General features: G+C 38.1%; 1 long non-coding RNA gene across 1 annotated transcript; it reads right to left on the bottom strand.

The window, feature by feature from the left end:
- Window positions 1-20,925: 20,925 nt before the first annotated feature.
- Window positions 20,926-70,726, bottom strand: LOC140248253 (uncharacterized). Its single transcript, XR_011902815.1, has 3 exons — window positions 70,662-70,726; window positions 68,369-68,443; window positions 20,926-20,989 (listed from the first exon to the last, which is right to left on the bottom strand). It is a non-coding gene; the product is annotated as an uncharacterized lncRNA (long non-coding RNA).
- Between the last annotated feature and the right edge of the window lie 1,363 nt (window positions 70,727-72,089).

The following is a 72,089-nucleotide window of genomic DNA, read 5'->3' as shown; positions in this document are numbered from 1 at the left end:
CATCATCACAGGGATAAAATTTGTGCTGACTATCTGACACAGGTCATAATCAGTAAATACACAAGGTGATGTACAGATGAGAGCTTTGGTCCAGTTTGCCAGGTGATCCATCAACAGTAATTAAGAAACAATCATCAAAGTTTGGTCCAAGAAAGCATTTAAGTATGAAGTTATGTACACTATATCTCAAGTTTAAAAGACTGACTGAGAACCTCATAAGACGCTTTCATCTTATTTCCATTTGCTTCTAGTTTATGCCAGATTTTTTTCACTCTATCTCAGTAATTCTTTTTCCAGATACAGTGGAAGCCCAAGCATGCAGTCACACTTGCAAAATCTATATTTTAAATCTGAAACTCTTTTTTTCTATCTATTTACTTCTGCTTGTTATTTTTCTTGGTAGTAGTAACTTGAGTCACTGCACAGTGCCACACTGATGGCACATGTCACAAAAATTAAGCCAGAAAAAAATACTACAGGACATAATTACTCCAAAGAACAAATGAAGGCTCATGAACCTATGGTCCAAGAAAAAAAGTCCTGCTTACTACTCACTGTGCTCTGCATTCAGTACTATTCAATGAAAGCCTCATACACAAAAACAAGTTTACTCCTTGCACTAGAAATTCTCACTAGCAAAAAGGCAAAACAGTCCAAACTGGAGACAAAATAACTGTTGGAATGAATATTTAATGACTTCTTCAAGAGGTTAGAATAGGCAGAGTAGAGAACAAAGTCTGCCCTTCAAAGACCGTTCCTGTGTAAGGTCAGTGCAATTTGTTTAACATCGTTCCACATTGTTTCTTACTTCAACAGAGAAACATAACAAAACCATTTTGCACGATTCAGTCGATGCCCAGGAACTGCTTATTGAATATAATAATATCAGATAAATTAATGATCTTTGAGGAGCCAATAAAAGCACATTTATATAAATCCATCATTCTCCTGCTCAGTGTGCTAAAATTCCAGGTGCTAAGAATCTGTTGTTGTCCATATAGACACAAATCCAAAAGTATTCTAGATGTTATAAAGAGCAGCCATTATTTATTTATAAGTCCGTTACTCTTTTGGTAACTTCCATGTCTATCACTGGATTTTCCTTAATTTCCTGCCAGATCAGCTGTATGTGCAGAATACTGCAAAGACAAAAGAAAACTTCCACAGTCAAGTGCTGTTCACTTGTGCTTTTTTGTTCCTCAGAAGCCCTGTTTCAGGCAGCACCTCATTGCTGCAACAAATTAATCTCCAAAGCCCTGCTCTGGTAATGAAGTGCTATGGATTTGCAAGAACTCAAAAGGCACTACATCTATTACCTGTAAGAAAAATGAGGTGAGTGCTCAGCACGGGAAAATTAGTACAGCGGTGCTGTCAGAGGCCAGTCTTCCTCTAATGCTGTTTCTAGCGATTTTTAGAAAATCCCAAAACAATATTGGTTTACATTTAGCCTAGTCCAAATAGTTGTCTATACAGTTGTGTTTGAAATCTAAGGAGGAGATCAATTTCACATCTGAGCTGCATGGATCTTGTCTTTGGTGAAATGCATAGGCTTGGTGAAAAAATCAGCTCACAGGCTGGCATCAGTCCGATCCCTTTAGTGCACACAGATGCTTAGATTTAAGGATAAATTAGTCATGAGCCTGTTTTCATCCTTCCTGTTTCCAAACCTTTTGTAACTTTTATCACATATGGAAGGAATGATTGCTATGCCTATGCTATTACACAGCTGAGCAAATTAATTACATTCTACTGTATCTCAAAACATTTTTGCATTGGCCACTGATGACAGTTCTGTAACAATGACAGCATCTCCAAGTGATTGGATGGACAGGTGTCCTTGGCTCTAAGCTATTCAAGAGGATGCAGAAAGCATTATAAATGCATAAAAACAACATTTCCTGAGCACCACTGAAACATGCTGCAGAAGCATTCAGCATTTGCCTCCTCTGACACTGAGTCTCTGAGCCTGTTACAGCAATCAGTCTCTCACTGCTAAGCTGAGATATCCACTAATGCTCCACAGCTCTTCAGAGAGGGAGGGACAGCAACTGCTCCACAACATACTGCTGTTGGTCCAAGCTCCTAGTCATGGAGATGGATTAAGCACCAGAAACCACTTAGCACTAAATACACAGCTCAGTTCTTGCAGAGTGGATACTTTGAGACAAAGACAAAGCTTGTCTCCTTGCAGAATAGCCATCGCCATGCAAAAATTCAGCTCTGAGTTCACTGAACTCCCTGTAATTTTCTTTGTGTTGTAATTACTGCAGCTGAAAACAGATGCAAGGTCAAGTGCATTGTATTGTCCACACATACACAGATCTTAAGAACAGCAAAATGTATTCCCAACCTTTTATTGGAATATATTTGTAAAAACATTTTCACTGTCCTTTACCACAGTGGACAGGTTGAGCTCTTGATGGGCTTTCACCTGTCTGATTTTCTCCCTGCATATTCTAATCACTGGAACTTAAAGGACCCTTCCAACTTAAACCATTCTACAGTTTTGTGATGGTATAGTAGGTCCTTGCGATGATGGTAGTGAATCTGAAATGCCTTAGTCTATATGTCTGATTTTAAGATGGCTGAAATTAGGTAAGATGAATAATATGATAAGACTGAGGAGCAGAACAAGACAGCAAAGAATTTGGGCCCATGCAGGGGTACTAACTTAATTTGTATGAAGTCAATTCTGCTACAGAGTTCAGAGAAGATATAATTCTGTCAGTACTTTGTGGAGGATGAAGTTCTCTGATCACAGGTGACAAATAATAATTGGAACAGGGGAGTAAATTATGTTGTACATTTCATGAAGTAATTAGTTTGAGTTCATGTATTAAACTGACTCCTCTACTTGGAACAGATAAGCTAGCACATAAAATTTAGAAGTTGGAGTCTATTATGTCTGAGCACAGCACAAAGGGTAATTTGTAGATATGCATGACAGAAAAAGGTTTCAGAAATAGATTGATCCCAACCTCAAAGGATGAGAATTCTTTCTCAAGATCACTTTTGCATATTGCATCTTTGCAAAACCACACTGTCATTCTCAGTATCTCTTATTTTGGTTAGGATTTATTTCCGGATGTTAATCAGAAATCGATAATCTTTCAATACTAAAACTAAAAAATAAAAAAAATAAAAAAAATAAAAAAAGGTGGACTTTATCTAAGCTTTCTGGAGGCTGCCATTGAAAGAAACAATCACAGTAATCAAACAGGTGGGACAATGACAACAGAGCTGAACATTTTTTACACCGATCTTCAGAAAATTTCTTTACAAGATGAATTTTGAAAAAATAGGTATAGATTGTGTTCTAGAGATCAAGAGTTTGGGTATGGTCAAGGATTTACTACTCATAGGATACTCCATGAAAACTAATAATTAGCCTACATTAAAAAATTAGCCTACATAGTAAGGTCTCCCCTGAATCCAAGGTAACAAAACACCCTTATTTAGGGACCTGGCAATCCTTTTAACGATCAGTCATCTTTCATTATTAGCTACCACAGTAAAAGGCAGGAGAAGTGTTTCAAAGAGTGCTGTTTCAGAATTGCTGCCAGAAACTGAAGATGCAGGCGTTGCATTATCAGCATGGAAAACAGAGATCTGGCAAAGACCTCATGTAAACTAACAGTTGAAAAGTGAGAGACTGAAGTTCAAATGACTTTTTTCATGTCATTCTACCCTGCTTTGATATTACAGTTCCTATGCTTGAACAATAAGAGCACAGAAGTTGGTCTCGCCTTGGAATAGTATTTGCCTGGCACATGGCAAAATGAGAGCTTGGCCTGTGATTACACCCCCCGGCCATCACAATAAAAACGAACAGATAGTAAATCTATCATTCTTTAAAGGGGTAATCTTTCCAAAGATCTCTTCCTAATGAATAGATCTTTCTCTCAGAAAAATTTTCTACACCTAATAATATAAACTTCAATAAAAATTCAAAAAAAAATCTATGAGGGAAGACTAAATCACCAAATTCTGTGATCACCTAAATAAAAAGAGCAAAGAACAGCCAACTCCAGCAGGAAATTTCACCTGGTAAATCTGTACTTGCAACACATTAAATTAGAAACTTCATTCCCTGTTAACAAATACAAGCAGTAGTGGGAATTGCAGTAATAAACCTAGGATGGCTTTCAGATATAAGCATTGTGAGTTGTAGGGTGGGAAATGATATTGTCCCATTAGATTAACTTTTCTAATTGGATAGAAAGCAAACTTCTTCAACTTCTTCAACTTCTTCAGAATACACTTTTATTCTTTGCAGTTACAAATCATACTGCATTATCATCTTCAGCTCTTGATTACTTCCAGAGCATAAATATTAATCCCATTGACTATTTCAACTCCCTGAAATAAATGCCACCTTCTACATAAAAAATGTCATTAATGGAATATACTTTGCTTCTAAGAGCACAAAAGTCTCTTTATCAGCTCTGTTACAGTAGGCTTACTATGTCATTTCTGCACTGCTGCTGCCTAATGAAACCTTATCCAAAATTGTGCCATGCACTCTCAGTCTTGCATTCAAAGTTTTGTCACCTAAATAAAAAAAAAATAAGGAGAATCAATTGTGGTAGCAATGGTTATGGGAGGACGGTTGGACTAGATGATCTTGTAGGTCCTTTCCAACCCTGTGATTCTATGATTCTATGAAAAATAGGTAAAGAAAAGATAGAGAAATGAGACACAGGCTGATTTCCTGACATACAATAAATAAGTGGCAGAAGATCTAATTTCTTATTCGGTCCATTCAACTTTCTATTTTTTTCATTCTTCTTCCACGTATTACTTACCTTCAAACATGATCAAGATAACTATCACAACCATGATGCTATGCTATTATATAGCACTAAGGATGAATAAAAATGTGAGCTATGGAGTATATCAGTTTTATATTGTGGTTTTAAATGTCACAGTTCTCCACCCATAACAGTACTGCATCACTGTTTCCATAGAAACAAGATAACATAAGCCACTTTGGTGTATGTTACTGTTTCTGAAATCACCCAACCTCAAGAAGAGAATACTATATTGGACTTCAGAAATGAGTTCTGATTTGTGATTTTTATGCACAACATAACTCCAAATGATGTACCAGCTTTAACAGTGCAGTTATTTAATTGAGTGATAGCAAAGACAACATTATAGATAGAAAACAGGGTTTGAGGTGTCACAATGAGCTGGAAATGTTTTTCTTTTTAGATAACAGGAGCTAGAAGGCAACAGGTACTCATACTAAATTTAAAAATAAAAATAAAAATAAAAATAAAAATAAAGTTTTTATTTAATTGACAGGAAGGAATTACAGTGTGGTAGTGACATATTAGGACTGGCAAAACTGTAGAGAAATTTAAAAATAGAGCTGTTACTGAAACACAACTTGATGTTTGGGTAAAAGGTGTGATAGGAGCTCATTCATACTACATGTGTAATGGTAGCAAGCCAGGAGTTTGCATGTCACAGTAGCTGAGATCTAAGGGATCACACCACAGTGTAAGAACCCAACCAGGTCCAGTGGAACTGACAAACAGCAGAAGGTAAAATGGACAGGGAGCTGGGATGTGTGTAGTGATACTGTAGGAAAGAAGAAAGAAGGAGTGATGCTGCAGGGATAGATCAAAAGAAATCATATGCAAGGCACAGACAAATCACACCAGACCAGCTCCAGAAGTTCTTTTCACCTCTTCCAAAACTTGGACCTGAGGCAAAGGAATCACAATTCCTGTTGCAGAGATACAAGCCTATCACACAACCTCACTTCCTCAGCTCATTTTCAGAATGTTTTTCAGGATATTGATTGCTCCATAGAATAGTTTGAGCTGTGTGACGTGTAATGCTTATAATGGGTTATAAAACACGGGGAATTTTCTGACTGACTCCCTGAATGGCAGGAATGTGACTGAAATACTGTAATATGAAGCACTCTTATAATTCAATTACTTTCTTCATATATTTCATCTGTTTATACATTTTGTCTACCTTTTGATGTCTGAAAGTTAAATTAATTCAAAAAGTCTGTGCAACTAGAAGAGCCTCCCATCTAGAAACAAGGATTGCTGGGCTTGTATTCTCCTATTGTATGTATCCCTTGTAATGGCTCAGATTTCAAAGGGCTTACAGTTGCTCTGTGCTCTAGCATGTACAATGGAAGGAGTTTGGCAGTGGTATCTCTCTCCCTCTCCCAAATTAAAAAAAGAAAAAAGATATACACATCAGATCTCCATTTGTGCTGAATGCCACTAAATGCAGATGGGAGTTCCGCACTGAAGCAGCAGCAGTCCCTCACTGTTGAGGTCAGCAGCCACAGGAGAGCTCAAAATGGGGCTTTAATCAGTCAGTCCTAGGAGAGGAGAGATTAAATTGCTTCTGCTAAAACACTGGCTAACCTTCACCAAAAGGAAAATCTTCAGTTAAATGGTCTTTTCTTCTCTTGGAACTTTACTTCACGGCATTTATGAGAGAAACCTAGGGAAACCTTTGTAAAATCGGGAATAGTCTTGTGTGAAAGTATGAAAGTGAAGCTGTATCATCTACTGAGCAATAGTTTTCACCATAAAATCTCCTATCCTCCTATTCCTATTCCTGTTTCATATAGGTTGATGGGGACTTAATAGCTCTAATGAGAAAAGCATGAGTAAAAGCCAGTTGCACTGATTCTGAGCTGAATTTCTGCAATAATATTTCTCAGGGGATGGACATGCTCCTGAGTTTAAAATGCCACTTCCTGCAGGAAGACAACTGAAATAAACGTGGGTCTAAGCATGGATCTGAACAAAAGGGTTTTGCACCAAGTCATGCACTTATCTCACAGCTCTTCATGACTATCTCTCTTCAAGTTGCCCTGCAAGAGCTTTGCTCCTTCCTCCCTAACTGCTGCAACCATACTTCTCATTCATAGGTCTCTGCCATTTCAGAGCACCTGGTCTACAGCTGTCTTTTGCTCTAGCACTACTCCAATTTCTCAGGAGCTCAGAAATAACCTTGTGTTTTACAAAATTCATTTAAGCTTTCAAACGCAGAAAGAAATTTCACTACCTATTGTACATGGTACCAGTACATAACATGTCACGCCAAAACACATCATGCCCTATCTGCAGAATATACAGATGAAATGTATTTAATCTCCAGCAGATTAAAGAGCAATAAATGACTAAAATATTGCCCCGCATAGGGAAATGTGAAAATCTGGTAAATGGTGATGGAACAAAATTTAACATAAGAAAACTGTCATGTGCAGTCTTTATAGTATTGCTGACAGAGAAACTTCGATATTACTGTAGGTGCTGGATCACTTACAGGACTGTTCCTCCTATTCCTTGAAAAAGAACATGCTGGAAATAACAACTCCTCTAGAGTGTATACCTAAAATAGATTCAGTTCCACAACAACAAAATATTCTTTAAATGATGACTATTCATATGTTATATGGTGATAGGTAAAACAAAAACTTTGCAAATAAACTAGCCAGGAAGAGTTTGAAAGGGATGCTTTTGTAAAGTGTTTGTTTTCCTGCAGTTTTTTTGGGAGCAGCCCCAATTTGCAGCACAGCAATTTTCAGTGAATTTGTGCGTTACACTGTCTCTATATCATTTGGTTCCCGGACAGAAAAATTTCTGTCACCCCATTCATTGGTTTTGATGCTTTCTTGTTGCTTCAGGACAGACCATTGCTCCTTTGAGAATCCTACCAACCTATATTTATGTTTCACCCCTTTCCTTCCCATTAAGGGAAAGGATAATTTTTGTTTTCTTCCTGAATGTACCAGCTGCAAGCAGGATAACAGAAATAAGCTTTCTTTTACATGTCTCAGTACATAGGATGTGCACAGCAAACTGGAACAAACAAATCAAGTGGCTATATCAGAATCCCTGGTATGGAACAAGATAATCTCTTCCTTTCATCAGGATTCCCACTTACGACTTCACATTGTCTGTAAACTCCAGATGCAATGTTTGCAGTTGGATGCCTGCAAAGTATAAGTGGGGATGGATGCCAAAAGGTATTCTTAGAAATAAGCTGTAATGATGTATTTTAGGATATAATTCATTCAACAAATTGTAATTGCTAATTTTAGGCTGGCATAAGTAAAATCTTACTTTTCATGGGTTGCATTTTTGGAGTATGGGTTTTGTTCTCTTTTGGCTTTGGAGGCACTACCCCAATGAAATTATACATTAGAGGATCAAAAATAGAAAACATAGAGCAGATACTCACCTCTTAAAGACTTAAAAATCTTGAGTGCAATTCCTCTGCTGCCTCTTGATCATGACAAGGTTATTTTAATTGCCTAAGTGATTTAGGCACAGATCTCTGGAAGAAATATCACTCTGTGATGAAAAGCACCAACAGTAAGTGAAGAGTGCATTGAGGAACACAAGGAGAGAAAATGGAAGATATTTTAGGACATAGGTTAATGCTTGCCAACTATGGAAAACTATCTTCATAGGCTTCATATTTTCAGTAATAGTAGAATATCCTCGTCTAATCAGAACAAGTGAAAAATCCAATTAAAGTCAATTAATAATGGTCTACTCATCTCTTTTTCTTAACCCTTCCTGAAACCTTACAAGTCCTGGTGTTGGACAGCTGGGTACTTCATGCTCAGTGAGAACTCTGTGACATTGTGTAAGTAATCCTCTGCAGAAAATGGAATAATTTCCCAATAAGATTAAGCTAGTCCTTAGGTTACAGAGAGAAATATGAAGTCATACTCACTCCATGCTCCTGCTCCTCTTGTTTGTTTTTTCCAAAATGTTAATTTCAGAAAAAGACTGAAGCACGATATGCTTTGCTTTGTTGATTAAATAAGTTAGACTTACACCTAACCAGCTCTTTATCCAAACCCTTTTTAGAAACATTCATTGGTCTACCAGTTGCTCTGATGCTTTACAATAGTCAGCTTCTAAACAGAAACGCACCTCTGTAACTCTGAAAAGATCTGTTTCCAAAGTCCTTTCAGAATACTCCAGAGTAACGCTCCAGAGGAATACTCCATGGCTTTTATATTGTATCAGTTACCACAGATGCCTGGAAACCTAGTCTTTTCTCCTAAAAAAAGCCTCCTGTGGTTTCTTTGCTAAAAGAGCTCCATTCCAGCTGTTGTGTCTTAACAGAAGTGCTCTTCAGCTCAGCCTCAGTTCCCTATAAACTCAGTTCTCCTTAGTTCCCACTGAATTTGTGAACTTGCTGTGTTTTTTCTAAGACAGTTGTTCACAATACTGGTAGTTGCAGTATGTGCTGGCTGCCTCTCCTGCTGTCCCAATCTACTTAATCTGGAACCTGCTACTCTCTAACTTGGTTTAATTCCCCAGCATGTGGGGGAGAATGGAGAATTTCGAAGAGCAAATGAACAGCTTAGAGAAAAAATATAAGAAATAGATCAAGTACAGGAGTAATCCTTTGATACATCATCTCAGCTTTTGGCAACTAGAGGTTTAGGAATTTCTTCTGTTGAAAATTAAATCAGTAGAATCATAAATAATAGCTACCAATATGAGTGTATATAAACACACCCATATCTATATAATACCTGCTTATGTTTCTGGTCTCCTTAACACTTTGAGTTTCATATGCCACAGAGGGAATACCCAGTCTACTGGCAGTTTTAAAGATGTGAGTTCACCACTGATTTATGGAAACACATGTGACTGCATTCTGGTCTTCCTTCCTGACAGTGGGAAATCATTACAGAGGCAGCCTGCTGAGTAGGATCTGCTCAGGACTAGCTGATGGGAAATACTCAGAACAAGATGTCACCACTAAATCCCATCCCACTCTGGGATTGATCAAATCTCAAGATCAAAACTTTCTCACAAGGAATTCAAACAGAAAACCATAGGACAGTCCAAGAGCATCCAACTCTCCTCTGGTTCAGCAAGTTTAGAAGGGTTTATTTTAAGCAGAGGAACTCCAAAAGAGGGAGTAGAGAGACTTCTTTGAAACAAGAGCACTAATAGGGCATTGTATTCAAAAGTTAAAAGGCAGATGTAAATGTATGGAACTGAAGAACTAGACAGGTGTTTGGCAAGGTGGCCAAATGCTACAACTAGTGGGCTGCTGTACAAAGGAAAAGGGTTGCTCAAATTGCCCATCTCTGTTAAAAGACAGAGGGAGCCCAAAGCAAAAACAGTTGCTTCATTTCTATAGCCCAAATCAAAATCCTAATTTTTGTAAATACATCATAAAAATGGACAAACATGCCTTTAACTCAATGACACTTTCAAGAAGAGAGTTGCAAGACATTCTTTTCTGATTCTTACGGCATGCATGGGCTTCTACCACAGCATAGCTTGCAGCAATAAAAGAGAGGAGTTGTATGCAACCTGACAAATTGCAGAGTCTACCCACAGTGAAAGACAGGAAATTTTTTAGCCTTTCTTTTTCCTTTGCTTTGTTGGTACATTTTTTTCCTCTAGATGTTGGAAATTACCCAAGGAAAAGGAACGATGGGCTTGAATTCAGAAGAAATGAAGCTTTGATCTCAAAGAAGGTAACAATCAGAATGCAGGGAGTACACATATTGGTAGGTCAGGGGAAGTGATGTCACACTCATAATGAGCAACAATGATACTTCAGGAAAAAAAAGAAAGAAAAAAAAAAGAACTTCAAAAAATGCCTCCTAGATATTAAATCAAGGGGTATGTTTGCATGTTAACTGCCTCCAAGCAATCTTTTATATTAAACTACTTTACGTGCAAGACTTCCCAGATCATTTACAGGGCAAGTGCTTAGGAAAATAGGGGCTTTCCAAGTGCCTGAAAAGATTGTCTGACTGATTGTCTGTCTACAGATTTTCTTTTAAAGCTATTTTAAGTATATGATCCCATCCCAGCTATTTAACTCGGGAACCTGTCAATTACATGCCGCCTAATTGAACTCTCATATACTGTAGGATTGCAAGCCACAAAGCGTATGAACACAAAAATGTGAAGAAAGGGTTTTCTGCTGTGATTTCATTCTTCAAACCCAATTTGAAAAGGTCAGATTTCAAATTGCACAACCCTATTGAGACTTAGGGACTTAACTGGGACAATCATACACCAAAAAAAAAAAAAAAAAAAAAAAAAAAAAAAATCCACTCTAATTTTTCTTCCTCTGTTGAAAGGCAAAAGGAGGTCTTTAATATGAGTTACTTACTGGGGCTGATAGCAAGGGCTGTGGGTGTAGAAAGGACAATGAAAATTGAAAAAGGGAAACAGTTTTTGTACTGCTGAGCTAGAAAATGGATGACTGACTGACTGTGTGACATCTCCTTCAGAGACACTTTGCAGTCCTGCTTACTCTTATTTGATTTTTTTTTCTTCAAAGAGAAAATGTGGGATATGAAACAGATTTAGGGTCTAAATAAGGGAAAATATCATTCCAAGAGATTTTAAGAAGGGCTAGAAATAAACTGTGTGTTTCACAAAGGTTGGACTGTCATTCTGAGCTAAAACTCCCTGAGGTTAATTGGGAACATTGATTTCAACAGGATTTGTATCAGAACCTAAAACACTGTGTTTTACAGAAATGAGAATGGCAGTATCTATCTCAATATGTATTAAGCATGTTTAAACTACTCGTTTAATCAGCATACAAATGAATTTACATTCTCTCTACATTTATTGATTGACTGCATAAACAAGCATGACCTCAGATGCTGTAAATCCTCAGGACTCCATCAGCTTCAGTAGAGCAATGACAGTTTATATCAGCAGGGAGACCTGAACCAAAAAGAACAAGGGATTTTATACAGTACATGGCCATCTATGCTCTTAAATAGTACAAAATATGACTGAGTGAGTTCAGATGAGCTGATGAGCAGGAAGAAAACGCATCTAACTACATAAGCTCACGTAGCAGGTGGCTTGCAATTATGATGATCCCCAAATGTTGTCAGAACTATGTTTGGCACCCTCTTTGCTATTTAAGGGGTAATTGAGTGTTAATTCCATTGACCTTATTTGCAGAACCTCTCCCATCCTGGGAGCACCAGTGACAGGCAGCACACTTTACATAGCTGTCTACTGGATATTTTTCTTTTTAGTGATTTTTTATTTATTTTTTTTTAACCTGAGGCATTTCAGTCATGTAACTTCAGCAATCAATTTTGGCCCAAAGCAGCAAAGTCCTCAGTCACGTGGAAGCAAGTATTTGCATGCAAGCTTGCTATTAAAGCACCAGGGAAAAGAGTGAGTCCACAAAAGCTTAAGAAATAGGAATCTCAGTTGAATCATCGCAGTCAGCTAAATTACAGGCCCTGTAATTAGCCTTTTTGGAGGTCTGTTAAATTGTTAATCCCTTTGCTGGATATAATTGCTTTATTGAACCTAAATTAATCCAGTGATTTAAGAAATAATAATGCAATTCCAATGGCTACATAAAATTAAAAAAATAATAAAATAAAACAGAAACCATTTTGTTAGAGACCTAATTTAGATTAGACACACTGAAACAGCTTTGGGAACGGCATTTTGTGCAGAATTTTGTTGGGGGAGGGGCTGAGTTGAGGGGGTAATATTTTATTTACACAGTGTATGCAAAGTAGTTGTATTTAAAAATTCACTAGATTGGGAGAGCTCACTGCATATGGAGAGTGAGTCAGTGCCAAATCAGAATTGGATCCATGCCAAGAAAGAAAGCCGGCGGTTAGACATCTGTAAAGTGTTGGATGGGATGGAAGACAAACTTAAAACACTTCTGTTCATTACACATCTAAGCTGTTTCCTAGCTATTCATCTAGATCTGAATTTCCAGACCAAAACTGCCGTACCCAAAGATGGGCATTTACATATTTTGCAGTACACAGGAAGCATATTGGGTCCCAGAATGACCAACTGAACCTGAATGAATGCCTCTGAAATACCAAGACATAATCAGGTCTTATGTGATCCCCATCTGGGATTTAAAAATATATATATCATGCAGGTGTCTGGGAATTCCAGCACTACTGGGAATTATCTCATTATCCTACAGCACTATCCTCATCAGATAACAGAAGGATGGGGGAGAAGGACATGGAAACAAGAGGAGAATGGGGGAAGGGCATGGAAACATGAGAATGAGATGAGATAAAAGGGAACTGGGGAGAAGAAAAAACATGTTGAGTCTTAATTGAGCTTGGAGAGGAAGCAAGAGGAGAAAAACATAGTTGGCTGGGTTATGATTTATTCTCTCTAGTGATCTATATTTGCAGTGAACTGAGACACGCTCTTGTTTCCAATACATATTTTATACTTTGTTTATCAAGTGTGAAGTCAAGGATCAACAACTTTTAAGTTATGGGCAAAGTATGATACTTCTTCAGAGCCAACCTCTTCAGGCTTTACTTTGTAAAGCCCAGTGAGCATTTTCAAGCTGTTACAGATGATTCTATTCAGAACCCCAGCTCAAGGAAAACATTAAACATCTAGTAAGTTACAATAAACTCTGTAATATGTTACACTTCTTATAACCCCCTATATGCATCATGTGTGATCTTGGTCCCCAGTGCTTCACAAAAAAATCATCACCAAATGACCACAAGAAAAGAGTGTGAGGTAAAATTTGCAAAGAGAAAGGGGAAAAGTACAGTAGAGCTAGATATGCAAACCAATCGATGTACAACTCTTTCTCCTCTTCCATGTCTAAAAGAAAGGAGGGGTGGAAGGGTAGAAAGAGAGATCTAACACAACAATTGCTATCTGCAAGTTTCCGAGAACTCATAACTCTTGATACATATTTTGTATTTTGATTGCTATATCTTTTATTATTGCTATTTTATTTTATTTTGTTACTTCTAAGAGAAATTTTAGAGGTTACATGTTTGTTTATATACTTAAAATTCCATATTCATATGTAAATACACAGTTTTTCAATCTACTTTGGGGGTTACTGGGGCTCCAGTAATATGCATAAGTATTCAGAATACCACAGCAATTAACCCTGATAAAATTGGAAGGGGTGTTTGAAGTTACCTCAGTGTACCTACATGTCCAGCTACCCTTGGGAAAACAAGTGTGTAATAAAGTGACATCTTTAAAATACAGCTCTTAGACACAGACACTTCAGCAATGAAGCATGACAGCTGCTCAAGACATACTGTGACTCTTCGTGTATTTCTCTTCATTCAGTTATGATGTCCTTAGTAATACTGTACTTATGGAGAGCTTTTAGCAAGCCCATTTTAATTTGTACACAAAGGATTTCATGCCACACAGCTAACACACACACAGCACACAATGATCCATTGCTATAAAACACTTTTTAAAAACAAGATCATTAAATTTCATTAAATTCATAATTCTATAGACAAACAGGCAAAGGAGCAATCAGGTAAAAAGAAAAAAAAAAAAAAAAGAAAAAAAAAAAAGCTGCAAACTCTTTGTAGCATAGACTACACATCTGAAATGACCCTGGTGAATGGGATAAACCTGAACTCAGCTAAGCAAATGAATTCACACACTCATGCACAAGAAAGAAGTATCTGCACAAGCACCGTATAGAAAGGAGTCTAGAGTTGGATAAAGAGCAAACAATGAATTTGTACAACTGCATAAGGAGCAGTAATGCTGGATTAAAGAAAACAAGCACGCTGTATGCTAAATACACAGAACACTCCTTCAACTCTATTCAGAGTTGGTAATCCCCCACCCGGAGCCACGTGATGGCTGCAGGTTACAACATGTCATGAAATATATCAAATATCTAGAGAAAGTTCCAAGAACAGAAATGAGAGTGAACTTCCAAAAAAGATGGCCTAGTATGAGATGTGAGCTTACTTAATCCAAGAGGGAGTAAACTACAAGTTTTCAAAACCTAGAAATATTCTTTGTGAAAGAAGATAATTAATTTCTTCCAACAACCCTGAATAGGGGAAAAGATTGCAATAAGGAAGAATTAGGTGAGAGAAATATTTAGGTGTATAAGGCCAACAGACAATGAGTAACAGACCCACGGAGATTTTCCTGCTTGTCAGAAAGTTTAAGGGGTTAGCTAAACAACTGGATGTGTCTTCGGTACTTTAGGACACACTTTTGAATTAGTGGATCTCATAAATATTGTACAGAAAGTATTATTATCAACCAGTATGCAACTTTTTATGTGTGCTCAATTGCCTAGACTGTGCTGATAAATATGTATCTCCATTAAGGTCATTATAATGTAAACCGAACATGAAAATTGAAAGTAAAATGACTGCCAAAAGCAAGAATTCAGCTAGGCAGTATGTTATCGAATACATCAGAGGAATGGAAACTGGAGATATATATTCTATTCACAGATCTCTCAGAGTACTACTTTCTGTCCAGATATTTCATTGCTCCAAAAGAAAAGATCAGAGTTTAATTATTAATTACACCCACAAAATGTGAGTGCCTTTGTGAGTAGTCCATCTTGCACTGGCTTCTCAGGTTACTGCATGCTCAACAGTTTTCAGTTTCTTTGCATTAGAAAATAAAATGAAATACATTTCTGTCTTGCAACTCTTAGCTCTGGCACATCCATTATTTCATGAGTAGCAATTATTTTCACTTTCTTTCCCACCCTGAATTTTTCAGGTCATTATTTATATAATGCAGTTGATGACATTTACATCACACCATCCCGGTTAGGGACAAACCTATAGTCTTAATTTATGTATCAGCATACCATATGAAGGTAAATCCTTTAAGCAATCTGAATACCATACATCCCTAAGGTTCTCAGAAAGCTGAAATAAAGAAAATTAGATCTTGGGTCATTAAGACACAAAGTGGTCCCTGGCCTCACTAACCTAAACGGCAACATACGGTCTCTGCTTTTTTTATAGCATCCAAGAGATTATAACTTCTTACTCTAATGTTACAAGAGCAACATAGAGATGCTTGATTAAGTCTGTGGTGTTCTTCATTGTCAGCTCATAATATTTCGTTAATGACACAAGTGTGCTGTCAGAATTTTCCATCTTGTGGAGAAGTATTATCAAGGTCAATAGAAACTCCACACACCCAGCAAGCAGGAGGCTAAAGCCCATGAGCAGTTGGAAGGCAAGGTGCTGAGTTTACCCAGAACTTTGACTGAAAGTTCTCTGCTTTCTTAAAACACGTTTTCCTACTCTTGCAGACAATGGGGGGTAACAAAGCAGACCTACTGTTAAAAGCAGATGATATTTTACCTGTTCCTGTTACTGTGCGCTCAAATCTTCACAAGTCATTCAACACAATCTCACTCACATTCATAAATTTATGCTAGAAAAAGATGTCACAATATTATACTTGCCAGTATGGATTTCTGTACTCGCCTATGAACAAATCTGCATATACATCTCTTCTAAGTGATCTATTAGGGACTCATTTTCTCCTCATAACATCTAGCACAATGAGAAAAGAATATTTTAAAAAGTTGTTTTACTTCCTTGACAGGATTTCTTGAAAAATCAGTGTCACTAAAAATAGTATTTGAAAGAGGTTATAAAGTTACTTTTAAAAACAAGTACACATACTTTGTGACAGGAAAGAGAAACCTTGTGGTAAGCACTACAAAACCATAACCGACTGCTGCTCTGATTATTATTCCCCCTTACCAGTTACTGGACCACATGCCAACTCAGCGATGATGACAGAGTCCAGCAATTGTGTTGGAGCTCTGGAGCTGTCTCTGGCTCTGTGACTTAGGCTGCTCGTGCGCTGTCTTGTCTTATTTGCCCTCCCAAGGGACATCTCCTTTTCCTTCAACATAATCTCTAATAATTTGTCTCCAATTTTTGCATTCATCGATAATACCTCATTCAAATCCCACATACACCCTGCTATATCTAAGGTGTATATGGCAGACCCTCAAGCTGTAAGTGAAGGTTTATTTCAAGTAGGAAAACAGATTTAAGAAATATGTGCTCTCTGCCTTAGAAATGCACACCTGGAGCCTTACTATTGAAATGCACCCTGACTTGACCGCAAAACCAACTTGCTCAGCTTTCAGTCTGAAGCCTCTGCAAATACACACCACACCTCTTTTGTCAAGTACCCATTTCCTACTATACATAATATGTTCTTTTTTCTAACTAGATCCTGACTCCACATGGAAAACTCAGCCTTGGTGTCATATTCCACGTGTCTTGTTCAGCCCTGGAAAGTTTAGTCTGATATATTTTAAAGATGGAAAAAAGAACATCTAGAGTTGGGTTCATTTTGAATTCTGTATTCTGCCACTGAAATAAAAATAGAATTGTGATGTGAGAGAGGGATTATCTCCACTGCTCAGACAGAAAGCTCCTGGGAGTTTCCAGAATATCCTGCGTGCCTCTATGCTGAAGGCTTTTAGGTTTCTCCCAGAATAGCCAGGCTGTACCTCCTGGGAGTGTGCATAACCAGCAACCTGAGCCTTCTCTTCTTTTTCCATATCATGAACGTGAGCCTATCATGCAAGCCTTCATAACAGACCACGTCTTGTAGTAAAAGGCTGTGGAGGTGGAGAAGAGACCAGGGTCATGGCCAGATGCAGGCCCTGTGGTTATCAGTATCACTGGTTCCCCAGGTGCTGTCAGTGTCTAAACATGCAAATATCCTTCAGTGGAGGAAGAATAAGTTAGTATGGAGATGTCCTTCGGCATGGGGACTCCTTGCTAGATAAACTGTGGAAATGGCACAAGTGCCAGGTCCTCCATCACACACCTGCAAACCTGACAGAGAGTACAGGCCCAGGCACACCATGAGAGTGCCCAAAGCATAATCAAACAGCTTCTGTGGCCAGAGGGTAAGCCTAGGAAATGTGCTCAAGAACATAATTTCCTTGTGCAGAGGGTTTCCACAGCATCTCAGAGGATGCTGCAAGATCTGGGAGCATGGGCAATCAGGGCATTTATCCTTGACAGCACTGTTAATGCACTGGGGTTCAAGGTTCAGCTGTCTTGACAACTGTCATCCAATTTGTAACTCAGTGTAACAACATCCTGAATAAATAAGTACTTGTCACCAAGATTAAGATTCTTCAGGGTAAAGCCACAGCTTGAAGCATGGCATGCTTTAAGCAAGGCATTAAGTCTCTATTTGCCCATTTCCTTGCATAGTACTTCTCAAAATGACCACTGCTGCCCCACTGGAGATACAGACACTGAGTGCCATAGGGGGAAAAAAAAGAAAAGGTAGGTGGGAAGGAAGAATGGGAAGGTCTAACCTGGCTCCCTACCATCCTGGCCTCTGTTTTGATGTGTAGATTACAATATTTTGTGATTCAAGCTCTGTGGACCTGAGGACCATTCTGCATTCTCCCTTATTTGTACACAGAACACATTTCCAGAAGGATGCAGGGGAGGTATTACATCTTTTCCAAATTCCATTCAAGTAGTTCCACACCATCCATTGCCAACTGTTTTCCTAAGTGCAACATTTCTCCAGCAACAAGCAACTTTTTCACCATACATCTCTTAAGACCCAATTTTTGCACTGAGACAATGCTATGTACACATTTAAAAATTGAAAAGTAGCTGACAAATTGCCTCTTCAAAAACATTAAGAATGCACATTAGATACTATTATGAAAATACACCGTTGCACTCTGCAGGCAACATTCTCGTTTGCAGAACCTCCTGACCTCAATCTATCTCTATCCAGTGCTCTTAGGAGGACAGAGTAAACTCTAGGACCTTCACTGGACTCAAAGAGGCAAAACAAACTGTCCACAGTATGTAAAACAGTGATTCAGGAATTTACTTCCCCTGTCCATTATCAAGCAACAATTCTGTATTTTCTTAACATGATAAGAGATCTTGTGAATTAATCATCCTGATTAATCGCATTAAAAATGTCTATCATAGATTGTGTTTATTAAGCCTAGGTTTGGGGAGAAATCCTATATTGCATCAAATAACTGTGCCAGTACTGCTAGGAGTCTGTTTCTTGCTGTTCAGCTATAAATAGTGTACACATGTGAAAAGCATCATGATCTGTTCTGAAGTGGGAAATTGCTGAAGAAAACTCTTCTGGTAAACAAGCCCTTCCTGAAGGCTGTCAGAGTAATTGGCAGCAAGCACAACTCCTGGATTGCCCTGCTGACAGAGCTGTCCCCACTCCTCCCTGCTGCTAAAGCAACGCTGTGTCAGGGAAGCCAGAGACCAGTCAGAGGGAAACCAGGAAGTCCTGGTGCTGACCTTACAGAAAAACAGCCCAATCTGCACTCTTTAGCAAACCACCTCCTCAGTGTGGTTCAGATGCACACTCAATCTCCTGTCTGAGCTGCTGCTGCCACCTCCCTTTACCAGCAACCACCACTCCAATTCATCCCCATGTGGCAGATCCCACAGATGTGGTTCTCCATGCTAGAGATTATTGGGTACAACAGCTGCACAGCCTCCACATGCAAACACCTCCAGTGCTCCCTGTAAGGCTTCTCTGATATCTCACATTTTGCTGTACTGCTCACCAAGCATGAAGAACAAACTACCCTCTTTTGTGCACATCTTGATTTATTTTGAAGTTAGACAAGGTTGCTATACCCACTAACAGTATTTCACACAGCTCAAGACTATTAAGTGCTCATAGAATCAGACAATCATACAATTACTAAGGTCGGAAAGGATCATTAAGACATTAAAGTCCAACTGTCGACCTATTGTCACCATGCCCTCTACATCATGTCCCTAAGATCATCCAAGATCATCCCTTTCCAGAAGGTTACTGGGTTGCAGAAGGGCTAGTGAATTTAATTATTCAATGGAAAGTATGTTTCTACTCTGCTCAGCTTCCACTTTCATCAACAGCATGCATAGTGCTACCTGTAATTCTGCCTCAGCTCCTGTGCAGTATCTGTGCCAGCAAGCCTTGGAATTCTTTCCATTTCATGCAGTAAGCCATACCCACATGAACATAAAACATGCCATCTGACACTGCTACTAGTGAACACACCACAGTGATAGAAGTGCTGTTTGTTGGATGCATTTAGGTTGCGGGCGAATGCAATGGGGCATATTCATACCATGCCAGGTGACAGTTCACACAAGTCACCCTTCAGAGGTGCTCTGACATTTCCACTGACTCTATGAGGAACTCAGGCTCCTAAATTTTGTTGTACCAGACAGTGTCTCACTATGTTATTTAAAACAGGCAGTGAGATAATCTAGGAACAGTTCCCACATAAGCTATTATCTCCATGTATCCCTTTTGGCATATACAGTATTTGAGCAAGAACACATACAAAGAACCACCCAGAAGAACTCAGACTGACAAACATCACTGGCTCAAATACCTCCTAGTCCCATTCCTAATTTAAATGAACTTGTTTTTAAGTGCAGGTGATAGCACAGGATATAGTTTGTAGACTTCATGCACAAAATTATGGTGAGGCACCTAAGTTAGAAGAGCTGCCAATCAGTATATACACCCATTATGTGGTCAATATCATGTTTCACCACATGAATAATAGTTCAAACCAGTTCAGAGATACCCAGATCTTCACAGAAACACCTTGTTTAGTTACTACTGACATTTGGAATATGCTATTTGTTTTTCTTCCCCTTTACAGTTGACAGTTACTGCTTAAGAAAGGACTTTGATAGAGCCAATGACATGCCTGAGGGTATTCTTTAAAAGCAGTCAGGGGAGGAGGAAGAAAATGAATACATAAAAATAATGCATGATTTAAATTATAAAATTACATGTTCCCAGATATTTCCTTCTTGAGTCGCCATGTAGAGCAACTGCATCAGGACACCTGTAGTTTAAGATTTTCAGTGGTCAATCAATCTTTCCTCCTTTTTCATAAGCTGATCTCATATTTTCCAGTGTAATGTTGTTTTCACTTCACATCTTCTGTACAAACAAAGTATTCCCTCCCCCCACAAACACCTGCACATGCGCACGCTGCTCTTTGGTCTCCATACAGGAGCTTGGCACCAAAAAGATATGTGATTAAGATTTAACAAGTGTCAAAGCCAAGTGGCTCACAGACACTTACCTGGAGATCAGAATGCGGTTTAGGTGTGTTCTGAAATTCAAATTAGCAAGTGTCATTCTTCCTGCCTTCTACCACACTTCAGGGAATGTTTGATCTGCAGAGAGTGAATGAAACACAGAAAATGAGTGAGACAAGCCCCGGGATGCAGGGGCTGATACTTCCTACTCCCGGGCACTGCCATTGTCTCTGGGAGCACGAGAATAATCACGTTTACACTTTATTACATGACCAGATTGCTGGGCACCAACGTAGTGCACTGTAGAACCGACTCCCTCATTAATATTTAGGTCAAGGATTTCAGCACAGAGCAGCACAATTAACAATTCAAAATGCTACCACTGAGTTTTGTTTGGCACCATCAGCTGGAAGTGAGCAGACATGTCTTTGTTAGGTTACAATGCAGTCTATCGTTTGTAATACACCATCAATGTAACAGTCCCTCAGAGCACTGATCAGAAATTTTATACTCTTTTTTTCTTCACTAAAGTACATGCTTTAGAAAGGCTGTCATGGTTTCATGTTATTGCCGTGTTGCTAAGAAATAAAAGACGCTACAAGGGAAGGAAGGAGATCTATCATCTGATGACCTACATGGGTTACTTACTGTAAAAAAAAAAAAAAAAATGCTAAATTTAGTTAGTTCCCATATGAGAGAAATAATGAAATAGAAACTGAAAATACTGAAGATGCACTGAATATATCAAGCCCAATATGAATTTTACACTACACGTAGTAGTCAGAATTACTGTATCAATGCTTACCTGCAACTACCTCTCACATCTCCCTATTACAGTAGTACACAAGTGCATCAATCACAACAACCACATATACAAGAGCTGTAAAATCAGATTGTAGGGTATAATCAAGAATGATTTATTTTCTTTTTTTTTTTTTTTTAACTTTACTACTTGTCCACCTTGGGACAAATTGGGAGATGAGAGGGGCAAATGAAAAAGAAATAAAGCACCACGAAAATAAGAACCATTCAAGGAGAAAGTTTATTTTGCTCTTTGTGCCCAGTCCAGAATCATTGGTACAGATTCACTGCACTTGAATGCATTGGTACAGATTCACTTCTTGCACTGCAGATTCTATGACAAGCATGCAGGCACAAAGCAGAATGGCCTGTCCAGACACTGAACAGGGAGGCTGAATTCCAGCAATACTGCATGCAGTGGCATTTTTTGCGTGTACATACACCATGAATACTGACCCTAAAATAAAGATGATGCCTAGTTTTTCACTGAGTGTTCTAGTACTGTCCTGATTTGCTGCACTTTGGATTAATTCTTTCCTTGACGGTAATGTTTTTTCAGATACTGACAAAAGCAATGTAAAAAGTGCAGGACACAGAGTAAAAAAAACTTCTAAGATCAAGGTATTGTAAAACCTTTATATTTTCCGCAACTTTTTCCTCCAGTTCCCCACTCTGTTTCCAGTCCTTCACCAAACTGCAGGAGGATCTGCACCACACCCTCACAGAGAAGGAAGTGGTGCAGAACATAGCAAGCACCTGGCTCATGAGGAACCAGTCCTCACAGCTCTTTCCATATGAAAGGTGGAATAATCCCTGCCCTTTCCCAGCTCTTTCTTGATAGCATCTAATTCTCAAGTAATATATTTGTCTACTCCAGAGCACTGCAAGACCAAGGGAATTAATACATCTGAAACCATATGCGCCTTTAAGAAGGACTCATTGTTAACTCTAGAGTCCACTTACATGTACAGAAAAGGTACAATTTCTTATTCTTTTTAACAAAGATTCAAACTGCCCCACACTGTGACTTGCTGATCAATTTTAAATGGACTCAGGAGTACAGGATGTGCTCTGCAGTGTACATTGAAATGTGTACAGTCATCCTCTACTTTCACTTCTACTGCTGCTAATTTTAATGTGGCTATTTTTTGCAGAAAGCAGGTAAGATCTGAGTTTCGCTGAAAATACAAGAGGATTTAAAGGGATGAAGGGTCTAGATCTGAAGGTAATCTTTTCACTTTATTTCTGCTCTTCGGTGTATTTTGCAACCTATTCTTTTTGACTGACACGATCCATTCAGAAAAGGTATCATGCAGCAAACTTGGAGTGTAAAAGAACAACAAAGAAATCACTCTGGTCATCTTATCCCACAGACTTTTTTCCAAACACACAAATACACACATATATAAATGCCTTTATTTATAGCTCTATTGAACTATAGAAGTGAATAAGGAGCAAAGCATTGAATAATTCACCACAATTTCTTCCTTTATCACTCAAGTCCATTCTTCCTCCTTAAAAATATCAAACTAAACTTACTAAATTACTAATATTAAAGATACAACTGTAGACTATTATTACAAAGGGAAAACAAATATCTCGCTAGTCAGCATTTCTAGGATTTCCATCACTGCATCTGGAGACAGACGTCTGGGTCTGAACCAGATACACTACACTTTGTGCACAAAGTTGACCACAGAGTCCAGGGACTGAAATGTCTCATCAGAGTTCTCTCTAAGCAAAGAACTAAAATAAACCATTTGAATACATTTCCAAAGTATTTCCTTCTCCTGCTGACAATAAAGGGAGCCCAGAATAACTAACTCAGGAGAAGACACCCCTGTCCCATAGATATTTCATGGCACAAGAGATTAAACAAATCCATTTTTCCCATATCTGACAAACCTTAAACAAGCTAACCTACATCAGTTGGATGTTAGCTATAAGAATTATGTCACACAAATGCATATCAATATAACAAAATATTCCAAATATACTCTTGCCTTCAGGTAGCTGTAGGTAACTCCTTTTAAAATGTGCTCTCCAGGAAAATCCAAACAGATATCCCTTCCATAGGGTTTACTAATTTAGCTTGCAAGGCCACGTTTAGAGGAATGTTAATGATTAACCACGCTGATATAGACACCATAACATGCGCACCACCATGCGCAGACTGTGCATGTAATTCCCCACACTCAGAGAAGAACATATACAACCAAAATATAAAGATCTATACTCAGTTTCCCTGTAGACAATTGCTCATTTAAAATGTATGTTTACTTAAAATTTTGCTCCCTGGGATGACCTTATGAAATATACATTTCATTTTAGCAGGGACTCCCAAAGGAGTCAGCTGCCAAGCAGCCTTCTACCTTCTTCAGTACAAACAATGTAAAGCAGGACACTAAATCTGCAATAGCAGAAAACACTCAAAATAAGAGTTTCAGCTCAGTTTTTGCTGACAGTGCCTGAGGAGCACCTGGATCTGAACAATTCCACTAGCACGCTGATAATTCATTCCTAGCAATTTGTTATCTGACATTAATTTTATACAAAACCAAAATATTTGAACACATTCCAAATAAAATCATCTGGGGGAAGGTCAGGGGCTAATAGGAAATGAACAACTGAGAGAAATTTCCCTAGTTATGAATGTTTTCAGTACTTCTTCATTCCAAACTCCTGCTCAATCCTCTAAGTACAATTCTAGCTGTTTTTGTATTATACAATACAGATATTAACTCTCCCAACTGGAGATTTACCTTAAATTCTGTCCCATTTTTTGAGATCAGGTTAAATAAATAAATAGATAAATAAAATTTTTAAAAGTTTGGAAAATAAAAATTGTGGATTTAAACTGTTGAATAGTCTGATGAACTGCTGGTGAGTTCAGTCAGAAGACGATACACCACGCCAAACTTTGTCCACAGCTGGATCCTCAGATAAGTAGAACATGTGGCAAGGGACAATTTTGCTAATGCAGTCACACAATTTCCATTGTTAGTCAGAGCAAATTAATATCTATACACATATATATACATATGTTCAGAAATAAAAGTTAACCAAAGATGTCTGTGTTTTGAATGAGTACTGTATCGTGTTTTATCATATATTACAAATTGGTCTAAAGCAACGTCACAACCAGTCAAAACAAACAAACTACATTACAAGTTTTTGGCTGAAATAAAGGACAATAAAGTAGTTGTATACTGCTTGGCAAGAGTCCCGAAGATATTTATATCAGGAGTCATTTGAAACTAAATCATAAGGGAATCAGGCTCCGTGGGCTACAAGTGATACCAGCCAGAAAAACTAACCTCTGTGAAATTATTACACCAGCAAAATCTTTTTCAGTTTATGATTTTGTACCAAAACCACTCACAGGATAAATGTTTGGAGTTGGGCAGAACTGACAGACAGACCTCCTGCTTCTCTCACTCAGTAAATAAACATGGGAAGAAAATATAAATGGTCTTATAGAGAAGAACTGACGTAAACTCCAGAGACAGCTATGGTTTCCATTAACGAACAAAAGCATTTAATTTTGAAGCGAAGAAGTGATAAAAACAAACAGTTGAAGAATACGAAAATTGAGAATCCGTCTCAACAGAGCTTTAATCCAGTACTATTAGCAGAGGCGCACAATCAGAGGTAATGGCCTCAAGCTGCTACAGGTAGGTTCAGGTTGGATAATAGGAAAAAATTCTCTGAAAGAGTGCTAATGCATCTGCACAGGCTGCCCAGGGAGGTAGTGGAGTCACCATCCCTGGAGGTGTTCAAGAAAAGGGTAAGCACAGCACTGAGGTATGTGGGTTAGTGGCACAGTAGTGATAGGTTGGTGGGTGAACTAGATGATCCTAGTGATCTTTTTCCACCTTAATTATTCTATTATTTCAGTTTGATGACACTATATCATAAGAGGCCTAAATAATTAGGGAGCTGAGATTCATGGTGGCATACTCTAATTCCTTTGCAAAAATGCTGGTGGCAAAAGCTGTCACAACAGAGTAATTTATAAGTTTATTAGGCCTATAAACACTATTTCACCGAAGGAGCAGAGAATGAGAAGCAAGTTAAAAGAGCCATGCACATAGCATTATTAAATAAACACATATATCTACTGTAACCAGATATCTACTATTTACTGTAACTCTCATGCTGTCTCTTGTACATATAAAAAAATCGAAATAATCTGTATTACTAACACTTCTGCTTATCTTAATAGATGTATGAACACCTAAATTCAATTTGCCCACTACATAGTTTATAGAAAGGGAAAAAAAAAAAAGACTTCTGCTATTAGGTTTCACCCCTATTAAGTTCTGCTGGATTGCTGAGTTACCACTCATTACTGTTGTCTCTCAAAATATCACCTTCACTTCAGCTGTAAATAACCCAGGAAAACAGTTCAAATCTTAACAGGAAACTTCCAAAGGCGAGATTTTTTTTTTTCCCCCTCATAGCTGAGACCTTTCCCAAGGGAACAGACCACTTTTGGAGGTGTTAATGCTTCATGTTTGTAGCAATGCAAAAAAAAAAAAAAAAAAAAAAAAAAAAAGTATATAGAAATAATGGGTTGGCTGAGTATTTTATGAAAGGATTGCTCCTATTAGGGGATTCAGGGCAAATAAAAGTCAAGATAAAACAAAGCAGTGGTGGAAAGCCTGGAGAATTTGTGCTAGTTTCTATACTGAAACTTGCTTCCATCTTTTAAATTGCCAATTGTCAAATATCGTTACTGGTCAGGCTGTTAGCTGATTATTTGATTATACTATAGCCCTCTTTCCTGAGTGTCAGTGTGCCCACGTATAAAACCATAAAATGTGTTTCTGTGGGTGCAAAAGCACGGGAAAACATGAAGATGATAATTAAAGGCATTTTGTTGCCTTTTTTATACACAGATAATATGCATCTACAACATAACAACAAAATACTAAGATGTTTGCTTTTATTTGTCCTCACAGAATTTGTGACTGCTTGTACTTCAGTAGTTACCAAGAGTTCTTGCACAGTTTTAATACTAATTTATGATGAAGCATAACAAATGAACCACAAGTTACTTAAGAAAATGAAATAAGGAAACTTTTGAGGCTTTAGCAGGCAAACAGACTGAAGTGAGTGTAGTCTGATGTAAATGAATAGACGGCTTCAATGAAAATAAAAGAGAAGAAAACTCCCTCCTGGGGTTCATTATGCCTCTTGAGCTGTTGGTAGTAAAGTTAATTTTTAAATGCTTTGAGGTGATTAAGAACTCAGGCATCACTCTAAATGTAAATAAGTCCTGTTTCATTTCCTTGCAGTTAACTGATTGCAGCAGTCACCAGCTACTTAGCTTGCTGATGTACTTGAGATCCACAGTCTAGTTCATAATTAACCCTCTTCATACGAAGTGAAAATGCTAGCAAGCCTGGTTTCGAATGTTTATAACTAGGATGTGACAAATTAACTCACCAGAGAAAAATAATGTTTATATTTGTAAATAAGGGAGCATTGTTTGAATCAGGAGCATCAGAGTAAAAAATCAACACAGAAATGAAATGTTTGTTTTTCTAAAAGCAGCTTAAAAACCCAACTGAAATAGAGTTTTGAAACTTTAGCTTGTATAGATGAATTACTCATATTACTTTATTTCTAAAGCCAGAAGCCCACCAGGTCTAATAAACAGAAAGCCTTCATACTCCATTTCAGCTGTTTCAAGATGATTTAAAGTCCCATGTATACATTGCTGTGATAGTAGTACATACCATAAGGAGCAAAGATTTTATTAACAATACAGGTATTCAAAACAAAAGATTTAGCACCCCTGTTGTTAAAGCATTAGCTCAAAGCCCAAGAACTTTAAGTTCACCTCCAAACTCTTGTAGTGAACCATATTTTTACCTCATGTAGGGTCTCTTTATGACCCATAAAGGGAACCTGCTGTAGCAGGGGGTGGGACTAGATGCTTTCCATAGGTTTTTTCCAATCATTATGATTCCATGATTCTAATTTGACATTTCTTAGAAGATACTTTCAATACTGCTAATGTTTCAAGGCAATGGGCATCCTACAGAGATGTCCATTTTCACCCCTGCATCACAAATCTAGTAAAATCACTGTTTAAAAATGAAAAAGAAACAAGCTTAATTTCCTTTTATTCACTTGAATACTAGAGAGATTGTAGGAGGAAGATGCATGTAAAATAGATGTGGAGTTTTCATATCCTTTAAAACAAAAAGACAAAAACATCTCACAGATGTTGGATGTACCATTGCCTTATGGGGAAAGAGAGACTGTGCACCCAACCACAGAAAATCTAGAAGGAGCTAAGTAAGACTCAGCAGTGTATTAATAATTTCCAAATGAATAACAAAACAGTAAAATCATTACAAATAAACTTTACAAGGATTCATTTGGTCTTTTTACAGCATTTCCTAAACTCATTATGATAACGACCTCCTAAAACAGCTGTCAGTCTGGGCTTAGCTGAGCACAACACCAGCTCCTAGACCATCACAAACTGTCAGTAAATTTGCTGAAATAAAATTGACTTCATTAATTTTGGAAACAAGGTCAAGTTTGCTCCCAATTTCCATTCTCATACTGAAAAAAGTTCTCCTCAATGTAGTTCTCAGATTAAATATTTCATTACAGTTTTATCTTCCAAACATCTTAAATGCAAATCAACAGCTGGATTTCTGATACTTTCAGAAAAGAAAGCTTAATGTAATAATATTTGGCTAATGAGTATTTGACTACATTTAACTCTTAGCTTTTTCGCACATTAACAGGAAGACAGTTTCCCTTCTCTGCTCTTCTCTAACTCTTAAAGCAAATTACAGCAAGTATTACTCATGCCTCACTTTCCAAACTTCATACCTGTAGCTGGAAAAAGACAGGAAGGTGAAAGAGGTTGATCTCATCATTTATTAATGTAAGGGAGCTCCAGGCTACATGGATTGAGTGGGGGAGAAACACTGTTATTGTTCTCAGCAAATGAGGCAGGTCCATCAGCCTTTCAAACAAAATTTCTCCAGTTATTCACATTTGCTAAAGATAGGTTCTGGGGCCAGCTGCCTGCTGACAGCCACTGAAAGGCAGAAACTGGAAATAGTGCACATCTCATAGGCACCTACAGGGAAAGTAACGTCACCCCACAAGATTCACAGGATTTCACAGCATTTCCAAATAGCAAACTGAAAGGCAGAGGGAAATCAATAGGAAGCACATACTGAAAGATGTGTATGATCATACAGGTATACACATGCTATTTAGCAGGAGTGAGTTGGCTGTAGCATCTCTAGAAGGTTGTTGTTTGTTTGTTTGTTTGTTTGTTTTCCTTTCTATATTCTAAATATGTTGGACTTCAAATTCCAGTTTTAAAAGTTATCTTTTGAAGTCAGGCTTGAATACCCCTGTACTTGGATATATGCATTTAATGACTGCAAAGATACAAACTAAGAAGTTAATCTTTGAAAGGAACTTCCAAAGCGAGGTAGTACCTGCAAGATAGAACACCCCAATACTCATTTTTGCAGTCACAGCAGCAGTAGCTACCTGCTTCTGCATTTGAAACTCACGCCCTCTGCACAGTGTTAACCATCTTTTAAGAATTATACATGAATGCCCTTATTTGAACTGCAGCCACATTATAAGTTCTCTGAAGCGCCACAGCCATAACAAGCCCATAATGTTACCTATTAACAAATGTGGATTTAGAACTGTAATTTCTACAGTACCCTGCTTACCAGAGATCTGATAAAAACTCTCAGCCACCATGGCATTAACCTTCAGAAGAAGGTATGCAGGCAAAGTACACATTGTTTTGTTCCTTTTGTTCTTAATCTTTCTCTGCATTTCACTTTTGTGTACTAAATGAGGACATGTTCTTTCTTTGGGAGTTCCCCACCCTTCTCTCTCCACTCCTTGCTGCCTCCATCTCCTCTCACAGGACCACTTTCAATATTCCCCTCCTATCTGACCAGACAGGACAGCTATGGAGCCATGGACAGAAGGATCTCACAGCACATGGCTGTACACAATAAGCCCTAGAGCTTCTTGGCACCACAGCACTGGGAATTGGAGTCCTACAGCCCAAGCGAGCTGGGCTTCACACACCAAAAGGTGATGTTCAGGTTTGGAGCTGGAGACTTTCCCCTTGCCTCTTACTGAAATCAAATGGTCATCCCAAAAGCAATCTGTTTATTTTAAACCTTTAGTTGTTTAAGACAATCTCTTTGTCTTTCTGAGAGATGGAAAAGAGGTCTAATCAATTCTGAACACTTGCAAATGGTAACTGATATGAAGTGGATAAAACAATATGAAGTGTTCATTATCTGGTCTAGGTGAATGAGAAGAGCTTTCACAATACTTAAGCATGGATTATGACTTTCTTCTTTGTACCACATCTGTAATGCAACCTTTCCTATGTCTTAACTATCTGGGATAACAGTAAATACTTCTTCAGATGAATACTGCAGACATGTAGACATTGTAATGTCCCACTAGCAGAAGAATCATAAAACTATTAAGGCTGGACAAGACTTCCAAGATCATCTAGTCTAACCATACACTTACCACCAATTTTGCCCACTAAACTATGTCCCTAAGTACCACATCTACATTGTTCTTGAACATCTCCAGGGATGGTGATTCCACCACCTCCCAGTGCTTAAGTGTGACTTCCGCAAGTGAAACACTGCTGGAAGCTAAACCTCAGCAACAACTCCCAAAATTCAGAATGTCAGTGGGTGCCCAGCATCTCTCAGAGTAAAGGCAGCACCAAGTAGCCCAAGCTCACTCTTGTAGCAAAGAATTTTTGCATCTTGTTCCCTCAAATCAAGTCAAAGACTCAAAGGGACTTAAGGAGAAAAACAATTTTATTTCATTAAAAGTGAGACCTTATCAAAGATCTACTTGATTCGTATTATCCTGACAATGGGGAAGATTATATAACTATTTTCTGTGAGGTAATTACAGTTTGGAGATATGATGGCAATTCTGTGTGCTTACTTGCAAAACTATGTACTCACCTGGGCTGGGTTTGTTCACTGGCACCAACTGCCTCTGTTACTTGTGTGCACATATCAAGGGATTCGTGAGAGACCATTAGCTGAGCTTTGAAATCCTTGTCAATGTAAAGAAAATTCTTATCAATTTCAGAAAAATATTGATTTCTATATCACATTTCTCTTTTTCCAGCAAATGTAAATATCTGTGTGCAGAAAGCTCATAATTACATGAACTGTTTTCTGCAGTTTAGAAGTCTTTTTTTTTTTTTTTCCTATTATGTTATTTCTCATGCTATCTACTTATTCACCTGAATTCGTTTCCCTTTTTCTCCTTGATCATGCCAGTTCCCCAGTTCTAAACAACTGAACAATTCCATATTGGGTTTGAATCCATTCTCATTACTCAGGCTTAGGGGCATATCTTTTTCCACAAGCCGAGGAAACACGTCTTCTAGTTACTGACAGCCTGTTTTAATATCTCCTGAGTAAAAGAACAGCCTTACAGGATGGAAAGAAGATTGCCTGGAGAATGCTGTGACTTACCAAGTAAGGACAGCCGCAACTACTGATTACAAAGATGCATCTTTCCATTGTGACTAAGGCCAAGACCTTCCAGTAAAATATGATGCCAATTAGTGTTTACCCTAGGCCAGAAAGACTAGTTCTTAACCTTCTCTGACACTATAAAGAGTGGAGGATGCTCAATTTAGTCACCTGATGTATGGGTACTCAATCATCTGGCAAAACTAGCCTCTGTATCAGGTAATCATCCAAGAACAGTTAATTATGAAAAGAATAAATTATACACAAAAAATATATATTTTCAAACCCTTCTCTTGGGGAAGGTGTTCTCTTCTTATCTCTCAAGACTGAATGTAATAAACGTACTGGTATGATATTTAAGTCAATAAGATCTACTCAGACTTATTAATCCCTAAAGGATTTCAACATCAAGTTAAAAATCTTGAGGAATGATACCTCTCTTCAATAACTTCATTATTTGTACCTGGAATCATAAAACCAGGAAGAATTCTTGGAACTGGAATTCTTTCAGTTGGAAAGTTGGTTTTCCAACCCTTTCATTTCAACTCTCTAAAATTTGATACAGATTAGCCCATTTCTTTGCCAGTTAAAAACTTCTAGATTAAGATTATGAACAAAATTATCACTCACCAAACAGTTTGGGACTTCCAATCTAGGGGTAAATTTTGAAAGCTAATGCATGACTATGAGATAAAACTCTCTCAGACCTGACTTATTTCCTACTACCTTGTCTTCTCACAGATAACTCGCAAGATATTTGTATGTGTGCTGTTGAGATGCTCATAATCTCCCACAAAAAGAATTCCAAAACTCTATATTGCACATGCTTATCCCACTTCAGGAATAAATAAATAAATAAAAGTGGAGAGAAAAGGAAAAAAAAAAAAAAAAAAAAAAAAAAAAAAGAAAAGAAAAAGAAAAAGAAAAAAAACTGAATCCAGATGCAGATGTTAGTTATAGTGGTGATTGTGGATCTGGAAGGCAGAATGCTGTGTGCTATAAGAATGTGCAGGATGCAAAAACTAAATGGAAATGAGATTAGCAGTCCGTCTCTTGAGGCACAGTGATTATTCAGTCAAAATGATTATTCAAAAAAGAGCAGAGTCTCTGACAAGGGGAAAAAAAAAAAAAAAAAAAGATGGAATGAGGGTCATAGGGAGACTGTGCATTGTTCAAATATTAATAAACAAGCAGCATGGAAGCATAGAGAGCCTAAGGTACCAGTCACAGCAACTGGAATTACCTACTTACCAGACCCTGAGAATTACTGAGGTGAAAATCTGCTGGCAATGGACAGGGAGTAAGAATGCAGAAAGAAAAATAGCCCCATATAGAAAACTCAGAAACTTCTGACAGGGATGAAAAGGTAACTGCCATTTCTAGAGATACTTGCAGTAGGATTGCAGCATCACTGACCAGTCAAAACCTCTTTGTATTCATCAAATAGGGTTTAATACTGAAGGTGAGAGTGGAGAGGGGAAAGGATAACATAACAGTGAACATCTACCCTCAAAAAATGAAAAGGTTTGCATAATTACTGCTCACCTTTTAAAATTACAAAGTTTGGGGCTCCATTTCTACTAGATTGTCCTCATGATTGTTATCTACAGCTACTGGTCTGTAATTATGTTTCACACAGTGGCCCAGTTACAGGAAGATGTGACTAAACGTTCATACTAAATTAGTCTCTTGTGAATTAGTCACTATTTTCAGACAGGAAAGATGGATCTTGACTTTTCTCTCTTATTTTTACAGACTTTGATTTGATGTAAGCCCAGTGTCTCCCCATATCAACGCGTGACCTACCTGTACACATGGGAAAAGTCTCCAATCTTCTGCTTCAATTAATTTTTCAAGATACATATTTTCCTCCAAATAGCGATGATACACAGAATCCTCCCCAGCTCCCCCCAAAAAAGGCTGCATGATGTTTGCAACGCCGTAATTCAAAAGAACAAATAGTTTAACAAATGTAATCACAAGGATAAATTATTTTGTTGCCATTATGCACTAAATGCAGGAGGATGAGGAAACTTGCAGATGTATTTGTATGTATATAGCATTATAAGTGAGCATTTCTGTAAATAGTAAAACTTTTCTTATTTTTTTTTCTCTCTCCTTACCCTAGTCCAATCCCAATAAAGAGTGCAAGAGGGGACAGACAGGTGACCTTTTTCATATAGATCAGGATACATGCTGGGTTTTAATATTGTTGGTTTTAACTAACTATAGAATTGTCATAAAGCTTGTCAGTTACATATATTTAACACATATAAAGTCCCCCTTTAGAGTGACATCATTAATTTTATTACAAGGAATTGGGTTTATGTTACCTTTTTAAGAGCATTTTCCTCCTTGCATAGAAATGCTGTAGAAGTGAGCAGTGCATATGGGAGAAGAGGTAGCTGTGTTGTCTTCTGTTTGCACAGCATAGTGGAGTCATTACTCCTCTGCAAAACATCAGCAGCCTGAGTGAGCTTTCTTTTCCCTCTCCAGTAAAATTAAAACAGATTTGCATCACTAGATTGCATCTTTTCATTAGACTAGACATAGAAAGTTTTATTCAGCTATTATCTTTCAAGATATTAAGTAGTAAGGATGACGGAAAAACAATTTAATGCAATAAAATAGTTTTTACTGACTGCAGAGCACACTGAACTATCAGTCTGATTCTGTAGTATTGCCATATTTTAAAACTGTTTATGTTAATTGGTTATGTCTGTGATTGAGGAACAATATGCAAAGGCCATTAATTGAAATCACCTGCAAAAAGCTTATATCCACAGCTGATACTGCTTCCAACTGAAGCTGTGAGCTGAGCATCACCCCTTACTGATATCCACCACACAACTGAGGCTTCCTCTTCTTTTTCATATGGGAACAGTGGTTTTCAACATCCTTCTCCAGTATTTCTGTGATTTCACTTTATCCTGCTTAGGAACAAACAGAGTTCATGAATGTAATAGCTGGTACTGTGTTAAAGAATCATCCTGAAAAGCACTTTAGGTTAAAGGGAGAGATCAAACAGGCTTAGAGAAATAGTACTTCCATCTGAATGTCCCCTTTTTTCCAAGATAATTATTCTGATCATGAAAAAAGTTTATCTATTTGAATACACAAATAGCAGAGAGGGACAGTTGGCCTTCTGTGTATGTAAGTGGACTAGATGGGCAAGAAATGTTGCAAGGACCTTGAGTGCAAGCCTTTGTTTATTGAGAATAAGTAATCAATCAGTCAGAGCACACAACAAGACCTCGTTCTAACAATGGATAATGATGAGTGCCTCAACCACACAGCTGAGATTGGACAAGCAAGCCTGACACTACCAGCAAAAAAGAGGCAAAGTCAACAGCCTGAAAATCACAGAGTAAGGGAGTTCAGGGAGGTCCCGAGCACAGGAATGTTAACATGCACTGGAATGAACAGAAGGCTTTCCAGAGATTTGTCTTAAACAAAATGTTTATTTTTTAAAACTATCAAAACTGCCTTGGAAATGAGTTTAAATAAATTCCCTACATTTAAACTATGCTATGACTCAAGGCCCACTTCTGTTACATTAATTTTCATGAGATTAATAACGTCAGGATTATTTTTTCTTTACGCATGCATTTGTATATGTATTCCAGACTTCATTTGCAGCAATTGCTCTGTTTATAAGCTTCACTGACAGCAGGCCAAGTGTGAACAACAGCACGGAAGAGAAACAGTCCACATCATTAAGAAAAAATAATGGAAAATCTGGTGCAAAACAAGAACCGTTATTCTGGGAAATGCATCTCTTTCCTTTTCCCTTTCCAGCAGTTTCTCAAATACAGCTTTCTGTATTTCAAATTAAATTCTGAGAACTCCCAAATTTTGCAGTCAGTAGATCCTGACAGTCTTCTGATTACCAGTGATGGATGAACTTGCACTATTTATACAAGAATGGGGGCGATGTCTGGGGAGAGAAGAGAGACCAGATATGCAGCACAGTTTCACATCCTTAGGTTAATGAACAATAACAAGATGAGAATGTCATCTGCTTTATCAGCCTGCAAAGTATATTTGAAAACAGAACGCAATTCAACATAACAAGTATAGGTCTGCTTTACTCACTGCTAACTATCCAGGCACATGTAGTCTGCATTCGCTCACATTCTCCTGAAAGTTAGCAGTAATCTTCACATTAGCAAAACTATTTGTATGAGAAGGTTTGCAAGGCCATAAGAATGTGTCAGCCATGGTGTAAGGTACTGATTGATCGGCCAGGCTATTACTGCTAACCATTCCTATGCTGCATGCCAGCAGCCCATTTCTCAAACCACTAGCTTATCAGATAAGTTGATCTGAAATAAATAAATATACATATATACATTTATTTACATATATTGATATATATATATAGCTAACTTTTCTTAAGAAAATCTAGCATGACTTTTTTTTTCTTTTTTTTTTCTTTTTTTTTTTAATAAACCAAGCATTCCTCCATCAACAGAAGGTTTGCATCTCCATAAATGAGCCTCAGTCTTATTTATTTTTGCATGTGCAAGAGAGACAAATGCTGGAAATGGAAATCTGAGATATATTTCACAGCAGACAGAACCAGGATGCACTTCCCTCTCTCGAGCTGCACTTAGAAAAGGGCCCTCCAAGCCCTCAGCCTCTGTTGAGGCCATGAAACATTCATTTCACATAGGTAGAAAGGAACTAAATTACAAATTGACCACAGCATTCAACTACTCCTTTTGCCCAACTGGGAAAATACTGTGCTGAATTTCAAATGAAGTGACTTTGGAAGACTTTCAGAATGTGAACTGTTTGATGCCTTCTGTACCCCAGGGACTGCAGAAAGGCAACAGGCTTTTGGCTGCTCAAGATTTCAGGGGGTGAAGGGGCAAAATCAATGAAAACAGACTTTGTGCTTTGTTAATTTACCTCAATTTAAATATATATATATATACATACACATAAGGAAGTTACTACTTATGATAAAGTCCAGCAAATTTCTTCTTAACTATACACCATCTTTCAGTGCTTTGAAGCATTCTACAGATTGAAAGAAACAGACACATGCAAGAGATTCCTATTCACCCAAGAGGTTTTTTTTAGGACACATTTTTATTCTAACCTTTTTCTTTTTTTTTCTCCAAGATACTGGAGTGTTTTTGGTGACATATTCTTAATGTGATCAATAATCAATTGCATGAGACTTTTCCACAAAGATAGAAGAAACCTACATATAAAATATTTTCACTTCTGGTCCACTCTTTTTTTCTCCACTGCCTACAGAGCTTCCCAATAAATTGACATGATACCCTAGCAAGTGGATGACCTACAGCACAGCAGATACAAATTTGCCTGAACTAACACATTTTAAGGATAGTGGTCCACAGCTCAAACTCTGAGTGCATTCTAGTTACAGGTTGTGATCCAAAGGAACCAGTGAATGGCTTGACACTAATTTCTTCATCAGGGAACAGGGCTGAAGGAATGGGAAAGGTGATTGCTGACACCAGCTGAGGGGAAAAGTTTCTGCTCTGCCCTGGGAATGGAAATGTTCCTTGCAGTACTACAGGCTGAGGAAAGACTGCCTAAATAACAACTCTGCAAATGGGGCCTGGGCAAAGAGCAAGGAATAATTGTAGATTAAGCTGCAGTAGCACAAAAGAAAAGCCAAACAGACAAGGGGAATGACTGCTTTAATTCAGAACTTGAGAGGTGGCATCTGCATCCAGTCTGGAGAAAACAGAAAACAATCCTGAGAAGTGCCACTTAGCTGGGGGCTGGAGGAGACAACATTCAAGGAAAGGCTACTGAAACACGTTTGTTCAGGCTGGAGAAGAAGGCCAGGAGAGAACCTAATTGCAGTCTTCTGCTACAGATAAAGCAGTAATCATGAGGCTGGAGTCAAACTCTTCTCTGAGGTGCTCAGCAAGAGGCAACAGTCAAAACAAGTTGCAGCAAGACAAGCTCTAATTGGACATAATAGTATAAATATTCTAACTGGGAGTGAGTAAGTACTGGAAGAGGTTGTCCAGGGTGTGGTGGAATCTTGGGAGATTTTTGAAACTTGACTGAACCAAGTCCTAAGCAATCTGAATTTTGGTTGCTTCATGTTGGACTAGATGACTTCTGGAGACCTCTTCCAGTTTTAATTATTACATGATGCTATGAATTGCAAGGTCTTTTTAGCCCAGCCTCAACCCTGTAAGTGCAGACATCTAAAAGAGAGTGAGGTGTACTGTGATCCTTATGTCCACTGAAAGCACAAGAGCTGATCACCTTCACCAAGCACAGTAGATGCATGCAGCAAACATGGAAAATCAGCTGCGCTACTGCACTTCCACACGTCCACTTTCTTCTGCAGTGTTTGAATAGCACTGAACATGTTGGAGTTTGTGAAGGGCACAAGAGAGTCTACAGTGTGCAGAAAGGAAGGCAGGAAAACAGTTTGTCCAAAACACCTGTGTTCTTGGAGCCTGCTCTTCTGTCAGAAGCTTTTCAATAAAATCTCAGTAAGAAGCCAAAATGAGACTGCATTCATATTTACTCAGAGTTCAGACCAGTGAGAACCAAGTCCTTTGGGCAGCTTTATAATATAAATATTTATTAATTTGAATTACTATAATAGCATAGCTATTTACTGTCTGTGACAATTGCTTCCTTTTGGTCTCCTCCCTGCAATTTTCTACATCTGGAAGTTGTTCTTTCCTTCACACTGCCTGCCTGCCCTCTGAACTCCCCCTCACCTCTCTCCATCCTTCCTGTGCAATTGGCCTTGGACTCTAATCTCAGTTCACTTTTCCACCCTGCTACTGCTTATTCCGCTCCCTCCCAGCACAGCCACTTGTGGCATTTTTATGGATTTCACACATCCAATGTCACACTTATCATTCGTGCTACGACATTCTGCATTGTTTTGCTCTGTCTGTTTGGATGTTGAATCCAACCAGGTGCTGAGATATTCATGGGAATGCGTGAGGTGAAAAAAAATTTATAGCATATGGTAACAGGAACTTCATAAGAGCACTGTGAATATCTAGGGGGTTAGGTGAGTGCAAACTGCAGGAATTCACAGGTCCAGGCAAGAATCTATGGTGTAAAAGCAATGAGATGTATTTGTATTTGCAAATCAACTGTCTTTTCTAAGATGGCCTTCTGCTGTCCCTCTGCTGTTTTACGGCAGCACCAAACAGCAGTGGTATGTGTTAGCTTGCAGGGGAATGAAGGATTTTGCCCTTCTGTAAGATGCTGTCACTAGAACATGAGTGTTTCTTTATCTTTCTCTTATTGTGTGCTCCAGTATCACACAATGAAATGCAACAGTCTTTGATTTCAGGATTTTGTTACTGTTTTTAAGGAGATTGTGGGTGAATACTCTCCATTAAAATTGTGAAGTTACTTTGCAATGTGCCAAGGCACTTTTCAAGCTGTCACTTTCCTCTCTCTATGCACTTACTATAATAAACTTGTAGAAAATTACTTGGATTTGACAATTTTTTCTCTGGTCAAATTTGGGTGAAATCAGCTTTCTTCATCAGGTGCTATGGAAGGAAAACACCCAGGTATAATACATGTATATACATGTATATACATGTGGTGTCACAGACACACAGAGGAGGAATATATACGTGTCATCTTGGGAAATATAGCTAAATAAATGTAACAGAGAGTTGGAGCAGAAAGATGTATTTAGGAATCAAAAGGGGCAGGTGAGTGTTGAATGAATAGGTTTGGGACACATCACTCTACTTGCTTTTGGGTAATAGGGCATTTCCAACATTCATATCTCCACTCTTTTTTTTTTTTACCATTGTACATATGTAGGTCATTACCAAATCTCAGTCATTTCTCATCTAGACTCCAGGTTTCTGGTAAAGATGGCAATACATAAATGCAATAATTTAAACTGCTTCATGCAGCCTATGAATGAAATTGATTACACTTTGCACCTATCGGTCTGCCAGCTGTTGTAATTACAGCAACTTTTGAACAATAAACTTCTAAAAAAATCTATCTAAACTTTGAGGTTTTGAAATAAATTCAACAGGATGTTCATAAACTCCAGGAAAAAAAAAAAAAAGAAAATCATTCTTCTTGCTCCTACACATGTTCACAGTTGTATTTTTAGGTTATATATAATAGGCAGCAATCTTTGTTTGGAAGCCAACACACACTTCCCCGGTGAACTGCAGGAAACACATAAATAATCAGGGCTGGAGAGAGGTCATAACACGACTTGAACTGGGGTTACAACAGCACCATGCAACCCAACTGTTCACAAAGCCCTAAGCAATGCAAACCAAACTAAGCACAACACGACTGGCTGTGCTGAAAGCTAAAAACACTTAATTGTAGGGAAGCACCAACCTTGAACTTTGTCATTCAGCAAATTTTATTAAGAGTCAATGTGTAGTGAAACACAGTTAAGCTATAGCTCAAGGGAATAAGAGTGTGAACTAAGGGAGCATTAATAAGGTCCAAGGACCACCAGCTGAGCTATCAGGAATCAAAAATTAAAAGCTTGGTCCCAAGTTCTCCTTATTGCTGCAACTGAGATCATACGAATGGTATGTGTTTACTTGCAATTCAGGATTCCTGAAAATATTACCCTAAAAAAATATAGATAGATAGATAGATAGATAGATAGATAGATAGATAGATAGATAGATAGATAGATAGATAGATAAATAGATAGATAGATCGGATTTCATCAGAAGAGACTTGTATGTAAGCTCAATTTTTGTAACTGAAAATTGAACTGCTTTAATTTTTACGTGCTTGGTTACTCTCTGATGACCATGTCATGGTCTCAGTTGCTTCTCTGTGCCAGAAACAGAACTCCTCTGCAGAATTATCTGCATTAAGTCCTTTGCCTAGAGACTGCCACGCCACAAACCAGAGCATCATTGCCCCAAAATGGAAAGTGTCTTCTGGAAGACAGGTACTCCCACAGAGAATGAACCCCTCACAGCAGCCCACAGATCATCACAGAGAGCATACCGTGCCGAGTCACTGCTCACCAGGAGGAAAGATGGTAGAGGAGAAGGCAGGAAAATCATAAGAAGTTACACAATTTTCAACTGAATTATTGTACACTTTAAACATAGATTTCCAGTGCTAATGAGGAAATTTTGCTCCATGATTTCCCGATAGCTGCCTAAATATCTCAGAAAATCCCTCAGGGACAACTGTAAAATGCCGTAACTCCACAACACAACTGTAATTGAACAGACTGAGTTTTCAGTCTCACTCCAATCTGTCCACAAAGTCTGTTTCCTATCTGAAATATCTTCTGTATGTTCCATATCAAGGAAATATATCTGTTTGTTTTTCTTTTCTCCCAAAAGTTTCCCATAAACTAAATAAGACATCCTGCTTTGAATTCTGAAGGCATTTTAAATTAATACTGTGTACTTAATCTTGTTTTAGCATGCTTTTTGGTTTAGGTTTTTTAAGTCTGGTCTAGGAGTTACATTTGATGGGATGCAGCAGTTGTACAATGAAACTGATTAATTGAACCTCACTGTTATAGGAATGTCATGAAACTTAGTTAGCGAAAGTTCCTAAAAAGCATTTTAGAATCTTAAGTGGAGGCTGTTTCATTTTATGTAAAAAATAGTTATTATGAAGAACACCAGATTAAATGGTGCATGGGTAAAACTACAAAACAGAAGGTCTATGCAAATCTTAGCCAGATGAAGCTCCTTTAACAGAATTAGAGGGGTTGAATACCATATGCTGGAATGTTATCCCATCTACCTGAACTGCACTTATGGGAACTGAGTTACTCCTGATTTACACCAACATAAACAAGACCAGAATCAAAGCCATGCAGGAGCCCTAAGGGTATGCTTAGAATGGGAAGAAAAGGAAAGAACTCCACGCTAGACAAACTCACCAGCCCAGGGGGATTCCTGGTTTGAACTGCTTGCTGTATGACAATCACCAGTCCTCTGGCAAAACTGCAGCATGGTAAGTATGAATCCTTACACTCATGAATAAGAACATTTCTTTTCCACAGTGGATATATGAATTCAGTCTTTGGAAAGGGATTGGAATGCAGTCATGTTCAGAAAAGTGATCTGGTAAAAACAACTGTTCCTACCTCATTGATCAGATTCATTTCCTGTACGCCTGAAACAACATTTTACTTACACTTAACAATATTTTATCAATAAGAGAGGGATTTTTTTTTTAGTTAGCTGCAAGCTGATTGTTCTTTGAAGCCAAATCTGAAGCACAAGATGAACATTATTTTACATCTCCAGCAATGCTGTTGGTGAAACTCCATTTGCAATCTACCAGGAGCTGCAGAACTTGCAATACAATCACTGCACACCTGAGTATGAGGAACAATACTAGACTATGAGGTGTGCTTGAAGCTTTTGAATGAAAATGCAGTCTGCATTTGTCAACTAGACAGGTGAGTCAGGAATAGACATGTATGCTGGTCTTCTTCTAGGATGGCTTCAAAGAGTACTCAGTGCCATGCAGGAGAGAAGCTGCTGAGGAGCTGTGTAGAACAATAAGTCCAAATGGAAAATGATTGCAAGGAGGCTTAAAGCCCACAGAGACCTACATACTTCCAAAAGGTACTCTTGTTTTTTGACATGGTTGCCATCTTGGCATTTAATTCACTCATTTCATGTGAGTGTTCATTTAATTCTTATCACCTGTAGTTACTACTTGCTTCACATCACAACATTGCTTAGAGAGAAATGGAGTCCTTGTGCAGCTAATTTGCCTCGTGCTCCAGAACTCCAGATCTACATTTTGGGGCTGAGATTTCAGTGCATGCTATGAACAAACTCAAAACCACCCATCCAAAATGCACATCAGAAATCTGGGGTGAAGCAAATAGTAAAGCCAGATCAGCAAAGACCTGTTAAAGTATAGTTATTACAGAGCCATTATTCTTCTCCAAAGACTACTCAAAAAATGAGGCTGTATTTCAGATGCCTGACAAAATGTTATATACTAAAGAGGATATGATACCACCTTTTGCAGTACAGTAGCTCCCTCAATATCTGTATGTATTTCCTAATATCTGTATGTATTCCTAATATCTGTAATAATATCCGTATGTATTTCCTATATATATGTATTTCCTAATTCTGCCTATTTCAGCTACAACACTGGCTTGGATTCCTCTTCATGTTGGGAAGAACAACCTGGGAGTGTCATCACAGAGCCTGAGCCATCAGATTAGGACCAGGGTAAGATTCCTTACACGCCATAATGTTATTTTCTCTAAGAAGTTAAAAGAAAATCTTTTTTCCTCTCCAATTTTTCACATTATCTCATGTAATCATTCTAGATGTGGTGCATCAGCTGCTCACCTAAAATACCGTAAAACAGAGATGAAATAATCAACAAATGAAGGGTCTCAAAACTGAGGAGAAAATCTGGAAATGGGAAATCCATGTTATTCCCCTTGGCAACAAAGCAAGTTTTCCAACTCTTTCAGCACTTGGGTTCACTTGTTTGTCTTCTTTTACCAGGACAGTAAATGGCAACCAAATTCTTTATTGTGTTTTCCCTGATAAGACCTCACTCAATAAACATCTAAAATCACTGGAGTTTACTTGTCAGTCATTTGAAGATATTTCCATTTTCTTTTATATATAGTCCTTGAGATGTTTTTGGTTGTTTTTGTTTTTTTTTTTCCCTTAACTGTCTCTTCCTTAGATTTAACACTAAATTTTAACCCTCTCCATCATCATGTAACATAGAAATTGAAAACACCTGAATTCTATCGCTGTTCTACATCAGACAAGATGAGACATCACACAACCATTCCTACCTGCTTGTTCAGTGCATTTCTGCCCATCACTCCCTCCTGCTTTGTATGCTGATACTCACTTCTCCTGCCTGTGGTGATTAGAACTGACTAATGTTATCCCAGTTTTCACAGTCTTTGATTCCTCAACAGCCAGATCCCTTCTTCATGGATCCAGAGAAGCACTGTCATAGTAAGCTCTCCAAGAGCTATAAATCTTCTCTGAAACGCCACACTTAATATTCTTGTTCTTTATTTACTTGATCTATTCATGTCTGTGTTTGAACCAAGGCAGTGGAAAGGAAGGGATAGATTTGTATCATATTCCCTTCTAATTTGCCACAATCTTCATACTTTCTACCTTCAGCTCTTTGCTTTTAAAGTTCTGTTTTGGTCAAGCCAATTCTGATGAACAAAAATAACCAGGGAAAGCCAGATATCTTCTTTACATATCTTGCTTGCTGCTTACAATAATCTCTTTGTATCTAAGGTGTGATATAATTGTGACTCTGATTACATTAGCACAATTCGTTTAAATTATTTCTGACATTATATAAATGACACACCAGACAGCTCTGTAACTACATAGCACAGAACCTCACTATAGCTAAAGTACATTTTTATTATTATTATTTTGTAAAAATAAGATGCTTTCATTCTGACCTAGATAAGCATTTCTTCCCCCTCCCTCCCTAAGACAACTATGAAAATGAGATTGTAAATCTCCTATGGAGAAGAGACTTGGACAAATCAATAATTTATGTTGTGATTTTGAGAGATTTTCACCTTGAGGAAGTGCCAGGTCTATCATAATTCTGTAGATCTTTGAAAATGTTTTCCATTACTAATCGAGAGAACCTTTCTTTTTTTTTCTTATTATTTATACAAGGCTCCTTTGATTTCCAGTGTGTGACACTTCAGAATGAAAATGGTGTCTGCATTAATTAAAAACAAAGATGAGGACTCTTACTTTCCTCAACCCCCCTCACTTAAAATCCCAGTAAAACACTGGCAGGCAACACTCAGCATGTAGTGCTCTACTTTCAACCATGAGCCCCTTTTATAGATTTCTGTCACTCCAACTGCTCCTGGCTAAAATCAGCAGCAGTAACAGAAAACCAGCTTTCTTTTCTTCCCAGTGGTTGGGAAGAAAAATGAGCAGGCAGTTAGCAGCAAAACAGGGGCTAGGTGCACATGGCAATTAAATAAGCCTTCTAGAGATCTCAGGCAGAGATCACATCAGTCATAAGACTCCTGCACAAGACCCTGGCAGTGCAAGGTTCATGCTGAGGCCTTTGGAGGAGAAAAACTTGCAAGTTTATGGCCAATAACCTTCCTTTCGACCTTCAGAGCTCTCTCAAGCACAGACTGCCATGTCAATAGCTCAGTTCCCCAACCTCTCATTGTTTCAAGAAATCTTCATTATGACTAGTGGCAGCATGTTCAAACCACTCTCTTGTTTCCCTCTGCAGGGTCTTGTAAAGCTGAGATAAGATTATCAGCAGTCACTCATTCTCACCCATTGCACAACAAGTAAAAATCATTCAGTCTGAGTGTTAAACTGATTGCTGACTACCAGCATGCCTAGGTATGCCTATGAAAAATACACAGATGAGGACTCTTGATTCAATACAATCTATGAAATAATAGATAGGGCTGGTAGAAGCTCTACATTTCTATTATGACCAGCAGAGCTGTAATATTGCTGAACTCTGCCTACAGGCAGCAGATAACCTTCAGGCCTCCTGGAAGATCCTCATCTGACTGCTGTATGCCAACTAAGAGTTATTCCCTCACATCTTCTTAACAAACCAAGTCTAAGATGTGTCAGGGGGCTAAGGAATCCAGTAGGTCAGTATGGAATATTAAAAAAAAAAAAAAAAGAGAGAGAGAGAGAGATTTCTTTGGCCTGGGATTTCCAGGGGTATCACTGTCTTTCAAACCTCGTGGACTCAGCCTTTCTTTAAACTAAGTATCATGCAACATAATGAGACATGTGGGATGAAGTTACACGCTTTGTGCAGACGATTGCTTACTACTCCAAACACCCCTTTCTCCCAGTTCACTGTTAAAAACGTAAAAAAAATCTACGTGATAGTGGAAATATTCACCATTTTTTTTTATCACGGTCTGACAGAATAAGCCAATGCTTTATTCAAACTGTCCAAATCTTGATGTAGCTTTATGTTACAGTCTTATGTCCCTAAAATATGCAGGCATCACATCAGGTGGGACACAAATCCAAAGCAAAATCCAGACATAAAAAATTTCATCAGAAGACAAAGCATTTTTATTTTTCATTCACAACTAGAAACAACATAAGGAGCACATGAACAGACAATGTCAGAAATAGCTTCATGATCCCTGACCAATTTAAGATAATTTAACCTCTATCTCAAGGTGAGAAAGAGTAACTATTAGCTTTTTAATAGCAGCAAAAAATGATCAAAACTCCCGCTATACACCAAGACCAATACTAGGAAGGAAACTCTGTAAGCTCTAATTATTCACGTACAGAGCTCCAATGCTCAGACTCCTTCCTAATTTCTACTCTCACTTACTCCAACTCCTTTTTCATACTTGATTTTCTTTTCCTTTTTCTTCACTTTCCCTCACCCCCACAAAGCAGTTGAGATATTCACATATTTACACAGCACTCACAGCAGCAACTCTGTGACTAATAAAAACTGATAAATATGTAATACGATCTTAAAAAATGCATGTGAATTATGCAAAAGCATCGACTTAATGAGAATTTTCAGATTGTCCCTTTATTGCATTAAGGGTCAGTTCATCTAACAAAAGGCACCAGAATAGATCACTTGTGTACTGAAACCTAAATAATTCATCTGGCTGTATAAGGAGAATTATTTGAAATTAGTCAAAGCTCTGGAATTCTTCTACCACAGAATGGGATATGGACTTCCATCTTAACAGTTGGCTTTCATCTCAACAGTCAGCAACCAGAAAATTTATAAGAGTCTTGACTGCATCTAGAAGATTGTCATAACAATTATTCATTCTGGTTTCTGGAACTGAAGGGCTGATGTTTATACTTGCAGAACATAAAAACAGAAAAGTTTCCAAAATTTATCATGCCATTGTCATTGCTCATTATCATAAAAGTGATTTTTTCTACAGATACTTTAAGCATGACAGAGGTGGGCGTTTATTTGTGCAGTGGGGCGTAAGTGTTCACATAGGAACCTACAGGTATATTAGAAATGCTGTTCTTAAACCTCGCAGATCGCTACCTTCAGGTATTGCCTACTATACCAATTGCCAGTCTGTCTGCCTGCGAGTTGGGCAGATACCTAAAAACTTCAGCATTTGCAAATGTTCAGTTTCAGAAGCAATACTCAATGCAAAATCTGACAGAAATTATATAACTGCATGAAACTCTCCAAATATTTTTTGAATGGATGCATTCTTAATAATTCCCAGCAATGTTTGTTTGGAAGCAATTAAACAAAACTTACTTTAAAAAAATTTTAAAAACAGTTCATTTTTTCCATCTCTTCCAACTCATAATTCAACTCCAGAAGTTTCACTTCTGTTTTTATAATGAATGTTTTATTTTATTTTTTTTCACCTGGGTCATTTCCCAACCATGTTAAAGTTCTATCTCACTTTTTGTCTTCAGCAGTTTGAAAACTTTAGAGAAATCATTAATATTAAGAAGAATGCAAAGGATGATAGTTTTCTCATCTTGCCTTTGTTTCTCTTTTCCTCTGGGCCACATAAGAATGTTCAAATCAGCAGAGACGGTGTTGCTCTTTAAAAAAAACCTGCTGATTTAATATTTAGTAGGCGATGGATTCCACCTCAACAATCAGATTCAGGAATAAAAATAGCCTGAATCCCACTCAGTGCCATGCACAAATCCATAGATAGAAATCCTAAGTACTGCACGGCACAACATTTTCCTCTTGGTGAGATAGAGACAAGCAACTGTGGTTCCCTATATATACACATACATTCTGAGCTGATGCCTGTCAAACGAGGCCTTGGTTAACTGGCAAGCATAATACTGCTTCCTTTCCCCAGAGGTAACTGTCCTCATTACAGAAGCGAATGAACCCCTAGGTGTATAATAGAATCTTCTTTAAAATATTCATCATATGATAGTTGATATTTCAGCCATGTTCAGCTGGAATGCTGAGTTTTGGGAGATTTAGGAATTAACCCAGTACTTTGCTCACTGATTTTTATTTTTTCTTAAATAATAAATCATTAAACACTTATGATAGCGCATAATGCTGCTCTCCTATTCTTTGCTGAGAAGGATGTGCAGATGAGGGTTCTTCTGCTGTGGCAATGTCCATTAATATACCTGGTCAAGCAAGGCTTAAACTTTCCACTTTCATTCGGCCAGAAAGCACCAACATTTCCAAGGTGAGTCACACTGCCCAGTATGGCTTGGCTTCCTTTGTGCTTCTTGGAATTAGCACTGCAGGCTGTGAAAACCTGCCTCTGCCAGCAGGCCTCAGGAAGACCACGAGCATGGAAATAAAACAGGGCCAGAATACTTCAACAGGAATCAGAACAAAGCAGGGAGAAAAGGACAGTCGCCCAAACTTTTCTACTGTAAAACACCAAGTGTTCCTTTTCTTTTTGCTTCTCTATTCTTATTTCTTTCTTAAAATACTGCAGATACTCCTTTCTCCTCCTCTCATAGTTTTGTCTCCATGTTTCTAATAACAGCCACAACCCTTGAGAGCTCCTATTCCACTGCCCCTCTGTATACCCCTTCCCTTTCCTTTCAGTCCCACCTTTTGCAGCCCCTTCCCAGCTCTGGTTTCACAGAACCATAGAATCATCTGAATTGGAAGGGACCCCTAAAGACCATCTGATCCAACCCCCCTGCAGTGAACGGGAACACCTACACTAGATCAGGTGCTCAGAGCCCCATCCAGCCTGACCCTGGGATGGGGCACCCACCACCTCTCTGAGCAACCTGTGCCAGTGTCTCACTAGACTTGTAAAAAACTCATATCCAATCTAAATTTCCACGCTTTTACTTTGAAGCCATTTCCCTTTGTTCTGTCACAGCAGACCCTGCTAAAGGGCCCCCTTCTTCCTTACAGCACCCCAGTAGATACTGAGAGGCTGCTCTCAGGTCTCCCCAGAGCCTCTATTTCTCCAGGCTGCGCAGCCCAGCTCCCTCAGCCTGTCCTTGCAGGGAAGGTGTTCCATCCTTTGGATCATTTTTGTGGCCCTTCTCTGGACATGCTCCAGCAGGACCACATCTCTGCTGTACTGAGGACTCCACACTTATGGCACATCAGGAAAGCACACAACTAACCTCTACCTGTGCCAAGAAAATGGTGGGACTGCTCTGCAGGACTACGCAGGAAAGTCACATAGCACTTGCTCACCTTCAGCAAAGCCTTCCTGACATCAGCTGGGTTAACACAGCACTCCAGTGCAAAGGTGTTATTTTTAAGTGATTTCTCACAAGATTAGGAGGTCTCTCCTTTCCCACATTCTATTCAAACACCAGTGACAAAAGTTTCATCCTTACTCTCATCAGGGCTTGTTTGTCAGCAGAATCACTCTTTAGTTTTAGTCATTTGCTTAAGTCTTAATCTACTGATCTCATTATGCTGCTCTAATTAAAATCATTTGCTGATGAATGTTGTCAGTAATGTTACAGTTGGCTAAATGAACACTGGCTTAGCCTTAGCTCTAATATCAGCTTAGCTACGCAGCATTGATTGATGAGCATTTAAAAGCAGGAATTCCTTTCTTCAGGTCAAAGGCATAAAAGGAGAAGCTGAAGATGTGAATGCGATTCATCCACAAGCATTACCAAAGAAAGTCGGATACAATGTTGTAGCAGACAAACCACGTGCACCACTGCACAGCTTCCCTGCAAGATGGATCATCGCAGCACAAATGTATTTGGCCCAAACAGCAGGAGCAGTTTTATGTCATGCACTGAAACTGTGGTTATAAGCAGCATATCTTGTTGTCTGGCTCTTATTCAAGTCTATTTTTATTTTTTTTTTAAATCAGTATTTCTAGACCACAAGTATTCCTACAAACTAAAATTAATTGCAATATGCATCACCATATATGTCTAAAGGATAGGGATGCCGGAATGTTTTACAGTGAAAACACATCCAATTTTAATGAAGTTCAAAAGAAGAAATGTTTATTTATGGATTAAAGTACACAAAGATCTGCTGCTCGTAGCTTCTGAAATACTGACAGCTTTTTTCTTTTTCTTTTTTTTTCTTTTTTTTTTTTTTTTTTAAGAGAGAGAGAACACGCGTGCAAGGGAAGGAAAGGCTTCGTATGTAGCGCTTAGCTATGGTGAGTGGATCAGCGCTCCCAGAAGACAGACAGAGAGCTCTGGCTGAGAGCAGATAATAACATAACTGAAGTCTGAAGGCAAAGTTGCCTCTCAGAGGTTGTCTCTGGTGAAAGGGCGGAGATGTGCTGATAGCCCATACAGCTGCAGGGGGATGTCTCAGCACGTCCTGAGACAGGCTGCATATTTCTGTCTTTGGGACTCAGCTTTGCTGCTGTTCAAACTCAGTGACATCATGTTAACACTCCTTAAGTTATTTTGGAGAAAAGAGGTGGAATTCAAATTAAAAGAATACCCCAGAGATATTTGTTTTCTGCTTAGTAGTTTCTTGACAAAAAAGAGTATGACTGAATACCTAAAATAAACCATTTACCCAAGACCTAAGTAAGAACAACTAGAGAAGATGTGGAGGTCTCAGAGTGACATGTAAATGTAAAAAAATTAAAAAGCTCAGCTCTGGGACAGGAGTCTTCGAACCTTCTTTCCCACTCCAGGGATCTGCAGCCACCACCAAAAGGCAGCTAATCCTCATGATCACACCAACTTTTGGTGCACAGAAATACTACTGGGAGAACACTGGCCTCACAAAACCATAGCGTCAGCTTGCTTGGGTTCAGATATTGGAAAAAAGAAAGTGCTGACAGTGCCAGAAGACTGCAGCTGTGCATAACCTGGACTACTCCACATAATCAACAGGGTCCAGGTTTGCACAGGCTCCAGCATGTTACCTAACACAAGAAATCCTGACTGCTTTAAGACAGTTGTTATGCCATTTCTCTGTTCAGGCTGTCTGCTTAGTTCATTTTGGGGAGGGGCAAAAAACAGGAAAAACAGCAGGCGGGTAATGTTTACTGCTCCCAGGACACTGATAACACCAACCTGCTGTCAGACTGACATCCAGAGACAAGAAAAAGCACGCTCTGTTGGCGTTAGAGTCTGAATCCTCTCTGTGTTCAACCCATGGAGAACAGTAAGTCCAGAGCTGGAGCACAGCTGATACTGAACAGCCAAGGAGAAAAAAAAGAAAAAATGAAAAGAAAAGAAAAAAAAAAAAGAAAAGGAATGAGAAAAAATGCGTTTCTAGACCAGCTAACAGCATGCTGCTGCAGCACTCTGCCTGAGGCCATGCAGCCTCAGCTGCACCATCTGCACTGGAAAGGTGCCAGAGAGGAAGGAGCAGCTGAGAGAGCAACACCTCTAGGATCCAGTCCAGCCGTGGCTGTTCCAGGCTGTGAGTTCACTTAAAGCCCCTTCCCACATCCTATTTCTTGTTCACAGGCATCTACTTTGTTAAATTGTTTTTTTCATGTGTCCTCCTCTACTCTGCTGTCTTAATGACTTCTTTGCCCGTGGGTTCTGGTATCATATGCTTTTCCAGTGCATGGCTTACTCCCTGAATTCATGAGGGACAGTAACCTGGGCAGCAGCATGGCAAAATACCATTCACAGTGGAGGCATTACACATGAAGAGTAAAACACAAAATGAGATTTCTGTAAGAAAAGAGCAGAACTGCTCCAAACTCTTGGTGACATCAATTACCAGAGATAGAAGTGCAATGTTTCTTCCTGTGTTCAGCAGCAAAATTCCCATTGACTTCAACATTGTAGTATATGTCCCTGTGCACTGGAACAAATTATCTGTATATGGATGCAGACAAAGAGAACTGGCCTCCAGCAAAGCAACGTTTAATCTTTCAATTCTGAGGAGCAATAGTAAGGGAGTCTGTCCCTTCAACCTGTGTCTCAGTGAAGTCACCCCCAAAGAGATGCAGTGTTCTGCATGTCACTTCTTTGTTTTCCTTTCCCTGACATCTTACCACACTTCCCATTTTGCTTATACATTTCCTTCTGATACTTGACATGCAAAAGTGACTGACTTCACATGAGGCCATAATGCAAAAGTATTTATGCTTTCTGAGCATAGGCAGGGTGAGATGAATAAGGAATAAAATCCAGTGGTTTCTTACAGTTGGGAATCTCCTGATCAGGCTGTGGCAGCCTGGGACAGCCACAGATCCCTCACAGTGCACACAGACTGGATAACACAGCTAAAATATATTGCTCCTCTCTCTGATTTCTCAGTGTCAGATCTGAAGTTGTCTTTACCACGAGTAGGAGAGATGCTGACATAGTAGAATGTGAACAACTGAATGGAAAGCACACATTATCCGGTAACTGTCTTCATTTTAAAGAAAGATGTTGGTAGAACCTACCATCATTTTCATATGTACAAGTGGACTTTTTTGTTTTTGTTGGGTTGTTTTTGTTTTTTTTCATCCCACTTGCATACAAATAATTGTGTGTGTCAGCTTTTGGTACTTGACTTCTGCTTATTTCATTTGGCCTCACTGCTACATAGAGGCACACTGCCCTACTCCTAGCTCCTCGCATCCCGGAGGTTAGGGCAGGACCTGCTTCTACTTGCTGAAAACAGCTCTGTTGTTTCAGAGCACAGAGCAGAATTTAATGATCAGAAAAGTACATATTAGGCAACTGCAAACACTTCAGTGCTTGGGATTTTGAAAGAGATTATTCCTATGGCACTGTCATGTGGAATATTTTCTGAAATGTTCATATGTATATTTGAATCCATCCTTAGGGCCTGGATGTGCAACAGACAGATTACAAAATCTGACTTGCAACTTTTTATTATCACTGCTGACTGCGGCCAAAGCCATCTCCTTTGATATCTCTGACATAATCCTATCATCTCTTCAGGGAATACAAACTGATACCTGCCAGACGAGGAAAGGGCGGACGTGTTTGAAAATTACATAAGTCATCAAATTTCATAGGCCAGAGGAGAATGTAAAGAGAGGGGAAGGAGGATGAATGAGCCAATCTGTCCTTCCCATCCACTGCAATGAGTGGGTGTGTGCACAACTCTCTGCATTCACTTCGGCTCTCAGTCCCAAGTCATCATCATCTCCCTTCAGCTCATGGGGAGGCACATGCAACTGCAGGTAGCCTCTGTCAGGAAGCACCAGACATACTCAAGCAGTTATCTGTACAAGGAAAAGTCATCCCAAAAGTGTCTGTATGGACAGAGTGGGTCAGAAGAGTGGTCCTCGGATGCAGATCCAGCTTTCCATTTTCAGCTCCTAACCAGGACAATCAGCAGCACTTACCACCACACAAAGTAAGCCATCTGATACAACCCATGTCCTGTGGGCATCCATATGCCATATCATCATCAGCTGGAACTGTTTTGCCTGTCCCATAAAACAGAACGGTAAATCCAGCCAAGAGCTGTGATTTCTGTCTCTTAACAGATGAGGACTAAGACACATTAGGAAGACCAAAAGGAGAGGTGATCCGTAATGACTGCTCAGCATACATTGGAGGGGCTCTCACCTTCTGTAAATATACCCCAATAGAAGAGGTTACCTGTCTCTTGGCACTTTTTGCCATATGCCTTATTTATAGCCCACTGTATTCCCCACAAGTGCAAATGAGAATTTCCTGCCCATCCAAACAAGGACAGAAACATACAGCTGTGCTGCAATGCAACAGCAAAACCTGTAGCAAGCAGTTCAAAGGCAGTAGGGATGAAGCTACCCAGCACACAGCACACTTGCTTTCTTTTTCAGTGGCCATACCAGATGTCCTCCCATGCATAGAAAAAACAGTGCCAAGGAACCTTTTAAGGCAGCAGTCTCTCTTACCATTGCACTCATAAGTTTAATGAAGATCGCAATCACAAATCTTATCTAGACATTTTAACAATATAACATCACTCAATCATCTGTATTAAAGAATAAATAATACTACCCGTGGAACAAATTATAATATGACATATTATGACAGGCAAAGAAATCTGTAACCTAGGTTCTTGTGGGAGATCAATAGGGTCAGCCAGACACAGCATGAGCTTGCACAGAATGCAACCACAGGGTCAGTAATATTTCCCCTTCTTAAGTGGCCATATATATCGGGTATTCCTTTAGGATTTACTGCTTTTGAGGACCAATATTATCCTGCTTTGGGGACAATCTATTCTTATCCCTAAGGGATAAGATCTGTAGGAACCAATTGCCACCATTTTAAGAGCTGCCCATTCAAAGTCACGCTCCAGAGACTCATGTTAATTGAAAGAGAAAATACATTCTTTAGTAAACTGTGACATATTGCAAATGCAGCAAATACTTGACATTCTTATGACTATGCTAATGCCGTAACATTTGATGTGTTTATTTATGAAAAAAAAAAAAAAAAAAAAAAAAAAAAAAAGTGCAATTAAGTTTCCTGAAAGAAAATAATAAAAATAAATAAATAAATAAATAAAATAGTAGAAAGAAACAAATCAGTCACTGAGGCAGGAAGAATGAAAACTGCTTCCACCAGCTTTGGAAACAAACGCCTGTTAGCTGCTGGTAAACAACATGTTTGAACTAGATATTTCAGGAAACTTGTCAGTTTTACTCTGAAAGTAAAGAGCACTGATAGGCTGGCTTTCAATTTTTAGCAGAAGCACTGGTTTGACTTTCACCTGTTCCCTCTACCTTTGAAGTATATTAGCACTTACCATAAAATGAACACTTCCATCACTGGAGGAATTTAAAAAAATCTGTTCTTCTTAGAAAGCTTCAAACTATGGGTAAGCTTTTAATTTCATCCCCGTACAAAATGCTTTTCTTGCTTGAGTTTCCAAATTAAAACAGGAGAGGAGTAAGATTTACAGGTATCAATACAAATAACTGATATACCTCTTCCCCTTCTGCAGACTGAAAAAAAGATTAATAGGAAGAACCAGAGAACTGAATGAGGCACTACTAGAACAGCTCAATGCTTGACAGGAAAGCAAAATGGATCCATACTGTGGAGTCAATAAGAAACACAGAAGAGCACCTCTGGGGAAAGATTCAGAGAATAAAATGATTAGAACCATACCTTGGGGAGTTAAATGGAGAAATCCCCAAATGCCTGGAGAACAAGCTGTTCCTGTCGTGAAGTACCTTAAAATCAAAGTGTGGATGGGAAACTCCACAGAGCTTCAGCAGAATCTTAGAGAGACAGAAGCAGCGCTTTCTGATAAACAAATCACAAAATCAAATATATCTAAACAGAAGTTACTAAAGTCCGACCAATATATGACAGCAGACTTTTGAGAAGAATCAGAAGGGAAATCAGCTACATATTTTTGTTACAAATCTACAGGAAATGTAAGCAGATTGATTGCAGCAATGCTAAGAAAGATCCATCTATTGTGTAAGATCTGCTGAAGGAACAGCTGACTAAAAATGCTCCAGTAACTTAATAGCAATGCTGGATTAAAATTAAAGGAACACTGACAGCCCCAGGGACTGTTTAAATGGTGACTAGCCACACTGAGTTTAATAAGTCTAACTTAATGGAGTTATCAATGATGATATCAAGAAATAGCTTAATTCCTTACATAATATATTGTCAAGGCAACAGCAATAAGCTTAGGAAACTGTAGAACATGCCTTAAAAGTTTTTTGATCCAGAAATCAAACTCATAGTCAATTATTAGAGAGTTTTGAGCTAAATTCTGAAATTAAAGTTAGATAGAGGAAGAAGCTAGAAAAAAAGATAGAACAACTTTTGCTTATTTTCTTTGAGATAGTGTAAGATAACAGATTTATGTTAAAGAAAATTGGGCTAGAATTCAAGGGAAGACGTAAAGAGATTATTCAAAGTCAAAAGTAATGAATCAGCATAACAGAAAGACTGCGAAAACAGAAATCAGAATAATCCTTTTGGCATATTCAGAGACTCTTACAAACTTTTTTCTTTTCCTTACAAAATGTGTACTCCTTAAATTTGTTAATTTTCTTAGCATTTTGCTTTACTTTCAAATACATCCACTTTGGGGATAATTATATGGTACCGCTTGTCCTACAGAAAGAGTTCCTTATGACTGGCATGGTAATTGATGGAAAAGTTCTTTGCCAAAAGCAAAAATTAAGGAATACCCCTCCTACCTCTCATCCAAAGTAACAACCTTTCAAAGTCACTTTCCTTTCTACACTCTAACACTACAACCAAAGCTTCTCAGGTTAAACATCCTTTTCTGGTAATGTTTGAACTTAGCACAGCTCCATGCCCCACGTATTTCTTTTCTTGAGCTTTTTAATAAACACTTTTTGCTTTTCCTGGCTGCAAAGCCTTTGAGAAAGTTTTCCCTTTGGCTAATGATGGTCAGAAAGGAAAAATGTCCAGGGGGAGATAATGTTTCTTCCCAGTGAACTACGTTATTGGGTGGGTCTACGCCAATATGTAAGTCCAGGTACAAGCAACAGCTTACCTGCAGGCATGCACATAGGAATTTACTCCAAAGTCCCAGCTTCTATTAAACATAGAAAAGTGGAAAATTCTAAACCTTGGATTAAGTTCACTTTCCTAGCCAAGTTCTCCTGGTGGAAAAAAAAATATGAAACATAATGCAGTGAACTGCCAGTCTTTAGGCCCACCATGAACTGATGTGGGAATTTATAACCCAAACTAGACTACTGAGGTTTTTTCAAAACCCAAACTCATTATAATTAAATGTAATTACAACCCCCATAGCTTTAAATCAAGGTTTGCTCAGAATGAAAACAGCTTCTGCTAAATTAAATTATTTTTCCCTGTAGGTGGTATGGTAAAAGTTGAACTAAATAAGGGAAATATATCAAAACACAAATCATGCAAACAGACTGGTAGATACACATTTTTCTTCATATAACAGCACTGCAAACAGCAATTAATGAATTAGCTACAATTATTATAATACAGTCAAAGACTAAAATTAAAAATAATCACAATACTTTCCAAATTGTCTGTGAGTTTCACTCCCTTTGCTTTTGCATCACCAGCTACGAACAGCCAGACCTCTCATTTCAAAGTGCAGAATTCATTACCATGAAAACTAATGATAGCTTGTTACCCAAAATTTCTAAACCTGATTCAAAATGCCACACCCTATTCCAAATTTAGAAACCCCTTTTGACTATATTTGCCAGAGTAGTTTGAAGAAAATCATACGTTAATTTTGTAAAGAACCAAGTAAGAAAACCTCAGAAAAAAAGAAGTCAACCTCACCCGATTCTAACCTTTGTCTTAACAGTCAGTACTTATTTTGCCTCTGGTAGCTTCATACAAGCTCTCAAACTACTAATAAGGCAATGCTTAGACCAAAAAATATCAAACCTTGGTTGCTCAAAACACAGGGGGAGTTCTGACATTAATCTCAATCAGGTAAAAATTAGCCTCTGGTACTGAAATAAATGGGATGTGTGTATGTGAAGTTATTTGCTGGATTTCTTACAAGGAATCACCCTTACCTTTGAGTCATTCTATAAAAAATATATATAATTGTTCAATTTTACTGATATAGAGATTAGTAGTTCTGCAAATGTTTTGTTTGGGATTTGCATTTTCTCATCAAAGCATACCGCTCTGCCTTCAGATGCTGTCAGCCTCTTTTGGATGTGACGGCTCAACACAGAGATGCCTTTGCTCTATCAAGAAGAGAAGGAAATGAATTAAACCACAAAAAAAAAAAAAAAAAAAAAAAAAAAAAAAAAAAAAAAAAAAACTTACATTCTAAACACAGACATTTTGAGTTAAGTCAAGGTGGCTTTCCAAGGAAGGGAACTGTAGCAAAATATTTTGGGTTGACTAAACAGCATGTTTCAAAATTGAAGTTACTGGCCATTCTTAATAAAAGCAGAAATTCCTAAGGGTGATGCAGAATGAAAATCAGCAGGGACTTTCAGCTTCCACTCCCAGTTTCTGACTTGAAAATATTTTGATTTTGAAGTACTTTATAGGAAGAGCTGCCAAGGATGTGCTGCAGACCCTCAACCATGAGAGGGCAATTGATAAAATGGAAGGTTCACTAAGGCATAGACACCATTCGTTAAGGAGTTCCTGAAATAGTCATAGATTTTAATAGGTTTCTCCCACTATGTGAGAATAGTTAAGGAGCTCCAAATTGATTTGGGTTGTAGGATCATACTGAACATATTTTGCCATCAGACACTGCAGATGGGGTTTAGTTGGTTGGTTTCCCCTCCTTCATCATTTTGTTGTTGTTTTGTGTTTGCATAGAAGGTCATCTTCCATCTTTTTGTTGACACTGGAACAAGATCTGAGCAGTTCTGAAATCATTAGAGTACCTAAACCAACAGACACTTCTCTGAGTTGCACTGGTTTAGCTAAAAAAAGTTTTTACACAGATTTACTGCTGGCTATCACCATAATTCTGTGACAGAAATATCCCTTTATAAAGCTTGTTAGCCTTATAAAAGACAGCACAGCGTGCTGCTGCTGTTCTTGTAGCATGTGTAAATTTGCAGTTACCATTCACATTCTTTGTATAAATATTTACTCAAACTACTTTAAAATATGCATTGTGTAGCCTGTGTGGTCATAATAAGAGTTTGAAATTAATGGAACTTACCTGCCATTAACTCTGAATGAATATAATCATGAGAACTGTGAATGAGAAACAGCCCTTATAGATGAGGAAGCAGGTGTGCATGCAGTTGAAAAAGAAGACCAAACCACCAGTTCTGAATGTAGGACATATAGTATAAAAAAACTCATTTAGAACCCATTGCTTATTTAGCTGCAGAGTTTAACAACAAAAATTGAAAAATGTTGGTTTGCTTTTGTAGAAGGCAAGGCTTCAGTTTTGTTATTTATGATGTATAAAAATCTTCTGAAGGAGTGAACAATGAAACAAGATTATGTATTGCTTTTGTCTATGAAGGTACTGGTCCAGACTGATGACTCTAGATGACAACATCCCATATACAAAATAAAACATAAGAAACGGGCCTGCTTCTTCCAAGTGTGTTTGAAGATGGAAGACAGGTAAACGTAATTCTAGATTTTCCAATAGTAGATCTCAGTCTAGAACACCAGAATGGATGTCATCTGAGGCTAAATGTAAATTTACAGTAGAAGAATATTTGTCCATTAAGGGTGAAATAAGTCCACTAACTCATTCCACCTCACAGATGAGAAGTAACAACAACCTTTCTTACGAAAAGTAGAGCCAAACTAGAACTAGCAATCAAGCAGCCACACAGTGCATATTCTTCTACTTGATGACTCCGTTTCCATTCAAGTCTTGGGCCACTGTTCTATTTTACATGATCATTAAGTGGCTCCTACAATGTCATTCTCTAGTCACATAACCAACAATTGAACAGGCTGAATCCACTTCATATGAAAAAAGCCACATTCAGAAGCACAGAAAAGTTTAGGCTGGGTTGGAAAGGACCTCTGGTCCAACCCTCCTCCTCAGGGGGAGCCATCTACAGCCAGTTGCAAGAACCATGTCCTGATGTCCTCTGAATAGCTGCAAGGAAAGAAATTTCACAACATCTGTGGGCAGCCTGTGCCAGTGCTCTGTCACACCTGAAAAATATTTTGTCATTTTCAGAAGCACCCTCCTGTGTTTCACTTTTTGCCTCTAGTCCTGTCTCTGGGCAACAGTGAAAAAAAGCCCGACTCCATCTTCTTTACACTCTCCCTTCAGGTAGTAATATACATTGATAAGATCCTCCCCAAACTTCCTGTTCTCCAGGCTAAAATAGTCTCAGCTCTCTTAGTTTGTCCTCATTGGAGAAGTGTGCCAGCCCCTCTATCATCTCCTTGACTCATTGCTGGACTCTCTTCAGTGTGCACCAGTGTCTCCTGCACTGGCGATCCCAGAACTGGTCTCCAGACTGACCTCATCAGTGCCAAGGGGAAAGGTCACCTCCTTTGACTTGCTTGCAGCACTTCACCTAATGCAGTCTGGGCTACCAACAGCCTTCCTTGCCACAAGGACACACTGCTGGCTCACATTCAACTTGGTTAAACCAGGATCCAGAGATCTCTTCTGCAAAGCTGCATTCCAGTTGATTAGTACCCAATTTATATTGGTATGTGGAGTTGTTCCTTCCCAGATGCAGGACTTGGCACTTCTTTCTGCTCAATTTTATGGGACTTTTGTCAATCCACTTCTCCAGCCTGTTCAGGTCTCAGTGGATGGCAACACAATCCTCCAGTGTATCAGAAGATAAACGCAAGCCTGAAGTATAAAACCTGGGATGGTTGCCTCATGCTTCAAGGCCTCAGATCTGGTCTTCAGGGTAAATTACCAGACCTCACTTTCCTGGGAGAAGTATGCAGTACCCACTCTCACTAGGTACATCCACTCAGTTCTGTGTATACTCCAACACAAAGTTGCTTCATTTCACAGATAACCTTTTAACTAGGTAAATTACAATCTCATTAGAATGCCAGCCTTAAGGCACTGAAGTACAGAAGGATTATGATTTGCACTACCTGGTTAACAGTGATTTCTTTTCTATCAAAACAAGTCTCACAAGAACAGACTTCTTTCCCCAGTGATCCAGCAGTTTTTGAAAGAAAACAAGAAACAATACTTGAAGAGGAAAAAAATAGTAGACTCATTGAAAAAGTGAGGAGTTTGTTCCTGTGGAAAAAGATCAGCATCACAAGGTTCAAGTATTCAAAAACACTAAATTTACTGCATGATTGAAATTCACCATAAAAGATCATTGTTCAAAGGAAAGGGTGAAGATCCTTGCCAAACAGTAACATTGGTAACATTGAAAAGAAAATCTTTATTTTAGGTAGGGAAAAAAAAAAAAAAAAAAAAAAAAAAAAAAAAAAAAAAAAAAAAAAAGCTTAATACTATTCTGAGGCTCACTCCACCTCTTCTTTACAGTTTTTTGTTTTTTTTTTTTTTCCCTCATTAAATTCCATTACCTTAAAATGAAACAGTATTCTTAAATTTATTGACTTCAGGAAGAATTCCAAGAGACCAATGAAATATCCAGACCCTAACATTCGCCTGTATAAATACTCACACCTTTACCTTACATAGTAACCTTTTTTTTTAAAGACATGACTAAATTCAAGTGAAAGTGTTCCTGTCAGCCACGTATTCCTCAGTCATCATCAACGCCACTTCACAAAACATGTGTTTAACAAGGCTGTGATATAAACCAATTTTTCATGTTTGCCTGGATATTGTAGGCAAAGAGCTTTTGGACGACAGTAGTGTGAATGACTACAACACTGAAGTCTGCAAATAAGGCTCTGAAAATAGAAAGAAGACTTAATACTCAAAGAGGAGTGGAACTTTACTGTGCCCTAAGGGGAAAGTTCTATGAGGTCTGTAGGAAACTCCATGTCAAGGTAAACAGAATTAATCCCAAATTTATTTAACAAGGCTGTATGGATATTCATACAACTTACTTCACAGTTCTTAATCAGTAAATAAATTTTAGATAGTCATCTCATACTCATTTTACATCCAATAACATTTTTATTGAAGCTAACATAATTTGCACATCTTAAGAACTTTGTTGACAATGTTCCCTTAGGAACAAATTTATCTAAAGAAATGCCGTAAGTTGTATGTTTTGTGGGTTAGACAGTGTTGTAAATACACATGAAGAGAACACATATCATTATGAAATTATTCTGATGCTTTACAGGCTCCTTGCTTTAACATGCATAGTAAATACTTTGCCTGTTTCTTTGGTGAATATTTGTTCATTCTAGAGAGGTTAAGAGAGGAACTGCACAAACTATAAGATAGTGTTTTACAGTTACCTTGTTCTTTTCTGTTTTGAGAAACAATCTTTTCAGACCAGGCTGTTCTGCTCCCCTAGGATTTTTCTCCTGACTTTAAGGAAGCTCTTCCCACTAAAATTACCTTGGCCCTAATCCCGGAAGCTGATCTGTGTCAATGGACATACACAATAACCTATTGAGCTTAATGGAGCTCAATAGTAATGTGAAGTTTATGTGGATTTAGTATGAAATCTGGAGTAAAATTCAAAGGCTTTCCAACCTGAAGTCTGAATTTATACCTATAGTGATTGGCTGATTAATATGTAGCATCAGGTCACACTAGCTTACCTTCCTATCAAGATGTGAAAAGGATCCAATGAAAACAACAAAAATCTTTCAAATTCTCATGGATAGTTTTCTGAACTGGAATAGTATTCATTACTGGCTTTTTCTGATTAACTTGTTTCTGGAGAGGCTTCAAAACAATCTTACAGAAGTAGGCATTTCTATTAAATCTTTTTCTCAAAATTATCCGATTTGGAGTCAGTAAATAAAGCAATCTTTAATGCTGTGCCTGAATATTCTCATTTTGAGCCCTAGGATGTAGACATTTCTGGTGAATAGGTTTATTAATTAGAACTGTAATGAAGGTGAGTTGAACAATTGATCATTAATTCTTGACAAAATCTTACCCCCCATTTCAAAGGTTTCCTAAGTAGAAATCCAATAAATCTGTAGCCACAAAAAAAAAAGAAAAAAAAGAAAAAAAGTCGAGGCCCTTCAAAGACTTTAACAAGCCATTGTAATTTTTCAGACTTACTGAAGGAAAGTGAGTCAAGAGGAAAATTCCAATAAAATTATATGTAAGCCAAAGGTTTGTTTATGTTTGTATGGATTAGCATTCACACATTTCCTGTTACTAGACTTCCTATTAGTGATGTTTAACTTTAACCACATATCCCATGTTAAGGAATAACTCTTAAAGTCAATTTCCTGATTAGGCTAAGAAAGGTCAAAGGCTAATTTTGAAGCCACATGGTTAAGCTACCAACTGCTACTACACAGACTTGTTTTAACATATAAAGTTACTACAAATATTAGCTAAAGGAGGTGGCACGCTCTGCTGATTACACAAAAGTGTTGGGAAAAAATAAGCCCAGAGGCTTATTCACTCAAAGTGAAATTTACTCTCTTCACGTACACGCACAATGTATACCTTGTTGGAGACACCTCTCAAACACAGTAAAACCAGCATGGCAACTACAAACGTGAACATCTTTTTACATGTGGGTTTGTGATCACTGCCAGATTCCAACTCTCATGCCCAGCTCTCACACAAGAAACTTCTGTACATCCTGTTGTAGACTTTCTTGTTCCAGTTCTCCAGGAAGAATCAAGGATTGACATTTGATTTAGTGAAGATAGTCTTGATATTTAGTTACCTCACTACAACTACTGTGTAAACTAAAGTAGAACGCTCACAAGTAACTGAGCAATTTAGGTAGCGTGTCACGGTTTTAATAGTAAAATTTATCTAAGAGCTAACATTGCTACCATAATCACAACTCTGCTGGCATACATTCTCTGTTCCTATCTCTCTCAAATTATCACTTGCAGACGCATCCATGTGGTAGCATTTTACACTTGTTTCATATAATGAAAACATCTTTTATAAGACATAAGACAGTGGAAACAGTCATCACTGTTCACTCAGGATTTCCTGTCTGCTTGTGAACAATAGCAAAATATACTTGGAAAACAAAACAAAACAAAACAAAACAAAAAAAAAAAAAAAAAAAGCATTCAAATATAGATAGAAATAGGGGGCATCTGTTTCTTACCCTTAGATCTAGTTCAAGACTAGTCAGAAAGAACTGTCTCTATTTCCACACTTAGGCTGTTTGCAAATAAGACAATTTGTGCAAATCATTCAGTCATTTAGTATTCACTGCTTATAAGCAAAACAAATACAAGAGGATGCACATGAACTATTCTTTATAATAATTCTCTTGTGGACTTAATATTTGGAAGTCATTTTTCCAACCACGTGACTGGAAAACCTCATCAGACAGTACAAGTTCTGTTCTCAGACTAGATTCTGTAAACTGTATAAACAGACATAACACTTGGAAAACATGTTGAACCATCCCAACAAAGTGATGAAATTAACTTAGAAATAGCAACTTTGGACAGAAAGAACAGTCTCATCAAATTTATTATTTTTTAAGTAATCTTCATTCATTCCTTTCTGCTGAGGGATATTTCTGTGTGGCTAAAAGTGCAATTTCAAGTCTAAAAAATACTTTCTTTCCTAATGTGCAGTGAAGCAGCAGAGGAAGAAAGATATCAGTCAAACTTATTGTCTGGATTTCTCCTGTCACATTCATACCACCTCATCACTTACAAATGCAGCTTGCCTGTCTGAATAGGAGCTTCCATGTTACTGACCTCCTCCTTCCTTCCTCCTCACTTCTCCCCCAGTTTAGTTTAGCTTGATGGTTCTTTTTCATTTGCAGCTTAGACATTTTATCAGGTTTTTTTTATTAGTTGTCCTAAAACCTGCAGTTCTAGGATCATTACATTTTACACTGTAAATGCTTTTGTAGAACAGGTGATGATGGTTCAGCAGTGCAAGCTCCTCTGGTGTAAATCTTCAGGTCTCAATATTAGACTACACTGCTTTGCTGAAGACCTGGAATACAGTGAGGTTTATTTTTGACATCTCACTTTCTACAGTGCTTTTGCACCCTTCTTCTTGGTGGAGGGAATGCCTGTACAATTGCACTTTGACAAAACACTGCATTTTTTTCAGTCTTTTATTTCCCTACTACAGTATCTGAACACACATATCCAGCACAAACAGAATTAAAAGGTAAATGATTCTGATAAAAATACAGCCTTTGGCAGCCAAACTCACTGATGTTCTGTGCCATGCGGCTAGTATGTATCCCAAAAAGAGGACAGCCTCCATGATCCTAGAACCTGTACAAGGGATAAATAAAAAGCTGCTAGTTTGTGTCACTGCTACTGCTGGTTTTGGCAAGGGAGAGTTCAGGGACAAAGACAACTTCAGTCACGTATCAGTGTTTCATAACTCCCCACACCACTGTACTAAAATCCCAGACAAATGGCCACCAATCCTCAGTGGAAGGTCCTCCTCCCATCACATGGGCAGTGAGGTAGGTTATCTATGTCTCTCCTGTAAGCAGGAATTTTGCATACTTTTAATAGCGATGAAAAAACTGCTGGTGTCCTTGCTTTAAATAACAGTGGAGTAACTAAACCATATAATCAGATCTCGGGAGACATGGCTAATATGTTCTCTTGAGACAAAACATGTTCATTTCCTGTTTTTAAAGAAAGTGCCCTAGCCACAAAATTAAGGCTTACTCAAATTGCTCTAGTACAGCTTTGAATGACATCACAGAGTAATATATGAACATCTGCAGAAGGCACCTAGAGATGAAGTTAGTTTCATATCTGGGGGTGAAGGAAGATGATACCATAGAAACTCCAAGGCAGTTACAACACACAGTAATAGAGCCAATAGCAAAACTTGGCTCCATACTCCCAAACATAAATGGAAATTTTATCTGTTTAGTGCATGCTGTCTTTTATTGAAACTGAAACTGTGAAACAAAAGTCATCCTGAAGAGACCAAAAGAAACTTAAATGTGTATTTTTTCTAAACATATGAATATTTTATGATCTATGGCTTCCATAGTACATATTTACTTCCTTTGTTCGATATTTTAAGTTGTCAGAACAGGCATTAAACAGAGCAACAACAGAAAAATAGAAAATAAGTTAGTAGCAAGCAGAGTTCTTCTGTTTTTCCTTCGAACACAGTCATGATGACACACACTATCAGTGCATTCCAAATAACATGTTAATTTTCTTTTCAGACCAAATGAGACTTCAACTCCAGAAAGTATCTTATATTTAATTTGAAATTAATTCTGGGTATGTTAAAATGTAGAAAAGCCTCAAGAAATAAAAGTCGGAGAAAGAGAAGCCAGATCAGGTAAATTTCGAAAAGAAAGTGTGTCTTCAGTAAAATCGGTTGAACAGATTAGCAAATGTCTTACTAATACACAGACTGAGACATCAAGTCATTCATTTACAAAAACAGATTCAGAAAAGGCTAAAGATTGTCAGGGAGTTTTAAAATCCCACATTATTATTTCATCTAATTATTATATTTACTTCTTGAGATTGAAATTTGCACTTACATTTAAAACCAATACCAAGATGCTAACGTAATTTTCTTCTTCCTTTCAGGTCATGATGGAATAGGAAACAGTGAAGATCTGCCTGTTTAGGAGATGCACAGTATTTTTGCCTGTGTCTTTTCCACATTCAGCTGTCTTCCAATGAAAAGGAAACAAAACTATAAATTATTTAATTCTCTCCCAAAGCTCTACATAGCCTTATACTTAAGTCCCAGTCTCTGCTCTCAGTCAGCCTCAACAGTAAGGCAAACTGAAAGCGTTCTTTGTTATTGAGGTCTGTGGCACTCAAACAATGCTGAACAAAACTCTTAGAGAACAAATTTCTTTCTATCCCCTTCTTCACACCCAATAAAAATGTCATTATTTTTTTTCTTTTTATTTCACTATTACTAACAGCAAAGACAAGAAAAGCAACATCTACTTCATGTGATGGTTTACACGCAGTTTACCTTCTTCCCTACAAGAATTCATCTGAATCTCCCTTTGATTTCTCATAATTGTTATTCACCTACATAAAGGTGTTTACCTTTTTTGGTTCAAAGTAGTTTTACATAGACTTTTTGTAACGCAACAATTCATAATCATAATCTAAGCTAAAACATGCTATCTAAATTGCTGTGGATTCAAAGCTTACAGAAATATGTTTCCTAGAGCACTATAACTTCTTTTTTTTTTTTTTTTACTACAATTAAAAAGTAAATTCATAACGAAGACTAAGAGTTTAAGCAAATAATTGCATACTTCATAGTTTTCCAAGGTCTTTAAAGTTTGTTCTAAACATTGCAATTCAGATTGTTCCACCATTCTTCACACACACTGGGAAAAATATAAACAACGGTTCCAAGAGTAAAATCATTTTTAGATTCTGGGAAAAACAGAATAATAGAATGGCTTGGGTTGGAAGGGACCTCAAGGATCATCAAGCTCCAACCCCCTTGCCACGGGCAGGGCCACCAACCTCTATATCTAATACTAGACCAGGCTGCCCAGGGTATCATCCAATCTGGCCAGGGATGTGGCATCCACAGCCTCTCTGGGCAGCCTGTTCAGCCTATTCCAGCACCTCACTACTCTCTTGGTAAAGAACTTCTCTCTGATATTCAACCTAAATCTTTCCTCCTTAAAAACATGTCCAGATTCAACGATTTTTCTACAATTCAGTGAACTATTTTTCACTGTATGCATTCTGCAGAATAGGAAAGAAGAAAACAGACTTTAAGCAACTTCACTCAACAAAAGAGAAGAAAATCAGTTTAACCTTTTAAGAAAAAATCTTTCTCAGAGTTGGTTAAAAAAAAAAAAAAAATGGAGATCACAATTGTAATGGAAAGCATAGGAGCAAAAATTCCACCTTGCATTTTATTTCTGTAAATCCTCTTGCTGTGTTACACAGCCAGAACATAAAGAATTAATAACTATTGCTTAGAGTGGAACATTTCATGCTTATTACATATCAAATACCATAAGAACATAGATAAATTAATATAATAATAATATCCTCCAAACTTAAAACATTCCAAGTTTGCCATTGCCATGACAAAGACATCAGCAAGTACTCAAATCACATACTTCCCAAAGGCATCATTCATTAATGAAGGTAATTAGAATTTATGGTTCAATGTTAGAAGGAAAGGCAACTATTGGACCAGATAAAATGGAGTTAATTTTTAAAAATAGGCAAATAGTGATTTAAATATATTAAATCAAAATATTGGCTATTTAATGAATGTTTAATAAAGTAAGGTGCAAATTAAAATACTCCATTTCTTAATTCCGCACAGAAAACATCAGTTTGGTTGTTGGAACCATGTCAAATCAAATTTTTACTAGGTCTGAAAAAACCTGCATACATTCATGGTTTCCAGAGGCTAGTCATGAGCTTGAAATATTGGTCTTGACTACTTAGTCAAGACCAATTGTTTCCACAGGAAAGTAATTCTCAGAGGAAATTATTTGTCACGTTACTTCCAATCTGAAGATCTAAACACAATCTTTCCTCTAGCCTTTGGCACAACCCATAATAATTGGACCATAGGAGAGAACAACAACAAAAAAAAAAAAAAAAAAAAAAAATGGATCCACAAGACGCATGCCAAACATCACTACTGGCTCAGTCATTTGCTTTATCACCCACCCATCAGGAATAATCAGTAGCTGATGTATTAAGTGGCATGTCACACTCATTCACTGATGGACGAGCAAGACAGAATGACATATTCTGCTGATCATTTACAGCTATCGGTTGCTATAGGGCATTAACGTGTAATACACAGCCCTGTTTGAATTTCAGATGAGCAGATGGCCAGATGGATTAGCCTGTAAAATTAATATTCCAGACCATACACTACGGACTTCATATGGGTACTGACTACTTCAAAATCTATAAGTCATTTAAAGCATTTTATTCTTCAGACCTTGCTTGCTACTTCCCACTCCAGTGCTGAAGCTTGCAACTACAAGAAGCAGTTCTGGAATATTTCTCTATTTTGATGCCACAGTCTCCTTGACTATTTATTTCACCATGCCAGGAGCAATTGCTTCTAGTGCCCACCTGGAAAAACCAAAATTCATTTTTGGCTTACATGTAAATATTTGCATGTCTGTTGTACAATGATATGCACAGTGCATGGGAGTTAAGGATATAAGATGCCTACCTTTGGCAATGGGTTTCAGAAACATTTTTGAAATTATTCCCTATGCTTCAGTTTATTTTATACTTCAGTTCTTTTCAGAATCCTTTTCACAGCCTCCCCCATATCTAGCCCCCATATAACTTGTATGTGGATATACAACTGACAGATGTCATTTGTGCTTCCTGAACTGACAATAACAGGAATGCAGACACAGTGAAACAGAGGGGAGCAACCCCCCTGCTTGCATTTGTTTGGACTGCAAACTGCAGTAAGGAACCACAGCCTTAGTGACAAGCTCCAGCAATTAATAAACTACAAATTTGTCACATTCCTGGGCCTTTCTGAAAAGCTTACCTCAGTTGCAATCTGTCTGCCTTGGCCTCTGACCCACTGCAGATGAATACAACACAAGTCTTGAGGGAAACTGCTGTATTTTAGTCACCAGCTTGATTACTATTGATTATCTACTTGCCTCTACGGTAATTTCCCTTTGACAGGAGCATTTCTGCCTGACTGCTCCTTCTGGGACTTGGGCTTTCTGTTCTTTTTTTCTTTCTTTCTTTCTTTTTTTTTTTCAGATTGGTTCCAAGAAATCTATTCTGATTCTTGTTTTGAGCAAATCAAGTGAGGTAACAGAAGGGAAAGTCTCAGCTGTAGGTGTAGCAGGAACTTAGTAAAAAATATACATATATACCTCATTGTCCCAGAGTAACCAAGAAGGCTACTTTTGAAAACTGGACATTTCATACAGCAGGTTTTCCATTTCCCCCTATGATGAGAAAAAAATAATTGAAAATGAGTAATATAGGTGACATTAGAACACTCCCACACAGTTATAACCTTGCTAGATAACTTGAGGAGCAAATGGATTCTTACAGTTAAATTGTGACGTAGTGGAGAGCTGAGTTCAGCTTATATAGATGACCCAGTTGAGCAATGAAGTAACAATGAAGTTGGGCCTTGAAGCAGCAGATGAAGCTTTTGTTTTATTTGTTTGACAGTACATATCTGGCCTGTTGCTAAGCAGCCATGTCCAGAAACAAAGGCATTTCCACTGTACAGCAGGTAAATCTTTCACTGCAATTACCAAATGGAAATAAGAACAGAATTGATCATTTCAAAACAGTTGAACACATTTGCTTCCCGTAGATGCTTTAAGCACACATACACACAAAAAAAAAGCCAATTTGGGATCTCTTGATAGCAGTGTGTGAAGATTTCATATATATTTTGAAATGGTGATTTTGATAAATAACACACTGACTGAGTCTTAGAAATGGAGACTGAAGTTTTCAAATTTCTGTCAGCTGTAAAATCCATACTTAATAGCATTATATAACCGGAGCCTCTCAGAGACAATGATCATTTACAAACACTCCCAAATTTGATGGAATTGGCACAAGCCCTAGGAGCATTCCACTCCTCTGGAATGGAAATACAAATAACAGAGCATCAGAGACACAAAAGCTTTTGCAAGTGTTTTCATAATTTTATACATACTCTGTCAAGCCTTATTTCTGCCATTGCTGACACAAAGCCAGCTACATACCCCCCCCAGTCTTCAGGTCACAACCTGGGCATGACATTTACCCTCGCACAGTTCATTTCCATGCAAAAGCTGAAGACTCTTGCAGGACCCCAAAAAAATAAATAAAAGGAAATGCCAAAACTACTCAAAGAGTACTCCAATATCACTGCTGTTCAGCTTTACACAGGTACTGCTCTGAGAAAGTAGCACTCAGTTTCACTGTGCAAACAGCAATGGCCAAGCACTGCTCTCATTTGCCCTGGGGTATTCTATCAGCAACAAGGAATCTGCATGTGAATCACCTCCAGAAGAAATTTGTTTTCAGGTACCTGAGCTTAGAAACTAAAAAATGCTGTTGTGAATACTGTCATCGTATATTTTCTTTCAGCTAAAGTCCTGGGCTATGTTGTTGGTGGTGGTTTTTTACCCTCAGAGTTGATCCACAGGGCACTGTCATTATGTCGCTGTCTCACCTTTCAGTTGACAGACAGACTTCCTGCTGCAGAGACATTATTATTTAACCGGATCCACTCATCCTGCCACTGATTTGTTTTACTTTTTGTTCCTGGCAAAGAGTAGCAGCTCTGGGTAAGGCTTCTTTTCTCATCTGGCTAATTCCTTCTGAACACTTTAGTAAATTAACCCCATGTAGTTCACTTAGTAAACACAGAATCTCCTGAAAGGATTTATAAAATGAAATCACCTAGAACTTCCAGGCAGTCCTTGTTTTCCTTTCATTTTGTCCACTACAAGTTTAAGGAAAGACTCAGGAAGACAAAACTTGATTAATTCCTTATCAGATAGGAGCTGTAAGCACAACACAGGAGAATGAAAGCAAAAAGGAGGGGTTTTTAAGCAAGCCATAAAGAAGACAACATGTCAATTCTGTTTCAGAACTTTGGAATATTATCAATGTATCTGCAATATGTTATTCTAATTACATTAATTTTTCTAGGTAGATTTACCCTGTAGAGATTGAAAATTTCAAGGGGGTTTACATCTTCTATTTGACTATTTGACTAAATTCTCATCATAAATTAAGTTTAAGCTGCATATACATATATATTCATGTGTATATAGACATATCTTTAAAATATACCCCTAAGCCATAAACTACTGCAGAATGAAAAGTAACACACTTCCTACAAAGATGACTGAGTGAAATTCTGTCATCTCAATACGGCCAGACCAGAGAATTTTAGTAGTCCTCTGTGTAAATCTACAAATCTGTCAAGAAAATTTATCAGCATAACTGTGTTCAATAGAATACCCTCCCTCCCATCTCACCACAGTATAAAAACTTCTAACAGGTAGTAAAAAAAAAGCTTTAAAGCATTAGGTTGCAGATGGCATTCATAAAAACTTGAGAATCCAATCCTATCTTATGTAGCAGACAATGAAAATATTCCCATTAACCCAGACAAGCCTTGCAGTCAAAGTAGAGTGAGCAGCTACTCACCAGTTAAATACTTATTGTCTTCTTTCTAACTACAATTAGCAACAGGGATTGATGAGTGGTGTGTGCATCCCAAATGAAAGATTCTCTCAACATTACAACAAGCCAAATGCACCTCAGAGATATGACGCAATCTCAGCACGATTAAATCACAGAATGATTAAATTGGCTCTGCAGGATACTGGTACATTCAGCAACTCATCCTTTCTAACTGGACTGCAGCTCTTTTATCATCATTCACATGCTTTCAGTTCCAAGCAAGTTAACATGACTGACTCTTATGAATACTTACCAAAAACATTTCCGTAGATGCTGAATATTCCTGCACAGTCCTTTTAAGTGACCTTGATTTAATTTCTCTCATCAATGGAGGACTAAGTTAATTTGACAAGGAGTTGGGATAACAGTGTTTGGTCTCAAGAAATTAAAGAGCAAGCAACCAGATAAAATAACTTGTGAGTAAGCCATGGGTTAAAACATGTTAAATATGCTATAACTGAGGTAATTACCTAATCAAGACCCACTGGAAGGCAGTAGGTGAACATTACAAAGTGCTGATAAACTGAACATAATAGCTGTATGTTTTTGCACTGATCACGTTCAGGTTAGGGGGGTGGAGAACTGACACCTGATTTTTTGCATGGGAAACACAGAAACCTGGAAAAAGAACTGAACTGGAATTCTCTGTGGGGAGAACATATATGGGTCATTTTCTTCTTGCCTCCCTGCTCCCAACATGCTCTTTGAATCACCAATACAAAAATACACCTTCCAAAATCTTCATTAGCACAGGATGGATAAGGACTTGTGCCCTAAACTGTAGTGCCTAGGTGAGAACTATTAAGCATCTGAGCACAAAAGAGGAATCCACAGATCAGTACGCTCAAGGATATACTTTGGATGGGGAAAAGTGGGATGTCTTCTGATTGTTAAAGGTTGGGCAAGAAGTAAGAGAAAATCTTTAGGCTCCTCAATTAATATTTAAACAAAGAAATGATGGGGGAAGGGTGACAAACATATGTCTAACCTACATGCAGTCTGAAAAGGTACAAAGCAGCATTAAAGTGTGGTCTTATTCCAGAGCACGTAAATCTTTGCAAGCTAATCTGAGCAATGTAAACAATAACCTCCAAAGTGCTCCAAACTGCGTTAACTCTTATACTGAAATTAACTCAGTTATAACTATCTTAGATGCCTCAGCACTCACTCCTCTGTAGTCCACACCCATGGAAAAAGCCCTGAAAATATCACCCAGTACACTAGTGGCAGCAAGAACTCTTTCCTGAGTAGTTAACAGATATTCCAAGCTGAGTTAGTACATTAACATCAAAGGAAAATTAGCAGAAACCACCTATCTGCACAGAAAGCAAATAACGAAGTACAAACACATAGGAGCAAGTAGGTCTGCAAGACAATTCTGGCATGAAGGAG

Source organism: Excalfactoria chinensis, chromosome 2 (assembly GCF_039878825.1).
Source record: "Excalfactoria chinensis isolate bCotChi1 chromosome 2, bCotChi1.hap2, whole genome shotgun sequence".
In the NCBI taxonomy this organism is placed as follows: domain Eukaryota; kingdom Metazoa; phylum Chordata; class Aves; order Galliformes; family Phasianidae; genus Excalfactoria; species Excalfactoria chinensis.
The sequence above is the reverse complement of the archived record's forward strand: the minus strand, read 5'-3'. Positions and strand labels throughout refer to the sequence as shown.